This window comes from Triticum aestivum, chromosome 1B (genome assembly GCF_018294505.1).
Source record: "Triticum aestivum cultivar Chinese Spring chromosome 1B, IWGSC CS RefSeq v2.1, whole genome shotgun sequence".
NCBI classification, from domain to species: Eukaryota; Viridiplantae; Streptophyta; class Magnoliopsida; order Poales; family Poaceae; genus Triticum; species Triticum aestivum.
Genome location: NC_057795.1, coordinates 268,091,020 through 268,163,108, shown reverse-complemented (window position 1 = coordinate 268,163,108; position 72,089 = coordinate 268,091,020). Strand labels below are relative to the sequence as shown.

Here is a 72,089-nt window from a genome sequence, read left to right as displayed (position 1 = left end):
GCATTTCTCATATTATATGTGGATGACATACTTTTGATGGGAAATGATATAGAACTTTTGGACAGCATTAAGGCCTACTTGAATAAGTGTTTTTCAATGAAGGACCTTGGAGAAGCTGCTTACATATTAGGCATCAAAATCTATAGAGATAGATCAAGATGCCTCATAGGTCTTTCACAAAGCACATACCTTGATAAGATATTGAAGAAGTTCAATATGGATCAGTCCAAGAAGGGGTTCTTGCCTGTGTTGCAAGGTGTGAAATTGAGCTCGGCTCAATGCCCGACCACGGCAGAAGATAGAGAAAAGATGAGTGTCGTCCCCTATGCCTCAGCCATAGGGTCTATCATGTATTCCATGACCTGTACCAGACCTGATATAAACCTTCCCGTAAGTTTGGTAGGAAGGTACCAAAGTAATCCCGGCATGGAACACTAGACAGCGCTCAAGAACATCCTTAAGTACATTAAAAGGACTAAGGATATGTTTCTCGAATATGGAGGCGACGAAGAGCTCGTCGTAAAGGGTTACGTCGACGCTAGCTTCGACACAGATCTGGATGACTCTAAGTCACAAACCGGATACGTGTATATTTTGAATGGTGGGGCAGTAAGCTGGTGCAGTTGCAAGCAGAGCGTCGTGGCGGGATCTACATGTGAAGCGGAGTACATGGCAGCCTCGGAGGCAGTGCATGAAGCAATCTGGGTGAAGGAGTTCATCACCGACCTAGGAGTCATACCCAATGCGTCGGGGCCGATCACACTCTTCTGTGACAACACTGGAGCTATTGCACTTGCCAAGGAGCCCAGGTTTCACAAGAAGACCAGGCACATCAAGCGTCGCTTCAACTCCATTCGTGAAAATGATCAAGATGGAGACATAGATATTTGTAAAGTACATACGGACCTGAGTGTAGCAGATCCGTTGACTAAACCTCTCCCAAGAGCAAAACATGATCAACACCAGAACACAATGGGTGTTCGATACATCACAATGTAACTAGATTATTGACTCTAGTGCAAGTGGGAGACTGCTGGAAATATGCCCTAGAGGCAATAATAAAATGGTTATTATTATATTTCTTTGTTCATGCTAATTGTCTATTGTTCATGCTATAATTGTATTATCCAAAAATCGTAATACATGTGTGAATACATAGACCACAACAAGTACCTAGTGAGCCTCTAGTTGACTAGCTCGTTGATCAACAGATAGTCATGGTTTCCTGACTATGGACATTGGATGTCATTGATAACGGGATCACATCATTAGGAGAATGATGTGATGGACAAGACCCAATCCTAAGCATAGCACAAAGATCGTGTAGTTCGTTTCGCTAGAGCTTTTCCAAATGTCAAGTATCATTTCCTTAGACCATGAGATTGTGCAACTCCCGGATACCGTAGGAGTGCTTTGGGTGTGCCAAACGTCACAACGTAACTGGGTGACTATAAAGGTGCACTACGGGTATCTCCGAAAGTGTCTGTTGGGTTGGCACGAATCGAGACTGGGATTTGTCACTCCGTATGACGGAGAGGTATCTCTGGGCCCACTCGGTAATGCATCATCATAATGAGCTCAATGTGACCAAGTGTCTGGTCACGGGATCATGCATTACGGTACGAGTAAAGTGACTTGCCGGTAACGAGATTGAACGAGGTATTGGGATACCGACGATCGAGTCTCGGGCAAGTAACGTACCGATTGACAAAGGGAATTGTATACGGGATTGATTGAATCCTCGACATCGTGGTTCATCCGATGAGATCATCGAGGAGCATGTGGGAGCCAACATGGGTATCCAGATCCCGCTGTTGGTTATTGACCGGAGAGGCGTCTCGGTCATGTCTGCATGTCTCCCGAACCCGTAGGGTCTACACACTTAAGGTTCGGTGACGCTAGGGTTGTAGAGATATGAGTATGCAGTAACCTGAAAGTTGTTCGGAGTCCCGGATGAAATCCCGGACATCACGAGGAGTTCTGGAATGGTCCGGAGGTGAAGAATTATATATAGGAAGTGCAGTTTCGGCCATCGGGAAAGTTTCGGGGATCACCGGTATTGTACTGGGACCACCAAAAGGGTCCCGGGGGTCCACCGGGTGGGGCCACCTATCCCAGAGGGCCCCGTGGGCTGAAGAGGGGAGGGGAACCAGCCCCTGGTGGGCTAGTGCGCCCCCCCCCCCCCGTTGGGCCCCCCTGCGCCTAGGGTTGGAAACCCTAGGGTGGGGGGCGCCTCCACTTGCCTTGGGGGGCAAGCCTCCCCCTTGGCCGCCGCCCCCCCTTGGAGATCCCATCTCCTAGGGCCGGCACCCCCCCAGGGGGCCTATATAAAGGGGGAGGGAGGGCAGCCGCACCCATGCTCTTGGCGCCTCCCTCTCCCCTTGCTACACCTTTCCCTCTCGTAGAAGCTCGGCGAAGCTCTGCCGAGATCACTGCTGCATCCACCACCACGCCGTCGTGCTGCTGGATCTCCGTCAACCTCTCCTTCCCCCTTGCTGGATCAAGAAGGAGGAGACGTCTTCCTCAACCGTACGTGTGTTGAACGCGGAGGTGTTGTCCGTTCAGCACTAGGATCTCCGGTGATTTGGATCACGGCGAGTACGACTCCCTCAACCCCGTTCTCTTGAACGCTTCCGCACGCGATCTACAAGGGTATGTAGATGCACTCCCCTCTCTCGTTGCTAGATGACTCCATATATTGATCTTGGTGAACGTAGGAAATTTTTTATTTTATGCAACGTTCCCCAACAAACACCACTAGAGGCGAGACAACATACATCTCATCAAAATATCGAACGAATACCAAATTCACATGACTACTAATAGCAAGACTTCACCCATGTCCTCAAGAACAAACGTAACTACTCATAAAACATATTCATGTTCATGATCAGAGGAGTATTAATATGCATTAAGGATCTAAACATATGATCTTCCACCAAGTAAACCAGTTAGCATCAACTACAAGGAGTAATCAACACTACTAGCAACCCACAGGTACCAATTTGTGGTTTTGATACAAGATTGGATACAAGAGATGAACTAGGATTTTGAGAGGAGATGGTGCTGGTGAAGATGTTGATGGAGATTGACCCCCTCCCGATGAGAGGATCGTTGGTGATGATGATGGTGATGATTTCCCCCTCCCGGAGAGAAGTTTCCCCAGCAGAACAGCTCCGCCGGAGCCCTAGATTGGTTCCGCCAAGGTCCCGCCTCGTGGCGGCGGAGTTTCGTCCCGTGAGCTTGCTTATGATTTTTTCCAGGGTAAAATCCTTCATATAGCAGAAGATGGACACCGGAGGGCCACCAGGGGGCCCACGAGACAGGGGGGCGTGCCCAGTAGGGGGGGCGCCCCCCACCCTCGTGGCCAGGGTGTGGGCCCCCTCAGGTACTTTCTTTGCTCAATAATTCTTATTAATTCCAAAAATGACTTTCATGGAGTTTCAGGACTTTTGGAGCTCTGCAGAATAGGTTTCCATTATTTGCTCCTTTTCCAGCCCAGAATTCCAACTGTCGGCATTCTCCCTCTTCATGATAAACCTTGTAAAATAAGAGAGAATAGCCATAAGTATTGTGACATAACGTGTAATAACAGCCCATAATGCAATAAATATCGATATAAAAGCATGATGCAAAATGTACGTATCAAGACACTTGTGGGAGTAATTGTTATCAATTTTGTTGAGTTTTGTTCACTTTTATTTGGAGTCACTAAAAATTTCAGAATATTTTCAGAGAAAAGGAAAGAAATGATGTAGAGATGGTTAAGGGGTTCTTCAAGCCGGAATTCAAATGAAAATGAAAATGAGGAGAAGAAGAAGCCCAAGTACAACCTTCCGCGTACGGTGGAGGTTCGTCCATGTGAATGGCCAAGTGATGCATTCTTGAAGGCGGCTGGAATTTATGATGATTTCTATTATTTGGCAGAGAATGCGGGCATCACCGACTTCCTCCACGATAAGTGTGACAAATACCTCCTACTCACTAATACCTTCGTGCAAAATTTCACTTTCATGCCAGGAAAGATCCTTCCATGGTAGAATTTCACTTGTATGATGTGCCTAAACAAATGACACTTTATGATTTTTGCGATGTTTGCAAATTACATTATGAGGTCAGCGTCAGTGAACCACATCCTAGAGACGTGGAGGACTTTATTGCTGAAACTATTGTGGGGGAAGAGAGAGAGGGGTGTCGGAAGCGAGAGTGGCTAGCTTACATTTTCCTGTTTTACGCCATAAGAGATTTTTCTGGGAGATGTTTGATTGGTCGTGGGGAGAGCGGAGGCCTTAGTGCCCCGGACCTTGCTATTTTGCGCCATGCTTTATATTGTGATAGAACTTTTAGTTTGGGCGCTATTGTTGCTCGTTGGTTAAACACAAACCGCACTAAGGATCCCTTCTTTGGAGGTAGCTATGCCTCTCGCCTTGCTAAACATTTTGAGATACCCATTAGGCATGATGAGGAGAAGGAGCTGATGCTACCCACTAGATATTTGAACTATAATAGTATGGTAGCATACGATTTTATTAAGAAGGATAAGGACAAGAGACTCCTCTACAACTTAGTATTTAGTAAGGTACTTGTGAGACTATTGGTTTGCCTACTTCTTATTTGTTCGATATTCGTTCAGGCAGGTATACTATTATGCCCGAGGACATCTACAGATTTTGGGGTCTTGCACAAGCCCCAGCACCTAAGCCAGCACCAGTTCCTAATCCATATCAGGAGCCCATTTTTCAGTGGGAGCCAGTGGAACCCTCAGGACCCTTTGGAGTATCGAGGAGAGGGTTATTTCAAGTTGTGGCCCTAGACCGGCTTAGGCCAAAAGCCTAAGCTTGGGGGAGTACGTATTTCTCACTAACATTACATTCATGTTCACACACTTATTTCAGTTGTCAGTGTTCATCCTTTTTCATTGTATTATCCATGCTAGTTTATTTCTTTTTCTCGCTTTCTTCTTGTGTGTTTAAGAAAAACTTTGAGAAAATCTAAAACAAATAGTTCTCAATTATTTTTAGTTTTTCTTTCTAGTTTATTTAGTAGTAGTATTAAAAGAAACCTCAAAAATATTTCTCATTCTTCTTTTGCTTGTTGGGAGCTTTCCCGTCTAAATAGTTTTTCTCGTTCTTGTTTTACTTTCTCAGAAAAACAAAAGGTCCAAAAATATTTTAGTGTGTTTCTTTGAAATTCTTTTCCTTTTATTTGGGTCGAAAGGAGAAGACCACGATGAAAATGTTGAGTGCCTCTCATATGCATTATTGTTTATATAACAAAGAGCCCATATTACCTTGTCTTCTCCTTTAAATAAATGTTTGCAGATTCTAGCTTAGTCCAATGCATGTGCACTCTTATTATTATTCACACCGTTCTATCATGCAAGTGTAAGGCAATAATGACGATATATGATGGAATTATTGAGATGGAGAAAAGCTGGTACGAACTCGACCTATTTTGTTTTGCAAATATGATTAGCTCATCGTTTTTTATTTAGATCATTATGAATGAAACATGTTTGCAATGACAATTAGAGATTATGGTTACTCATGCCATGCTTAATTAGCTAGGAGTGTATAATGGTTTGTTTTGTGTGCCAACATGAGAATTAAAATGGTTATGATGTATTATGGTAGGATGGTATCCTCCTTTGAATGATTCAAGTGGCTTGACTTGGCACATGTTCACGCATGTAGTTGTAACAAAAACAACATCGCCTCCATGATATTTATGTTCATGGTGATTTATATCCTACTCATGCTTGCACTCAATGTTGGTTAATCTCAATGCATGTTTATGACCGTTGTTGCTCTCTAGTTGGTCACTCCTCAATCTTTTGCTAGCCTTCACTTGTACTAAGCGGGAATAGTGCTTGTGCATCCACTTACTTAAACCCAAAGTTGTCCTATATGAGTTCACCATACCTACCTATATGCGGTATCTACCTGCCGTTCCAAGTAAATTTGCATGTGCCAAACTCTAAACCTTCAAATAATAATCTATTTTGTATGCCCGAATTGCTCATGTAGTGAGTGGGGGATGTCAGTATCTTCCATGCTAGGTGGGCTATTCTCACGATGAGCGTTTATTCACTTGTCATTCATGAGAAAGTGACTGGTAATCGGGATGCCCAGTTCATGCTCGAAATCAAATCAAAATATAAATATCAAACAAAACTCCCCCAGGATTATTGTTGGTATGGACGGTACCCGAGGATTCGGCTAGCCGTGGAGTGTGATTATTGGTGGAGGGAGAGTAAAAACTTTACCATTCTGTTTGGGAACCGCCTATAATGTATCTAGCATGGAAGATAGTGAGATCTCTTGGTTGTTATGTTGACAATGAAAGCATGACGCTCAAAATTATATTAATCTCTGTTTTAAAAGCTTGAGCTCTGGCACCTCTGGAAATCCCTGCTTCCCTTTGTGAATGGCCTATCTATTTACTTTTATTGTTGAGCCATCATCCTCTTATAAAAAGCACCAGTTAGAGAGCACCACTATCATTTGTATGCTTTTTTACTAATTGATATTGAGTATGAGTATGACTGGATCTCTTTTGCCATGAATTATAATGTCTATTCAGTCCTTAATCTTCAGCGGTGCTCTGCAGTTATGTTTTGCGGTCTCAAAATGGGCTAGCGAGATACCATTTTGTCATATCATATCATGATTGTTTTGAAAAAGTGTTGTCATCCGAGATTTATTATTATTGCTCGCTAGTTGATTATGCCATTGACATGAGTGAATGTGAGACCGAAATGTTATTGTGAATATGGTTAGTTCATAATCTTTGCTGAAACCCTGAATGCTGGCTATACATATTTGCAACAACAAGATCAAACAGAGTTTGTAAAAGTTCTTTTTGTCACTTTCAGTTTGTCAACTGAATTGCTTGAGGACTAGAAATGGGTTAAGCTTGGGAGAGTTGATACGTCTCCATCGTATCTACTTTTCCAAACTCATTCGCCCTTGTTTTGTACTCTAACTTGCATGATTTGAATGGAACTTACCCGGACAGACGTTGTTTTTAGCAGAATTGCCATGGTGTTATTTTTGTGCAGAAATCAAAGTTCTCGAATTGACCTAAAAATTTACGATAAATGACTTGAGGCCATGAAATTTGAGATAGGATCCATGTATGAGAACAAAGTATGGACTTTGGTGCACTTGCCCGATGATCGGCAAGCCATTGAGAATAAATGGATCTTCAAGAAGAAGACCGACGCTGATGGCAATATCACTGTCTATAAAGCTTGACTTATCGTGAAAGGTTTTTGACAAGTTCAAGGGGTTGACTATGAAGAGACTTTCTCACACGTAGCGATGCTTAAGTCTATCCTAATCATGTTAGCAATTGCCGCATTTTATGATTATGAAATCTGGCAAATGGACGTCAAAATTGCATTCCTTAATGGATTTCTTAAAGAAGAGTTGTATATGATACAACCAGAAGGTTTTGTCAATCCTAAAGGTGTTGATAAAGTGTGCAAGCTCCAGTGATCCATCTATGGACTGGTGCAAGTATTTCAGAGTTGGAATATACGCTTTGATGAGGTGATCAAAGCATATGGTTTTATACAGACTTGTGGTGAAGCCTGTATTTACAAGAAAGTGAGTGGGAGCTCTGTAGCATTTCTAATATTATATGTGGATGACATATTGTTGATTGGAAATGATATATAATTTCTGGATAGCTTAAAAAGATACTTGAATAAGAATTTTTCAATGAAAAACCTTGGTGAAGCTACTACATATTGGGCGTCAAGATCTATAGGGATAGATCGAGACGCTTAATAGGACTTTCATAAAGCACACACCTTGCCAAAGTTCTGAAGACGTTCAAAATGGACCAGTCAAAGAAAGGGTTCTTGCCTGTGTTGCAAGGTGTGAAGTTGAGTAAGACTCAAAGCCCGACCACGACAGAAGATAGAGAGAGAATGAAAGTCATTCCTTATGCCTCAGCCATATAGGTTCTATATTATGTATTCCATGTTGTGTACCATAACTGATGTGTGCCTTGCCATGAGTTTGGTAAGGGGGTACAATAGTAATCTAGGAGTGGATCACTGGACAGTGGCCAAAATTATCCTTAGAGGACTAGGGAAATGTTTCTCGGTTATGGAGGTGATAAAGATTTTATCGTAAACGGTTACGTTGATGCAAGCTTTGACACCGATCTGGATGACTCTGAGTCTCAATCTGGATATGTATTGAACATGGGAGCAATTAGCTAGAGTAGCTCCATGCAGAGCATTGTAGACATAGAAATTTGCAAAATACACATGGATCTAAATGTGGCAGACCCGTTGACTAAACCTCTCTCTCAAGCAAAACATGATCATACCTTAGTACCCTTTGGGTGTTAATCACATGGTGATGTGAACTAGATTATTGACTCTAGTAAACTCTTTGGGTGTTAGTCACATTGCGATGTGAACTATGGGTGTTAATCACATGGTGATGTGAACTAGATTATTGACTCTAGTGCAAGTGGGAGACTGATGAAAATATGCCCTAGAGGCAATAATAAAATGGTTATTATTATATTTCCTAAATCATGATAAAGGTTTATTATTCATGCTAGAATTGTATTTACCGGAAACTTAAATACATGTGTGGATACATAAACAAATACCGTGTCCCTAGTGAGCCTCTACTAGACTAGCTCGTTGATCAAAGATGGTTAAGGTTTCCTAACCATAGACACGAGTTGTCATTTGATAATGAGATCACATCATTAGGAGAATGATGTGATGGAAAAGACCCAACCGTTAGCATAGTATATGATTGTTCAGTTTATTGCTACTGCTTTCTTAATGTCAAATACATGTTTCTTCAACCATGAGATCATGCAACTCCCAGATACCGTAGGTATACCTTGTGTGCTATCAAACATCACAACATAACTGGGTGATCATAAAGATGCTCTATAGGTATCTCTGAAGGTGTCTTTTGAGTTGGCGTGAATCGAGATTGGGATTTGTCACTCCGTGTAACAAAGAGGTATCTCTGGGCCCTCTCGGTTATACAGCATCACAAGAAGCTTGTAAGAAAAGTGACTAAGAGTAAAGAGACTTGCCAGTAACGAGATTGAACTAGGTATAGAGATACCAACGATCGAAACTCGGGCAAGTAACATACCGACAGACAAAGGGAATCATGTATGTTGTCATAAAGGTTCAACCGATAAAAGAACTTCGTGGAATATGTAGGAATCAATATGGGCATCCAGGTCCCGCTATTGGTTATTGACCGGAGAGGTGTCTCGGTCATGACTACATAATTCCTGAACCCGCGATGTCGCACGCTCGTTGACGCTAGGCTAGTACTGGGATATTTGATGAGTGGTAACCAAATGTTGTTCAGAGTCCCGGATGAGATCTCGTACATCACGAGGAGTCTCGGAATGGCTGAGAGGTAAAGATTTATATGTGGATGTCGTATTTTGGGTTTCGAAAAAAGGTGTAGTTTTTTCGTATTGTACCGGGAAGCTTCCACAAGGTTGCGGAGGATTCCCGAGGGTTTCAGAAGTCCACAAGTGGGTCCACCATGACTTAAGGGCTAGCATGGGCTATGGGGAGGCGCCCTGGTCTTATTGCTCTAGGCGCACCAAGTCCTCAAAATCCCATGTGGCTAGGGAAGGCAAAAAGGAAGGGAGTCCTAGTAGGAATAGGATTTGACTTGGAGTCCAAGTCCTCTCCCCATTAGTTGCGCCCTAGGGCTTAGAGGAGCTGTTTCTCATGCCCCTCCACATATATATAGAGGGGATGGGCACCCCAAGAGGAGAGACAAAGCCCTTGGCGCCCCTCTCTCTCCTGTTACTCCATAGTTCCACCGCCTCGTCTCGGCAACGCTTAGTAAAGCGTTGTCAGTGCTCCACCACCACCATCACCACCATGCCATCGTGTTGGTTGTGATCTCATCTACTTCTCTCCCGCTTGTTGGATCAAGAAGGAGGAGACATCATCGAGCTGCACGTGTGCTAAACTCGAAGGTGTCGTCCGTTCGGCACTAGATCGATTGGATCGTGATCGGAATGGAAAGAGTACGACTACATCAACCACGTGATAAACGCTTATGCTTAGCGATGTACAAGGGTATGTAGATGCTCTCCCCCTCTCTTAGCTATGAATCTCCATGGATAGATCTTGCGTGTGCATAGAATTTTTTTGTTTTCCATGCAAAGTTCCCCAACAACATACCCATTTTGATCAATTTTGTTTGAGATTTTGAGTTGTTGTTTTTTGTTTCCTAAGGTGTTTTGGCTACTTGGTAACGGCTTTGACATCGACATCACCGCCACTCATCATCGCCACAAACTTGTCATCGACAACGACCACTTCACCTTTTGACAGCACTACCATAAGAAAGGAGGTAATATCAACAACGTCATTTCACATTTCCTTGCCATTGCATGGTTTGCCCCAAGCCTTTTGCGTTACTTGCCAAGTGAAACTGGCCATTTGTGTATTGTCGGGCCACGCTACTTGTGTACCTTAGTGATACGTACTCCGCATAGCTTCAATTGTGTGTGCATATCTTGTTATCATCTCTTTTGTCATAAGTTACTCCCGTGCATATATCATTGCTATCTTGGATCGATCATCTCGCATAGTGGCAAAAGCATCATACACAAAAAATGAGAGAGAGAGAGAGAGAAAATATTTTAAGCAAAAGGAAAAGATAAATAAGAGCTTGTGAGCAATAGCAATAGCATCGACCACATTGCATCTCATCTTTATATCATAGATCATCTTGGATCACAGTTGTGTGAGCTTCATCTTGAACCACATATACATAGCATAATTGGGATAGAAGACGCCACTTTTTCTCTTATAGGTCAGTGCACAAGTACCTATCTTGCCCATTTGAGCAATCATGTGAACTTCTTTCTAGTATTCATGCAACACGAGCTTTTCCGTGGAATCACCTTTTGTGCTCAATCCTTGGTTACACGAATCCCACTTATCATTCGTGTGTATGTTGTTCCGTGTCATACCATAGCTATTGATCTACTTGATTTACTTGTAGTTGGTGAATCTTTTTCAACATTTTCAATATCTTGACTAACACTTTCTTGAATTTTGTTCCACTTATCCTAACCAAGCCCCTTGACAAGCTTTAATTTTGTAGGTGTGAGGAACAAGTCCGGTACCAAATCCACTATTGTAGCATTCACATTGAGTGATACTCGATACATCATAAACCTTGGGAAAGGTAAGTTTGGTATAGTTACCTCATTTCCTACTCACGTTGGCTCAAGTCTTGTGATGGATAGGCAAGGTACATCATCTCCGGTCTTTGACGACAAAGAAGACAAGAACAACTACGTCACCAAAACTCATCACTTTGGCCTCCAACGAGCATTGCATGATTCGATTGGTGTTGCCAATGACCACATTGATGGTCTCGTCAACGACAGTCGCCAATCGGAAGCTTGGACGAGGGAGTACATCAACAACAAGACAGGTACTCAAATGGATGAACTTCGAGCATTGATGGTCAACCGCCACTCTTCATCATCTTCATCATTATCATGGAGAAGACACTCAAGTCACCACTCTTCGGACACTAACTCCGACTCAACTCTACTCCGACCTCGTTCTCATCTTCGAAATGACCATCAAGACCACCATGCTCAACACAACCCATTCCATATCAATGGATTACAATACCACCTTCGTGAGCCTGAATGACATCATCGTGAATAACAAGATGCCCTTGAGCAACAAATTCCCAAGACCTTCAAGATCAAGCACTACAACGTCAATGCCAAGGAGAGCAAGAACGTCACTTTGAGAGCGCACAAGAAGCCAAAGGATCCCTTCGCCAAGCTCAAGAACACCTTGTCGCTAGAAATAGAAGGGCAATAGAAGAGCGCCAAGAATAGTATGCTCACAATGAGGAGCATAAAGAATTAAGGCAGCAGGCACGGATTCCTCGCCCTCGCCGACAAGCTCATCATCAGGATCAAGAAGACATTGATCCACCTCAAAGACATGAGCATTGTGAACCTCGCAACAACCACGATGAAGAGAAACATTATGGGAAGCTCAAGTTCACCATGCCAAAGTTCTACGACGAAAACCAATCCCAAAGACTTCTTATCATGGGCACTCAAGGTGGACAAGATCTTTCGACTTCACAACTATGAAGAATCAAAGAAGATCGTTGTAGCTTCTCTCAAGTTTGATGACTACGCCCTCATTTAGTGGGAGCAAGTCATCGAGCGGTGCCAACAACAAGGCCTACCACCTACCACTACTTGGAATGACATGAAGGAAGTCATGTGCGCACCCTTTGTGCCTATAAGGATCTCTTCAAGCGACTCCAAGTACTCATGCAAGGCACCAAATCGGTGGAAGAGTACTTCAATGAGATGGAGATTGCCATGATAAGGAGCAACATCAAGGAAGGCGGGGAGGAAACTATGTCACGATTCTTAAATGGCCTCAACCACCAATTAAAGAAAATTGCGGACTTCCAACCATACTCAAATCTACTCGAACTCGTACATCAAGCTACAATGGCGGAATGCCAAGTACATGATGACATCAAATATGCCACTTACTTCGCCTACCGTCGGGACCATTTGGGCCCAAAAATCATCAAGAGTCTCCAAGCGCGGCAACAACTACCCGAGCTACACCCACTAGTGGTGGTCCTTCAAGTTGCAAGCCGCAAATGACTTCTTCCAGTCGTCCTCCCACAACCAACTACAAGCCAATAGCTTCGACATCTAGCACCCCTCCAAAGGATGATACTGCCAAGACAAGTCAAATTCAATGCTTCAATTGCAAAGGGCGTGGCCACAAGACCTTTGAGTGTCCCACAAGATGGACCATGATCATCAACTAAATGGAGAGTATGATTCAATGAGTGATGAATAAATGGAAGCGCTAGAGCACGTGGTCATGCACCGTCAAGTTAATGAAGATGAAGATGCTCAAGTGTTTTGCGACAATGATTCGAGCCCCACTCTCGTTGTCTCCAAGATATTGAGAAGACGAAGATAAACGATACCACATCTTCCACACAAAGGCCTGCATCCAAGGCGAGGGGAGGGAGGGGAGAAGGGAGGTACCAGCGGCATGGATTTGGGGGAGCCTACCGGTCGCCTCAGGGGGGTGGGGGCTTTTTCTCATAAATGTCATTTTTTGGAAGTTGCGGCAAAGAAAACAATTGATGATTCAAAACTCCTATTTTCGAAAAAGATCGCTGCCGCGGGAGCTTCTTGAGACAAATGACTAATTTTTGCTAACGTGGCAGCGAAGATGCTGTCTCATTTTTACTATCATGGAAACATTTTTTTACTACTGCCTCAGTTGAATTTTATAAGACGTTTCATATCCTCTAGCGAGGATGCAACGGACTTACCGATCATATTTATACATGGCCCACATTTTCATTGATTTGCAGCTGATAAGTCTGATGCGATAGAGATTCCATGATTTCAATATTATCCAGCAAATTTGGAGCACGGAGATTTCACAATAATTTATTACTCCCTCCGTCCCATAATACTCCCTCCATCCGGAAATACTTGTCGGAGGAATGGATGTATCTAGACGTATTTTAATTTTAGATACATCCATTTTAATGCATTTCTCCGACAAGTATTTTTGGACGGAGGAAGTATATATTATAGGACCGAGGTAGTAGTTCGCAACAAAATCGACGCCTTCCCGCGGACGTTAGCGGAGAGGGGCAAGGCAAGAACAACACTTGATGAGCAATCTCCACCGGAGCTGAAAAATCACCTCACATCAGTCGCGACCCGACACAACAGAGGGTGGACCATTACTGGCCAGGCACGACACTAGTGACTTCACGTTTACGCATCACCGATCTGAGCTAAACTAAACTAAACACGGTGCGGAGTAGTGTAGGACGCATCCTTCCGGTCCTTTTCTTCCTCTTCCTGGAGAGACACTTGACCCATTCCGCCCCCGAGAGTCTGACGGTGGTGCGCCGTGCCCGCTTGGCCGCCGGCTCCAACTCCCTCCTCCCTTGCGTGCCCTCGGTCTCCCCTTCTGTTTCTGCTCGACGCAGCTCTGTGATCGGCGAGGTAGGCGCCTCGTCGTAGCTCACCGGGTCGCCCTTGACCTCGTCGTGCTGGTTGACCTCCGCTGCACAGAATCAGCACAAGGCCGAAAGAAATAAAAATCATCAAGCAATAAATATTTGTTGCCTATAGTATTTGTCCTGATAGCAAGAAAAAGTTGCAAGCTCTTCAATTATTATTTGGTTCAGTTTATTTCATCAGTCCACTCTGTAATGATGATAACTTGAGATCACTTCGTAAAAGGTCAAATAAACTGACACTGCGCTACGCCTAAATGTAAACTGCAGGGTTTCTAGAAGGCGACCACTTACAAGCAGATGACACTTCCGAGAGTTTAGCAAGTGCATCCAAAAGATGAATTTCTTGATCCTAGTTCAAGAAAAATATGAAATGTTAGCAATATGCAAGTGCATATGAATGCAACATACTGAGTTGTATACAAGTTCATGGGACCCTCACTTTGAGGATTAACCTCGCTGTCTGTAAACTAGCTGGATCTGGCTTCACTTTAAATAGTTCTTCAACCTGCAAATAAGAACACGTGAGGCTATAACTAATTTTACTACTTTTACACTAATGGCAGATAAAAAAATACATAAAAAATGCAATCACAAATGGTATACATAAAAGAGATGGATTGAAACATACTCCCTCCATCCCATAATATAAGAGCGTTTTTGACACTACACTAGTAGTCAGAAACGCTCTTATATTATGGGACAGAGGGAGTAGAATGCAAAAGCTGACACCCTAACTAAAGAATTTCATATAGCACAAAATAAACATAGAAATTTGTATAAGTTGGAAAAATACGAAATCTTTATCTTTGAAACATATTGGTATATCACTGGCAAGGGATGGAAGATTAGGAGGAATCAGGCCTCTCGGGGGGTTCACCTGCAGCCAAGTTTTTTGCGTCTGACCACAAGAGGGATACACGTACCTTGTTTACAAGACCACAAGTTAGGAGAATCTTAATTATATCAGAGTCATGATCTATATTTCCAGCGCTGTAAGTGATGACGCTCAGGCTCTTAGATCTGCTCACAGGTGACACTTCAGTTCCCCTTTTTCTTGGTACTTCCGTATCTTTGTGAAAGCACCAAGGAACATCACCAGCATTTGTTTGGTTGTGCTTTTCTTGAAACATGGGAGATACAGCGCATCCAGTTTTCATTGCACAGGGTGATTTCTTACTACTATCAAGCAGATCATGTTTGGGACTTCCCTGTAAACAGTTACAATCAGCATAAAGGTTCAGAATACTATAAGTGCACATTAAACAGCTTTATGCCCTTATCGTTTAAAAGCAGCTTTAACTTATTTGATTTTGATGGTAAAAACATGCATATGCCCTCTGGAAAAACACAGAGATTCAATAGAAGAACTGTCATTTATGCTCCACATAATAAATGTAGACGGGCATATTGTCGATAAACGCTGATAGTTTCCTACAGAATAATTTAGGTGTGATTTTCACGACCTTATAGTTAAAGAAAATTTATGGAGATTAGAATCGCCAGTAGAGGAACAAACATGCATAATTCATATTCCAAGCTGAGTGCAACTTTTACAAGAGAAGTAAAATTGCATACCGTCCGTACAGAAGAAACTGACTCGGGCAGCGGTTCAGCGCAGGGGGAGCATTTGAAGTATGCCAATGCACTCCCACTTCCAGATTTCAACTTCTTAGCTGGCACAGTGGCGTTGGGGTCAAAACAAGAACCTTTTGTGGTGCTATAAGAGATACCTAATATGCCAATGTCCCTGCACTGTAAATATTAGTCACTGGAACTGCAGAAAATCCAACATTACGTGATTTCAGAACATTATATCACCTTGCTGGTGACATCATGTGTGCTGGCGTTGGTGATTGTGGAACCAATGAGGTGAAGTACTGTCCAGTTTTGTCAATCTTATCAGCAACAACAGCATGTAGATCAAAAGCAGGAGTCTTCTTCATAAGACCAGAATAATTTACTAAACTAAATTTCCTGCACAGAGCAAAGAAAGATTATATATGTGAAACTGCAGTGCAGACAACTCCTTGAGTAAGCATCCGTGTTTGATTGCTAAGAAGTCTAGACATCCTCACCTCAAAGACTTGATATACTCATTTGAACTGACCCTTGCAATAACTTCTCGATGCTCCATGTATGATAATCTAAGTTCATTTCTTAGCTTAGTAAGAAGCCTGGCCTGTATATTTGTTTTAAGATCCAAAGGTAAAAGATCAGTGAAACAAATATATAGATCCACCCATACTAATTATGATATATGGAACAAATTCATCAGAACATAATGATGCAGAAATAACTAGAGCTGGTATGATAAGACACAGCAACAATAAAATAATGATAGCAGATTTACTTAAGTAGAAAATAAATAAAAATGTAAATTGAAGCTACGACGCCTTTCCCCAAAGTTTACATACAAATGCAAAAAAGAAAAACAATGCTCAGAATAAATCATTGAAGCCAGAGTTGGAAATTATATGATCAAAGAAGCAAAAGACAAGTTCTGTATAAGGTTTTTAACATATCCTTTTGCAACTTTATCTTTAATGCGTAGTAATTTATTCTATGCCTTTTATCTTGCAATTATGTGTTTGTACAACTCTAGTCTGGCAGTGCTCCTGCTGTTTCCCAGAAAGAAAAAGTCCTGTGTAACAAATCTGAAAAATATGATCCAGCAATTCCTATTGTTTGTAATTTGCTTAGTGATATTTCACAACTATCTTGTAGGTACAAGAACTATGGCTGAAAGATATACCCATAAGAGGAGGTCTGACTGAGCATAGAAAGCTCTTAACACAGAAGCGTATGCTGATCGCTCCAAGCAGTGTGTCTGAAATGAAGCATCTCCAGCATCTGGTATCACACATTTGAGATCTAGAGATTCCTTTGCAACTTCAGCATTACCAATGTTTCCCTTGGACCAAGCACTACAACAAGGCATGCAACGCCATATCATCAATTTGTTATGTAATCATTGTGAAGATTTGGGCAGATAATTACATCAGTAAGGAGGCAGGAACAGGAACTTTGACAAGACCCACTATAGAAACATGAGACTGGTACTAGGTATTAACTAGAGTACCAAATATAGGGAAATGTTAGATTTGAAAATATAGAATAGAAAGAATCTTAAGTCTTTCTGCTGGCATACATTTTTTATTCTGCAAAAGTGAGAAGCAACGCATGCATGGTTTTTTAGGTAAACCGTACAACATGTACTCACCTCAAAGACTTGATGTGCTTATTTGTACTGGCCTTTACAACATACTCTCTGTGCTCAGTGTCCGATATTTTAAGTTCATTTCTCAGTCTAGCAAGACATTCTTGCTTGGCCTGTAATAAGCCAAAAATAACGATAACAGAAAACATAGATATATAGTTAAAGCTGTGCTAAATGCTGATTATGCTAAGTACAATATATTGATGCCGATTTCGGTCAAAAATTAACTGATGGAGGGTAAAATCATGTCGAATGAAATAAGGCTGAAAAGTATAGCTGCATGAATAACAAAATTAAGAGCCTTCATAGTGAGGCATAAATCACCTTTCCCCAGAATTTACATGCAAAACCAACATATACCATGTCTTTGGTGAAAACTCAACATGCAGTAAAAAGTTGCAAATGAACTGATAACCCTATTATGTATGATTTGTCCATCAATTATTTTCATTTGAACTTGTAGGAATAAGAAGGAAGGTCCACGAAACATACCCGTGAGAGAAGGTCTGATTGAGCATAGAACGCTCTTAACACAGCTGCATATGCCGATCGCCTCAAGCAGTGAATCTGAAATGCAGTATCTCCAGCATCTGGTACTACACATGCAGTTACTACAGAATCCTCCCTCACTCCAGTATTCTGAATGCTTCCTTTGTTCAAACTAGCACTGTCATGCGGTGTGCCAACGCCCCCTCCTAAGTCGTGCGTGCTCTCCTGGCCTGCCTGCTTGCGGCGACTGTAAACCAGGCTGTTCAACCTAGCACTGCCATGTGATGTGCTAACGCTGTGCGTGCTCTCCTGGCCTGCCCGCTTGTTGTGGCTGTAAACCTGGCCCCTAACTTCAGTATTCCGAATGTTAGCTTTGTTCAAACTAGCACGGTCATCCGGGGGGCCAACAATGTGTGTGCTCTCCTGGACTGCCTGCTTGCGGCGGCTGTAAACCAGGCCCCACATACTAAGCACTGCAACAAAATGTGCACATTCCATCAATTGAATTATACAATACTGTATGCTGAATATCAGGACTCGGAAATTAATCATGTTCCAAAAAATAAAGTTGGCACCAGCCTTCAAAGCTCCAAAGATACCAGACTCGGGATGAAGTACGCAAACTCGGCAAATTTTATTGGTTTCGTTAGTATTTCAAACTGCAATTTCCACAATTTCAAACTACAGTTCGGCCTTCTCCACTGTTCCATGTTCCAACAAAATTCAAGTTAGTGTCAGAGCTAACGCCACCACCCAGTGTTATTAAAGCAACATGTGTATACATAAGGAGCCATCGCATCGGCCTTCCAGGATTTTTCGAACCAAATCGTTTTTTAGTATCATCCTCACCAAACATACGTACGATCACACTGCATACATACGAGCATTCTAAAGCCTGATCAAGGTATCAAACCCGTAGAAAAACAGCTTGGAACCCTAACGGAAAAAAATTCAGCGGCGCCGGTATCCAGTTCGACCGATGGAGCAGCGGCAGACGTAGAGCGGCCCCCGCCCAGTGTATCACAGCAAACACGGACCATACACTGCTCTCGATCGTCTCGTATCGACGATCCTGCGGAAGGGGAGGCGGGGAGAAGGGAGGGGAGGGGTACCCGTACCTGCGGAGGGAGCGGCGGCGACTGAGACGGGACGGGTTTGGGCGGGAGGAGAGGCACTCCGGCGCGGCGCGGCGACGCGAACTTGGACGGAGAGGAGGAGAATGGAAAGGAGAAAGCTGCAGCTGCTGCAAAGGTTCCCGAGTAGAGATTTCAAAATTACAAAATGGAGGCATCCGGAAAATACTTATACCTTTTTCTTTCTTTTTGCAAACTTAGCCCTCAGGAGGGCTCCCCTGCGTTATATTCCAAAAAATAGTGGGAGAAAACCCCACCAAACAGTAAGAAGCATTACAACACAAAGATAAAATTACAGCAGTGCCATATAAGCTAAAGGGCACACGGATTAGATACATGAAACCCGTTGGATAATGAGCAACTAGTATTTCCTGGGGCCAAAGGCCATTACATATACATGTGTGTCAAAGTGCAAAAAAAACCTTATACAATGGGGATATACCGAAAAGGGGACTATACACATCTACCCCCCCCCCCCCCAAAAAAAAAACTCATGGTGGATCAACAACACTGAGTTTGGAGAGGAAAAAGCCGTGCTGCGCTCGAGTCTGTGCCTTGGTGAAGAAGTCCGCCAACTGTAACTCAGAGGGCACATAGTAAAGAGCGAGAGTCTGATCCTGCACAGCAGCACGCACAAAGTGGGCATCCACACCGATGTGCTTGGTGAGCTCATGCTTCACCGGGTCACGCGCAATACTGATAGCGCCAGTACTGTCTGACAGCAAGGAAGTCGAGGTAGTAGCAGATACACCAAAATCCTCAAGTAACCACCGTAACCAGATCACCTCAGCTGTCAACATAGCCATGGCTCGTAACTCAGCCTCTGTGCTCGAGCGAGAAACTGCAATTTGTTTCTTTGTCTTCCAGGCAATAAGAGAGCCACCAAAAAAGACACAATAAGCAGACAGCGAGCGTCGATCAGAGGGGTCACTAGCCCAGGTACCATCAGAATAGGCCTGGAGCTCAAGAGAGCTGGAGTGGGGAAAGAAAAGGCGCTGAGAGATCGTGCCACGAAGATATCGTAGAACACGGAGTAGATGACTATAGTGGACAGATGTGGGGGCTGAAACAAACTGACTCGGGATGTGGACAGGATAGGAGATGTCAGGACGCGTAACAGCAAGATAGACAAGATTGCCAACAAGATGACGATAGCGAGTGGGATTAGGAAGAGGGTCACCATTGGTGGCACGAAGCTGAACGTTGAGCTCCATAGGAGTCACAACCGTGCGCTCATCACCGAGAGCAGCGCGAGCAAGAAGATCCTGAATATATTTTTCTTGGGAGATGTAGAAGCCATCAGAGGTCGAGGAGATCTCAATCCCAAGAAAGTAGCGAAGTGGACCAAGATCAGTCATGAGGAATTGATCGCGAAGGCGAGCCTTAACAAAGGCAATATAGTCAAGGTCGTCACCAGTGATGATCATGTCATCAACATAGAGGAGGAGAAGAGTCCGACCACGAGGAGACGTGTGAACAAACAACGCGCGATCATGATCACTGGGCAAGAAGCCAGCTACAGTCACCACAGAGGCGAAGCGCTCAAACCAGGCGCGAGGGGCCTGTTTAAGACCATAGAGGGAGCGGCGAAGTCGACAGACCATACCATCAGGAGCGTAGTACCCCGGTGGTGGCTGCATATAAACCACCTCACGTAACTCGCCATTGATAAAGGCGTTCTGAACATCAAGTTGAGAGATAGACCACTGGCGAACAGAAGCCACAACAAGAAGAGTGCGAACAGTGGTCATGTGGGCCACAGGAGCGAATGTCTCATCATAATCACGCCCCTGCTCCTGCTGAAAACCACGAGCCACAAGACGAGCTTTGTAGCGCTCAAGAGAACCATCGGAGCGAGTCTTAACTTTGTAGACCCACTTGCAGGTGATGGGACGGACACCGGAAGGAAGGGGAACCAGATCCCATGTGCCCGAGCACTCAAGAGCAGCAAGCTCTTCGGCCATCGCAAGTTGCCATTCAGGCTGAGTCATGGCAGTTCGGTAGGAAGTGGGCTCAGCAATAGCAGAGAGATCATACCAATCAGGGGAGTAGCGATCAGGCGGGGGGCGAGGTCGAGCATGAAGGTTGTGAACCGGGGGAGGCGGGGGAGGAGGTGCACCAGAGGTGGAAGGCTCGTCAGAGGAGACATCCTCAGTACGAAATCGGCGAGTATAGTGGAGAGGAAACGGTGAGAGAGAGCGACGGACTGGAGATGATGGTGGAGAGGTGGAGGAGGAGGATGGAGAAGACGGTGTCGGTGGGGAATGAGAAGGAATGAGAGGTGCCGGAGGAAGAGGTGACACATGAGGCACATAGCCGGGTGTGTCAGGAAGAAGCAGGAAAGAAATGTCATCCACAGAGAAACTCGAAGAAGAAGAACGTGGGTAGTAAGAACGAGACTCATCAAAAGTCACATCACGCGAGATGCGCAAGCGACGACCCATAGGATCCCAACATCGATAGCCCTTCTGCTCATCACTGTAGCCAAGAAAGACACACTCAACTGACTGAGTAGTCAGTTTGGTGCGTTCTCGTGGAGCAAGAAGGACATAACACACACATCCAAACATCCGAAGAGCGGAGTAGTCAGGGGAACGTCCAGTGAGACACTCCATAGGAATACCACCCTGCAAAGCAGTCGATGGCTGAATGATGATGAGATAACTGGATGTAGAGACAGCCTCAGCCCAAAAGTGAGGCGGAAGGGAAGCGGAAATCATCAGCGCATGAGCCGTTTCAAGTAGATGACGATGCTTACGTTCGGCAACGCCGTTCTAAGCATGAGCACCAGGACATGAGAACTGGGCAAGAGTACCCTGTTCCGCAAGAAAACCACGCAACAGCTGAGAGATAAACTCACCAGCGGAGTCAGCACGAAAAGTACGAATGGGCGTGGAAAATAGGTTGTGAACCATGGCAGCAAAACGTTTGTATATAGAGAGAACCTCGCTACGAGATTTCATGAAGTAGAGCCAGGTGTAGCGAGAGAAATCATCAATAAACAGGATATAATAGCGTTGATCACCTTTCGAATCAAAGGGGGCAGGACCCCAAACATCAGAATGAACTAAGTCAAAAGGACGTTGAGAGACCGACTCACTGGTAGGATAAGGCAACTGAGTCTGTTTGCCAAGTCTGCAACCATTACAATGTAAAGAAACATCTCCAGATACAGACCCCAAGAGGCCCTGACGAACTAAGGAAGACAAGCGAGAGCCACAGATGTGACCAAGGCGATGATGCCACTGCTGGAAGGACGCAGACGAAGAGGCAGCAAGAGCATGGGAGCTGGCAAGAGTGGTGGCAGCGGAAGGAACACGAAGCCAGTCAACCTCCCAAAGGCCCTCTGACTCATGGCACCGGGGGCCAGCACCAACCAAAGCCTTGGTGCGTTGATCCTGAATGAAGCAAGAGTCGGTATCAAGGATGACACGACAACCAGAATCAGTAAGTTGAGCAGCGGAAAACAGATTCATGGTAAGACAAGGAACATGCGAGACACTAGGAACAGAAAAGGAGGGAGTGGAAAGAATGCCACGACTAGCAACAGGAAGAGGTGTGCCATCGGCGGTAAGAACATTAACAGGCGAATCAAGAGGTCTGAGAGAAGACAACACAGAAGAATCAGAAGACATGTGGAAGGAGGCTCCAGAATCCAAAACCCATAAAGATGTACCTGACTGTGTAGATGCCTGCGGTGGTGGAGAAGTGGCTGCATGCGCAGCAGCAACTGAACCAGTCGACGAAGAGCCAGAGGAAGCCAGGACGCGTTTGAGCCTCACAATGTCCTGGTCAGTGAGTGACGGAGTCGAGGAAGATCCAGGAGTCCCACTGGAAGAGGAGCGTCGCTGGTCTTACTTCTTCTCACGGCAATCAGACTCTGGGTGACCGGGCCGAGAGCAGTAGCCACAGAAGGTGTCACGGCGGCGCGATCGGCCCCTCTCAGTATAAGCAGGGCGACTCACCCCCATGAAGGTGTGGGGAGGAGCGGTGGAGCGGTGAGCCAAGCAGACAACACAGGAGCCCGAGCAGCCAACACAGAAGGGACCACCAGCAAACCAGCAGAGCGAAGGCGGGTCTCCTCAGCACGAAGCTCAGCAAGCACTTCCGAGATTGGAACACGACCACGAGCAAGCAAGTGAGCACGTCTGGGCTCAAACTCAGAGCGGAGACGAGATAAGAACTCATGAACCCGCTGAAACTCCAGATCAGACCGAGTAGTCTGACAGCAACGACAGGTGCCACAAACAACTGTCCGAAGAGAGTCAAGCTGACGCCAGATGGCAGAGCACTATGAATAGAACTCATCCACAGAGGAATCACCTTGCTGGAGGGCGTGCTCCTGACGTACCACAGAGAGATAGAGAGCATCACCAGAGGGCTGATAGCGCTGACAAAGATAAGACCACATCGCTGCAACTGTGCCAAGTCCCATGAACTCCGAAGCAAACTGAGGGAGGACACTGATAGTAAGAACAACAGCAGCACGAGCATCGTCATTGCACCACTGAGTGTAAGCAGATAGATCATCCCGGTACACTGAAAGAGCATCGGAGTAAGCAGATACCTGCTGATCATAGGCATCAACTACAGCATCATCAAGGGTCTTGGCGGCATCCCGATCAGCCTGGGAAGCCTCAGGAGCAAGTACCGGCGGCACCGGTGGGATTGGGGCCACAGGCGCAACAGGGCATGGCGGGCAGGGAACCTCGCAAGAAAGAACACCCCGGAGAAGAAGACCACGCATATGGATGCGCATGAATCCCACAAACTCAGCATAGTTGGTGCCATCAAAGATCACTGAGCACCGAGGAACAGCAACATAGCCCGAAGAAGACATGAGGGAACTTTGTTTTCTCCTCTGGTTTTTTTGAACTTAGGAGGCCCGAACGGAATCTGGACTGGGGAGGCCCGAACCGCTCACGAGAGGGAAGTCAACGAGCGGCGGGTCGGGAGCGACGCAAACCTCGCGAGGCAGAGTATAGCGGGTCCGAGATGCGTGGCCCGTCCGCGGGCAGGCGAGGGAAGACGGACCAACAACTCGAATCAGCCAGCAGCCGCTCGCGCTCTGCGCGTAGGGAAGCAGCTGCTTCCGTAGCGGGAGCAGCAACAGGCGCCCCGGGCGAAGCCGCCAAGCGGAGCAGAGAAGAGGCAAGGGGCGGGGCAACGGAGCCAGCGAGGAGGACCGGGGCGCCCGGATCCGCGGCGAGGAGAGCTGGGACGGACGGATCCGCGGTGAGGAGAGCCGAATCTGGCAGTGGATGGAGCGGGAGAAGAGCTAGCACGGAGTTGCAGCCTGTGGGAGTGAGGGGAACCTAACATCTGATTGTTGGGTTTCGTAGTAATTTCAAAAATTTTCCTACGCGCACACAGGATCATGTGATGCATAGCAACGAGAGGAGAGTGTTGTCTACGTACCCAACGCAGACCGACTGCGGAAGCGATGACACGACGTAGAGGAGGTAGTCGTACGTCTTCACGATCCAACCGATCAAGCACCGAAACTACGGCACCTCCGAGTTCGAGCACACGTTCAGCTCGATGACGATCCCCGGACTCCGATCCAGCAAAGTGTCGGGGAAGAGTTTCGTCAGCACGACGGCGTGGTGACGATCTTGATGAACTACAGCAGCAGGGCTTCGCCTAAACTCCGCTACAGTATTATCGAGGAATATGGTGGCAGGGGGCACCGCACACGGCTAAGGAATTGATCACGTGGATCAACTTGTGTCAACTTGTGTGTCTAGGGTGCCCCCCTGCCCCCGTATATAAAGGAGGGAGGGAGGAGGAGGCCGGCCTAGGGAGGAGGCGCGCCATAGGGGAGTCCTACTCCCACTGGGAGTAGGATTCCCCCTTTCCTAGTCCAACTAGGAATCCTTCCATGTAGTAGGAGTAGGAGACTAGGAAGGGAAAGAGAGAAGGGAAGGAAGGAGGGGGTGCGGCCCCTCCCCCTAGTCCAATTCGGACTAGGCCTTGGGGGGGCGCACGGCCTGCTCTAGGCAGCCCCTCTCTCTTTCCCGCAGGGCCCAATAAGGCCCAATACTTCTCCCCGGCGAATTCCCGTAACTCTCCGGTACTCCGATAAATACCCGAATGACTCGGAACCTTTCCGAACTCCGAATATAGTCGTCCAATATATCGATCTTTACGTCTCGACCATTTCGAGACTCCTCGTCATGTCCCCGATCTCATCCGGGACTCCGAACTCCTTCGGTACATCAAAACTCATAAACTCATAATATAACTGTCATCGAAACCTTAAGCGTGCGGACCCTACGGGTTCGAGAACAATGTAGACATGACCAAGACATGTTTCCGGTCAATAACCAATAGCGGGACCTGGATGCCCATATTGGCTCCTACATATTCTACGAAGATCTTTATCGGTCAGACCGCATAACGACATACGTTGTTCCCTTTGTCATCGGTATGTTACTTGCCCGAGATTCGATCGTCGGTATCCAATACCTAGTTCAATCTCGTTACCGGCAAGTCTCTTTACTCGTTCCGTAATACATCATCTCACAACTAACATATTAGTTGTAATGCTTGCAAGGCTTATGTGATGTGTATTACCGAGAGGGCCCAGAGATACCTCTCCGACAATCGGAGTGACAAATCCTAATCTCGAAATACGCCAACCCAACATCGACCATTGGAGACACCTGTAGTACTCCTTTATAATCACCCAGTTACGTTGTGACGTTTGGTAGTACCCAAAGTGTTCCTCCGGTAAACGGGAGTTGCATAATCTCATAGTCATAGGAACATGTATAAGTCATGAAGAAAGCAATAGCAACATACTAAACGATCGGGTGCTAAGCTAATGGAATGGGTCATGTCAATCAGATCATTCTACTAATGATGTGACCTCGTTAATCAAATAACAACTCTTTGTTCATGGTTAGGAAACATAACCATCTTTGATTAACGAGCTAGTCAAGTAGAGGCATACTAGTGACACTATGTTTGTCTATGTATTCACACATGTATTATGTTTCCGGTTAATACAATTCTAGCATGAATAATAAACATTTATCATGATATAAGGAAATAAATAATAACTTTATTATTGCCTCTAGGGCATATTTCCTTCACTGATACCATGTTGGATAATGAGCAACTAGTATTTCCTAGGGGCCAAAGGCCATTACATATACATGTGTGTCAAAGTGCAGAAAACCCCTTATACAATGGGAATATACCGAAAAGGGGACTATACACATCTAACAAAACCAAATACTCCTTTCATTCCATAATGTAGTGTGCCCACGTTTTTCAAGATTTAACTTTGACCATAAATTTAGCCAACATGGCTGTCTGCGGCAGGAGCATGACAAATATCTTTGAATTCGTATTCAAAAGAAGTTTTCAAAGGTATAATTTTTCAGTAAAATGATTTATGTATTATTTATTTAATTTATGGTCAAAGTTTAATCTCAAAAAGTGTCGGTGCACTATATTGTGAAATGGAAGGAGTATGTAATAAGCAACTCCAGAATACACCATGTGGCCGCCAAATAGGGAGATATGTCCGGTCTTAAACCGCTGCTGGCCAGGGTCGAATGGACCCGCCGTCCTAGCTGCCACCAGAGCGGTGGCGCGAACACTGCCCTGAGAACCTCTGAGTGAACAAAGGAGGAAGCACACACCGACGCCACATGAGAAGTCGAAGCACATACGCCGCCGACAAATAAAGACCACTTGAACGGTATATGACCTCCAAATGGAAAACCAAGTAGCATCGACAAGCCTACATCAAAGTTGTCTCGCCTGAGAACCGCAAGGCGGGGCTCTGGAAACAGAGGTTGGCCGGGATAACCACGACTTGAGTACAAGGCCGACAATGCAGACTAGCCTCCTACCAGTGTAAAAGATGAACTTAAAAGCATCACTAGTAAGAGACGGATCCAGTACCAAGAATCGACCGATGAAGTCATGCACCAATTCCAAAACCCCACTTGAGTCTCTCATAGGCCAAGAGGAAAGGAGTATGAGCAAAAGATTCTCGTAGAGGAAAATGTGGGATAAGCCAGATCCGACAACCAAATATCAGAATAAAAGCAAGGAGATTTATCGGAGACTAAAGAAGAAAAAGAGAAAGAACCCCATCTAGACTTTAAACCTGCAGAGGAGTAGCCGGTTCTAGCCAAAACAAAACCAAGGAGGGGAAATCAGGAGCAGTACAACTCTAGATTCAACAACCAAAAGACGCCTCCTCCGCGAGTTCCCCAACAACAACCATTAAGGACACATATATGCCAGGCTCCTGATGTAGAACTATTCCATGTCTAGCATTTTCAACCAAACCTGGAATAGATGCACATCCACGAGCTACCCTCGATATGTGCTTCCATATCATACACGCAGTAACACATATCTTGGGTACTACTCCTGATATAAGATATCATTGCGGGACTCAAACGGTAGAATATAAGATAAACGGGCTCACGTGAACATAAGTCTAATTATTACATCCAGAGACCGATACGGTCCAACATTACATCATCCATGATAAAGACTATGAATAGTATGTCTAAAGACATGAATCAAATTAGCTTAAGAGGCGTGACATCCCGTCTTAATAGGAATAATAGACTACTCATATCAATAAGATGCACTTTCTTTTCCGGGAGCCCATCTGGAAGGAACCTCAAAGATAAGTGTGCTTGGCCTGGAGACATTTGAGGATGAGTGACCGACCAGTAAGTTGATCCCTGGTGCACATAATTGAGGACAAAGTGCGTATAAAACACCAGTGCTGGTCTATGGGGCCAGTCTAGATCCCAGACGCAACTACCAGGAACCAATGGGTGAACCGATGGGTTTGGTCGGAGTGTTACAGTTGGTATCAGAGTCGACCCTCGTGCTTAGACAGACTTGTGTAGGTGAGTGATGCATAGATTGATGGAACCTAATACGGCAGATCTCGAGGTAGGGGATCCTAAGCTAGGCGTCTAGGAGCGATGATACCAAAGACACTGGATTTTACCCAGGTTCAGGCTCTCTGAGGTGATAATACCCTGCGTCATGGGAAGCTGGTGAGATTACAGGAAGACATCTGATTGGTAATTCTCCTCTTGCAACCCAATTTTAGGATTTGTATTTCCTAGTTAATGGGTAGGGTAAGGTAGTAGCTGATGTTTGGGATGGTAGTTAGATTAAATGACTTTTAGGAGGACCTTTACTGATGAATTGATGGAGCAACGGTTTGAGTTAGAAGCCATAGTGCAATCTGTGGTGCTGGATGAGGAGGAAGATGCTCTTATTTGGCAATATGAACCCAATGGCATCTACTCATCCAACTCTCTATATGCTATAATTAATTTTAGAGGCATTAAACCTATTTTCCTACCTGTTGTGTGGTCTTTGAAAATTCCACCTTGGGTGCAATTTTTCTTGTGGCTGTTGTGACAGAACAAGGTCATGAGTAGGGATAACTTAGAAAAGGGGAATGCCCAAACCACTAGAATCTAAACACTGCAAAGAAATTGAATCAATATTTTATTTGATTTTTGAATGTATACTAGCTCATCAACTATGGGGTGAGGTTCAATAAAATTTTGGGGTTGATATTGTTGGGGAACGTTGCAGAAAACAAAAATTTTCCTACTCGTTTCACCAAGATCATCTAGGAGTTCATCTAGCAACGAGTGATTAGATGCATCTACATACCTTTGTAGATCGCGCACGGAAGCGTTCAAAAGAACGGTGATGATATAGTCGTACTCGACGTGATCCAAATCACCGATGACCAGCGCCGAACGGACGGCACCTCCGCGTTCAACACACGTACGGGACGGGAGACGTCTCCTCCTTCTTGATCCAGCAAGGGGGAAGGAGAGGTTGATGAAGATCCAGCAGCACGACGGCGTGGTGGTGGATGCAGGGCGTCACAGCAGCAGGGCTTCGCCGAGACTACGAGGGAGAGACGTAACGGGGGGAGATGGAGGCGCCAGGGGCTGGTGTGAAATCCCTCCTCTCCCCCCCACTATATATAGGGGTGCCAGGGGGGCGCCGGCCCTAGTAGATGAGATCTACTAGGGGGGCGGCGGCCAAGGGGAGGTTTCCCTCCCCCCCAAGGCACCTAGGGGTGCCTTCCACCACATGGACTCTTCCATGGTGGAAACCCTAGGCGCATGGGCCTATAGGGGCTGGTGCCCTTGGCCCATCTAGGCCAAGGCGCACCCCCTACAGCCCATGTGGCCCCCCGGGACAGGTGGCCCCACCCGGTGGACCCCCGGGACCCTTCCGGTGGTCCCGGTACAATACCGATAACCCCGAAACTTGTCCCGATGCCCGAAATAGCACTTCCTATATATAATTCTTTACCTCCGGACCATTCCGGAACTCCTCGTGACGTCCGGGATCTCATCCGGGACTCCGAACAACATTCGGGTTTCTGCATATACATATCTTCATAACCCTAGCGTCACCGAACCTTAAGTGTGTAGACCCTACGGGTTCGGGAGACAAGCAGACATGACCGAGACGACTCTCCGGTCAATAACCAACAGCGGGATCTGGATACCCATGTTGGCTCCCACATGCTCCACGATGATCTCATCGGATGAACCACGATGTCGAGGATTCAATCAATCCCGTACGCTATTCCCTTTGTCTATCGATATGTTACTTGCCCGAGATTCGATCGTCGGTATCCCAATACCTCGTTCAATCTCGTTACCGGCAAGTCACTTTACTCGTACCGTAATGCATGATCCCGTGACCAGACACTTGGTCACTCTGAGCTCATTATGATGATGCATTACCGAGTGGGCCCAGTGATACCTCTCCGTCATACGGAGTGACAAATCCCAGTCTTGATCCATGTCACCCAACAGACACTTTCGGAGATACCCGTAGTCTACCTTTATAGTCACCCAGTTACGTTGTGACGTTTGGCATACCCAAAGCACTCCTACGGTATCCGGGAGTTACACGATCTCATGGTCTAAGGAAAAGATACTTTGACATTGGAAAACTCTAGCAAACGAACTATACGATCTTGTGCTATGTTTAGGATTGGGTCTTGTCCATCACATCATTCTCCCAATGATGTGATCTCGTTATCAATGACATCCAGTGTCCATAGTCAGGAAACCATGACTATCTGTTGATCAACGAGCTAGTCAACTAGAGGCTCACTAGGGACATGTTGGTGTCTGTTATTCACACATGTATTACGATTTCCGGATAACACAATTATAGCATGAATAAAGACAATTATCATGAACAAGGAAATATAATAATAATGCTTTTATTATTGCCTCTAGGGCATATTTCCAACAGTCTCCCACTTGCACTAGAGTCAATAATCTAGTTACATTGTGATGAATCGAACACCCATGGAATTCTGGTGTTGATCATGTTTTGCTCTAGGGAGAGGTTTAGTCAACGGATCTGCTATATTCAGGTCCGTATGTACTTTACAAATCTCTATGTCTCCATCTTGAACATTTTCACGAATGGAGTTGAAGCGACGCTTGATGTGCCTTGTCTTCTTGTGAAACCTGGGCTCCTTGGCAAGTGCAATAGCTCCAGTGTTGTCACAGAAGAGCTTGATCGGCCCCGACGCATTGGGTATGACTCCTAGGTCGGTGATGAACTCCTTCACCCATATTGCTTCATGTGCTGCCTCCGAGGCTGCCATGTACTCCGCTTCACATGTAGATCCCGCCACGACGCTTTGCTTGCAACTGCACCAGCTTACTGCCCCACCATTCAAAATATACACGTATCCGGTTTGTGACTTAGAGTCATCCAGATCTGTGTCGAAGCTAGCGTCGACGTAACCCTTTACGACGAGCTCTTCGTCACCTCCATAAACGAGAAACATTTCCTTAGTCCTTTTCAGGTACTTCAGGATATTCTTGACCGCTGTCCAGTGTTCCTTGCCGGGATTACTTTGGTACCTTCCTACCAAACTGACGGCAAGGTTAACATCAGGTCTGGTACACAGCATGGCATACATAATAGAACCTATGGCTGAGGCATAGGGGATGACGCTCATCTCTTCTATATCTTCTGCCGTGGTCGGACATTGAGCTGAGCTCAATTTCATACCTTGTAACACAGGCAAGAACCCCTTCTTGGATTGATCCATATTGAACTTCTTCAATATCTTATCAAGGTATGTGCTTTGTGAAAGACCTATGAGGCGTCTCGATCTATCTCTATAGATTTTGATGCCTAATATATAAGCAGCTTCTCCAAGGTCCTTCATTGAAAAACTTTTATTCAAGTAGGCCTTGATGCTGTCCAAGAGTTCTATATCATTTCCCATCAAAAGTATGTCATCTACATATAATATGAGAAATGCTACAGAGCTCCCACTCACTTTCTTGTAAACGCAGGCTTCTCCATAAGTCTGTGTAAACCCAAACGCTTTGATCATCTCATCAAAGCGAATGTTCCAACTCCGAGATGCTTGCACCAGCCCATAAATCGAGCGTTGGAGCTTGCACACTTTGTCAGCATTCTTAGGATCGACAAAACCTTCCGGCTGCATCATATACAATTCTTCCTTAAGGAAACCATTAAGGAATGCCGTTTTGACGTCCATTTGCCATATTTCGTAATCATAGAATGCGGCAATTGCTAACATGATTCGGACGGACTTCAGCTTCGCTACCGGTGAGAAAGTCTCATCGTAGTCAACCCCTTGAACTTGTCGATAACCCTTAGCGACAAGCCGAGCTTTATAGATGGTCACATTACCATCCGCGTCTGTCTTCCTCTTAAAGATCCATTTATTTTCTATGGCTCGCCGCTCAACGGGCAAGTCAGTCAAAGTCCATACTTTGTTTTCATACATGGATCCTATCTCGGATTTCATGGCTTCTAGCCATTTGTCGGAATCCGGGCCCGCCATCGCTTCTTCATAGTTCGAAGGTTCACCGTTGTCTAACAGCATGATTTCCAAGACAGGGTTGCCGTACCACTCTGGTGCGGAACGTGTCCTTGTGGACCTTCGAATTTCAGTAGGGGCTTGATCAGAAGTATCTTGATCATTGTCATTAACTTCCTCTCTAGTCGGTGCAGGCACCTCAGGAACATTTTCTTGAGTTGCGCCATTTTCCGGTTCAAGAGGTAATACTTCATCAAGCTCTACTTTCCTCCCACTTACTTCTTTCGAGAGAAACTCTTTCTCCAGAAAGGACCCATTCTTGGCAACAAAGATCTTGCCTTCGGATCTGAGGTAGAAGGTGTACCCAATAGTTTCTTTTGGGTATCCTATGAAGACGCATTTTTCCGACTTGGGTTCGAGCTTTTCAGGTTGAAGTTTCTTGACATAAGCATCGCATCCCCAAACTTTTAGAAACGACAGCTTAGGTTTCTTCCCAAACCATAATTCATACGGTGTCGTCTCAACGGATTTCGACGGAGCCCTATTTAAAGTGAATGCGGCAGTCTCTAAAGCATAGCCCCAAAAGGATAGCGGTAAATCGGTAAGAGACATCATAGATCGCACCATATCTAATAGAGTGCGATTACGACGTTCGGACACACCATTACGCTGAGGTGTTCCAGGCGGCGTGAGTTGTGAAACTATTCCACATTTTCTTAAGTGTGTGCCAAACTCGTGACTCAAGTATTCTCCTCCACGATCTGATCGTAGAAACTTGATTTTCCTGTCACGTTGATTTTCAACCTCACTCTGAAATTCCTTGAACTTTTCAAAGGTTTCAGACTTGTGTTTCATTAAGTAGATATACCCATACCTACTTAAATCATCAGTGAGGGTGAGAACATAACGATAGCCACCGCGAGCCTCAACACTCATTGGACCGCACACATCAGTATGTATGATTTCCAATAAGTCGGTTGCTCGCTCCATTGTTCCTGAGAACGGAGTCTTGGTCATTTTACCCATAAGGCATGGTTCGCATGTGTCAAATGATTCATAATCAAGAGACTCTAAAAGTCCATCAGCATGGAGCTTCTTCATGCGTTTGACACCTATGTGACCAAGGCGGCAGTGCCACAGGTATGTGGGACTATCATTATCAACCTTACTTCTTTTGGTACTCACATTATGAACATGTGTAGCATCACGTTCGAGATTCATAAAGAATAAACCATTCACCATAGGAGCATGACCATAAAACATATCTCTCATAAAAATGGAACAACCATTATTCTCAGATTTAAAAGAGTAGCCATCTCGAATTAAACGAGATCCCGATACAATGTTCATGCTCAAAGCTGGCACTAAATAACAATTATTAAGGTTTAAAACTAATCCCGAAGGGAGATGCAGAGGTAGCGTGCCGACGGCGATCACATTGACCTTGGAACCATTCCCGACGCGCATCGTCACCTCGTCCTTTGCCAGTTTCCGCTTATTCCGCAGCCCCTGCTTTGAGTTACAAATGTGAGCAACTGCACCGGTATCAAATACCCAGGAGCTACTACGGGCACTAGTAAGGTACACATCAATTACATGTATATCACATATACCTTTTGTTTTGCCGGCCTTCTTATCCGCTAAGTACTTAGGGCAGTTCCGCTTCCAGTGACCGCTTCCCTTGCAATAAAAGCACTCAGTCTCGGGCTTGGGTCCATTCTTTGGCTTCTTCCCGGCAGCTTGCTTGCCGGGCGCGGCAACCTCCTTGCCGTCCTTCTTGAAGTTCTTTTTACCCTTGCCTTTCTTGAACTTAGTGGTTTTATTGACCATCAACACTTGATGTTCCTTCCTGACTTCTACCTCTGCTGATTTCAGCATAGCAAATACTTCAGGAATGGTCTTTTCCATCCCCTGCATATTGAAGTTCATCACAAAGCTCTTGTAGCTTGGTGGAAGCGACTGGAGGATTCTGTCAATGACCGCATCATCCGGGAGATTAACTCCCAGCTGAGTCAAGCGGTTATGCAACCCAGACATAGTGAGTATGTGCTCACTGACAGAACTGTTTTCCTCCATCTTACAGCTGAAGAATTTGTCGGAGACTTCATATCTCTCGACCCGGGCATGAGCTTGGAAAACCATTTTCAGCTCTTCGAACATCTCATATGCTCCATGTCTCTCAAAACGCTTTTGGAGCCCCGGCTCTAGGCTGTAAAGCATGCCGCACTGAACGAGGGAGTAGTCATCGGAACGTGCCTGCCAAGCGTTCATAACATCTTGTTCTGCAGGGAGAACGGGTGCGTCACCAAGCGGTGCTTGTAGGACATAATCTTTCTTGGCAGCTATGAGGATGATCCTCAGGTTCCGGACCCAGTCCGTATAGTTGCTGCCATCGTCTTTCAGCTTGGTTTTCTCTAGGAACGCGTTGAAGTTGAGGACTACGTTGGCCATTTAATCTACAAGACATATTGTAAAATATTTAGACTAAGTTCATGATAATTAAGTTCAACTAATCAAATTATTAATGAACTCCCACTTAGATTAGACATCCCTCCAGTCATCTAAGTATTACATGATCCGAGTTTAACTAGACCGTGTCCGATCATCACGTGAGACGGACTAGTCAACGTCGGTGAACATCTTCATGTTGATCGTATCTTCTATACGACTCATGCTCGACCTTTCGGTCTTCTGTGTTCCGAGGCCATGTCTGTACATGCTAGGCTCGTCAAGTTAACCTAAGTGTTTGCATGTGTAAATCTGTCTTACACCCGTTGTATGTGAACGTCTGAATAAAACACCCGATCATCACGTGGTGTTTTGAAACAGCGAACTGTCGCAACGGTGCACAGTTAGGGGGAACACTTCTTGAATTTATTGTGAGGGATCATCTTATTTACTACCGTCGTTCTAAGTAAACAAGATGCAAAACATGATAAACATCACATGCAATCAAATAATAAACGTGACATGATATGGCCAATATCACATAGCTCCTTTGATCTCCATCTTGGGGCTCCATGATCATCTTGTCACCGGCTTGACACCATGATCTCCATCATCATGATCTCCATCATCGTGTCTCCATGAAGTTGCTCGCCAACTATTACTTCTACTACTATGGCTAACGCGTTTAGCAATAAAGTAAAGTAATTTACATGGCGTTTCTCGATGACACGCAGGTCATAAAAAGAATAAAGACAACTCCTATGGCTCCTGCCGGTTGTCATACTCATCGACATGCAAGTCGTGAATCCTATTACAATAGCATGAACATCTCATACATCACATATAGATCATTCATCATTCATCACAACTTTGGCCATATCATATCACAAACCACTTGCTGCAAAAACAAGTTAGACGTCCTCTAATTGTTGTTGCAAGTTTTACGTGGCTGAATTAGGGTTCTAGCAAGAACGTTTTCTTACCTACGTTAAAGCCACAACGTGATTTGTCAACTTCTATTTACCCTTCATAAGGACCCTGTTCATCGATTCCGCTCCAACTAAAGTAGGAGAGACAGACACCCGCCAGCCACCTTATGCAACTAGTGCATGTTAGTCGGTGGAACCGGTCTCACGTAAGCGTACGTGTAAGGTTGGTCCGGGCCGCTTCATCCCACAATACCGCTGAAGCAAGAAAGGACTAGTAACGGCAAGAAAGTTGACAAATCTACGCCCACAACAAATTGTGTTCTACTCGCGCAAGAAGAACTACGCATAGACCTAGCTCATGATGCCACTGTTGGGGAACGTTGCAGAAAACAAAAAATTTCCTACTCGTTTCACCAAGATCATCTAGGAGTTCATCTAGCAACGAGTGATTAGATGCATCTACATACCTTTGTAGATCGCGCACGGAAGCGTTCAAAAGAACGGTGATGATGTAGTCGTACTCGACGTGATCCAAATCACCGATGACCAGCGTCGAACGGACGGCACCTCCGCGTTCAACACACGTACGGGACGGGAGACGTCTCCTCCTTCTTGATCCAGCAAGGGGGAAGGAGAGGTTGATGAAGATCCAGCAGCACGACGGCGTGGTGGTGGATGCAGGGCGTCACAGCAGCAGGGCTTCGCCGAGACTACGAGGGAGAGACGTAACGGGGGGAGATGGAGGCGCCAGGGGCTGGTGTGAAATCCCTCCTCTCCCCCCCACTATATATAGGGGTGCCAGGGGGGGCGCCGGCCCTAGTAGATGAGATCTACTAGGGGGGCGGCGGCCAAGGGGAGGTTTCCCTCCCCCCCAAGGCACCTAGGGGTGCCTTCCACCACATGGACTCTTCCATGGTGGAAACCCTAGGCGCATGGGCCTATAGGGGCTGGTGCCCTTGGCCCATCTAGGCCAAGGCGCACCCCCTACAGCCCATGTGGCCCCCCGGGACAGGTGGCCCCACCCGGTGGACCCCCGGGACCCTTCCGGTGGTCCCGGTACAATACCGATAACCCCGAAACTTGTCCCGATGCCCGAAATAGCACTTCCTATATATAATTCTTTACCTCCGGACCATTCCGGAACTCCTCGTGACGTCCGGGATCTCATCCGGGACTCCGAACAACATTCGGGTTTCTGCATATACATATCTTCATAACCCTAGCGTCACCGAACCTTAAGTGTGTAGACCCTACGGGTTCGGGAGACAAGCAGACATGACCGAGACGACTCTCCGGTCAATAACCAACAGCGGGATCTGGATACCCATGTTGGCTCCCACATGCTCCACGATGATCTCATCGGATGAACCACGATGTCGAGGATTTAATCAATCCCGTACGCTATTCCCTTTGTCTATCGATATGTTACTTGCCCGAGATTCGATCGTCGGTATCCCAATACCTCGTTCAATCTCGTTACCGGCAAGTCACTTTACTCGTACCGTAATGCATGATCCCGTGACCAGACACTTGGTCACTCTGAGCTCATTATGATGATGCATTACCGAGTGGGCCCAGTGATACCTCTCCGTCATACGGAGTGACAAATCCCAGTCTTGATCCATGTCACCCAACAGACACTTTCGGAGATACCCGTAGTCTACCTTTATAGTCACCCAGTTACGTTGTGACGTTTGGCATACCCAAAGCACTCCTACGGTATCCGGGAGTTACACGATCTCATGGTCTAAGGAAAAGATACTTTGACATTGGAAAACTCTAGCAAACGAACTATACGATCTTGTGCTATGTTTAGGATTGGGTCTTGTCCATCACATCATTCTCCTAATGATGTGATCTCGTTATCAATGACATCCAGTGTCCATAGTCAGGAAATCATGACTATCTATTGATCAACGAGCTAGTCAACTAGAGGCTCACTAGGGACATGTTGGTGTCTGTTATTCACACATGTATTACGATTTCCGGATAACACAATTATAGCATGAATAAAGACAATTATCATGAACAAGGAAATATAATAATAATGCTTTTATTATTGCCTCTAGGGCATATTTCCAACAGATATTCGTGATTTTATGTCTCCGGCTTCGAAACGGTTGAGTAACAAAAGGTTTGAACTACTGAATGTTGTGTCTTTGCAATCGTGTGATGTTTGTGGTTATTTAGGAATGATCTGGTGTTTTATCGAGTGGCTTGGTTAAACATGTCTAGCGCCTGGTGGTGAGAAATATAAATGCTTGGGAGGTGATTTCAAAGGGCAGGAATGTGTGATGGTGGATAGATTTGTACAACATTTGGTGGGCAAGCTCAGGGCACCCTTGGCTCTGGATACAGGATGAGGTATGCAAGAAGATGCTGAAGGTACCTACATGATTTGCCACAGCTGAAAATTGAGGGCATGGTGGCTATGCTTCCCTAGAGTATCTACGTAAAAAAACGACATGTGCTGAGAGGCTAACAACCTCCTCCTCCCCCTCTGTAATCAATTTCATTTTTCCGTGAATACGCAAAGGTTGTGATGCAGAGCATATCACCATGTCAAGAGCTCCATTTCCAAGAGTCAGGTGCAACATCTACTTCAAACATATAAAGGTGAATCTCCTCCTTACACATGTCTTCTTGTCCCCTTTGAGGATGGTATACTACTTGACCCTCCATCGTGCATATATAGGTTTGAGTGGAGCTTCACGGACGGCGAGGGGGAGTGCAAGCACAAGAGTACACATACACCATCCGCGAGGAATGCGTGGAAGCAGAGACGGAAGAAGGAGAAGACGGAGTAGCTGCTGGCCTGAAACCGAACGTCCAGGCACCAAGCCGGATCATCCGGGCAATGGCCGGACAATCCGGGCAGCTAGCCGGACGTCCGGATACACCAACAGAAGGTTTCGCCCGTAGCCGAACCGTCCAGGTTGCAACCCGGATCATCCGGCTAATGCTCGGACCGTCCGGAATGCCTGCACGTGGATTGGCTTTTGGGCCTTGTATCCCCTCCTCACTTACCCCTTCGTGCCTCGAACTATATATAGCCCCCCCTCCTTATTACTAGGGTTAGCCAATAGAAACCAAATAGAGCTTAGCTCATGTATCACTCCTTGTGGGATTCCTCCTACGAGAAGAACCGTCTATGTTTGTTGACAAGGCCTCTTAGGAGAAGAAACAATCATGGTTGCCAAGACCCCTTAGGGGGAGATTCCTCCATGGAATTCATGACCCATCTCTCCTAGAGATTTGACTGAACTACCCTTGTGTCTTTATTTCCCTTGTTGTTACTTGATCTTGATGCATCCCATGTATTGCTATGAGTACTTGGTGTGGATATTGTCCAATATCGTTTCCCTTATGATTTCCCACATTTGTCCCTCGTGTTCCTTCTCAAATCCACCTCTAGTTCGTGAAGATTGGGCCACATAGGGTCTCTATCCTACATGAGGTTGTGTATCTTTTCATTGATAGAAGGGGAGTGACGACACGAGATTACATCAGCTCACTTAGCCATGTGCACATATATAGCATGGTAGCGAGTGGACGAGCAAACAAATAGGGGGTTGCTCAAACCCTACTATAACACAAGCTAACTCTCGGAGATGATGTTCCCGGTGGCTCCAGCATTAGCCCATAGGGGCGCCTCATCTTTGATGGTAGCGGAGATATGAGAGACCGATGGTTGATCCTTGTCGAAGATGCAGCCGTTGCGGTGTTTTCATAGCCATCATGCGGTAAGGATGATGAGGGGGGTCAATCCCTTGCGAGTAGACGTACGTGTGTGATCGGAGGATGCACCCACCAAGACTGGAAGGCCGTGCCGCCATACGGTAAGTCAGTCGTTGACCCCGTCCATCCTAGAATCTCGTGCCAAATTTCTAGAGAAAGAGCAGCCCGCTAGCAGGTGTTGCACGGTCTCGGGTTCTTGATAACATATGGCGCAGGTAGTCTCGTGAGGGAGGCCGTGGCGAGCAAGGCAGTCTACCGACCAACAACGGTCCTGCATAGCCAGGTAGAGAAAGAATGCGCAGCGGTGCCCATAGCTTCCAGGTCAACTTCCGGTGTGGGTCTTCGCAAGCGCCAAAGAAGAGCGCCTAATAGCATGAACTAGATGAGTATGTGATCGAACTGGTCCAACGCCAACATAAGGTATCGGGCGCATCCAGAGGCTGATGTGGCGCAGACGCCGCCAGAGGTCAATGCATTGAACCATGTAGGGATGCAAGGCGGCGCCCGATCCGCCCCGCTTGGTAGTCAAAGTAAATCAACTTAGTTATAATCTTTCCGGTTCAGCTTTAGTTCATTTTGAACTAAATTCCAGTTTTGGCGGGCTTATGCGGGATGCCGCTTGCATCCCTAGAACCATGGCAGCGGGACCTAACGCTCCCTGGATATCCTGGCCTGGACCCAGGAACCCAGGTGGAGGCCCTCCTGGACGGTACTGGACGTGCGGCGACACCCAGGGACAAGCACAAAGATGAGCGGGGCGATCTCAGCCATGGATCTTCCCTCCATCCAGTGGTCGGGCCAAAACTTGCAAACGCTGTAATCATTTTAGCTTGCCTGCGTGCGAGCAATGTAGTGAGGCTCTTGCGCCTGAGTTAAAACTGAACTTCCCTGGAGTTGGGGTCATTCTGACCTTGTAAGAATTTGGAGGAGCGGTGTGGTCTGCGTTGTCTGAGACCTATTGCGTTTAATGGAACAGGGGATGGCGATCCCAGATGATCTAAAACTTGTACTCGCTCCGTCCCAAAATAAGTGTCTCAACTTACTAGCTCTAGTATGAATTTGTACTAAGCTCAAGACACTTATTTTGGGACGGAGGGGTATAAAATATCCCCTCTATAACAGTAAAAAAAAATGAGTAATGCTATTTCATAAAGAAGGTTCTATTTCTGCATGAATTTGGGATTCTTTCACCTTTCAGGGATGTAAGTATTCAATGGAAAAAGTGACCAAGCAAAATAAATAAATAAAACGCTCTTCATACAAAAAACAAAGCAACACGGAAACTTAAGTTCAGAAAACAAAGTATCATGACGCTTTGCACAGCAAATCTTTTGGCAGATGATGTTATTCGATGTAGCATCTGATTGAAATGCATGAATCTATACATCAAACAGTTCATTGCTCACAGCAATCCAGAAAAACTCCTTATTTTACAAATGGACAACACACATCATTTATGTCAACAAATGTACAAAGAAACCTCGGCGTAATTATATGACTATTCCAACAATCAATCTAAGAGCAAAAGCTGTGCACATGTAGGGACAATAGGAACAGGCGATGCTGAAGAGGAAACAATGGCTGATCAACAGTATAATGGATGGTCGCTGACTGGCTGCTTACGGGTTGAATCAGGCCTGGCCGAGCTTCTTGACGAAGGCGGCCATGTACTTGCCCTGGTGCTCGGCGAGGGCAAGTTCCGCCTCGCTGGGCTGCCTGCTACCGTCACCAGCAAAAACTCCAGCTCCATAGGGGCTGCCCCCTCTGATGTCGTCCATGTTAAACATGCCCGAGCCAAAGGTGTAGCCGATGGGAACAAACAGCATCCCGTGGTGCACCAGCTGGGTGATTGCCGTCCAACTGCAGTGAACAACCAGATCATATATGGCCGGTCAGTGACAGGCCAGCAAAGCAAAGGCACAGACTGAAAATCAACATAATCAGAAAGCATGAGAAGAGTACAGAAGCAATTCATAGCGAGTAACTAGCTGTTATAAAAATCTATTGGCAAGTATGGGCATAATTGACACATTGAACTTTTGCCTATCGTGAGAGCAAAAACATACCAAAATGATATGATAAGGCAATGTTTATTTTGGAATCAAGAAAGATAAAACCAATGTATTCTTTATTTGCAAAAGACAAAAGAAAAGAGTGAATGCTATTTGATTGTTGCCATCACCTCTCATGCTAGACACGCATTGGTCAGAAATAGTGCAGTCAGTTTGAACTTTTAAGTGAAAAGGGAAGACAGTAAATGCTATTTGATTTTTGCTGTAGCATGTCACACTCAAGACAGATTGGGTAGAGGAGCAGTGCAGCTAAATTAGTGAGTTGAAATTTGAATTCCAAACGTCCGCAATTATCGCAGGAGTTTATGAATACTATATACTCCCTCCGTCCCAAAATAAGTGTCTTGTTGAGACACTCATTTTGGGACGGAGGGAGTATAATCCATGCTCCTCACAGCCAGCCGATTGCAGATTTGACAGCTCGTGCTGAGGACTGAACCATACAAGCCAGGTTGAGCGGTGGTACAACAGATTCTCTGATCCGGTACAAGCCTAGAAGTAATGATCCACGGTCATGCTATCTCTGTTATTAATAGTCACACGGTACAGAGCCATGATCATTAGTAATGAAGAAAATAGTGCATGAGCAACTTGAATAGCTCTCAGTAAAGCATCTCATTTCCATATATTGTAGCTACCGAACGATCTTTAACATCACCATCATATGCATTATGTCGGTTTGTGAAATTAACTTGCTTGTGATACCCTTAAGGGCGATTTACGTGAAATTTCTCAACGCGTCATGGTTCATTTGAAACACCCCTACTACGACCACCCCATTCAGTCTGATTCCTTGCCTAGTTAGTGTTGAACATGAGTGCAAAGGCAAATTATATACTGGGTGCATCATGCTGAAAATTCAGGCACTGGAATGATTTAAAGTAGATACAATATTAAACCGACACACACACATAAAAAACATCCATGCCCGCCTTATTCATGACCTGCCTGACTTATTGCGGAGACAGCGCATGCTAATGTCTCCGGATTCGCAACCAATGAAGTCGTGAAAACACCAGAAAAATAAAAAGTTGCTCACAAGGCACTGATCCTAAAGAATATGTTTATCCATCCTCAAGGTTCAGTGCAACACCTAGAAGGCTAGAAATATACATGTGACATTTCTCTTGTCCGCTATATAATTCAAATAGACAGGGGTCCGGGAGAGGGAACTGTTCCGATATTGTCCACTTCAAAGAATCATATCAATACCATTTTTCAGTGCATAATAACGAGCACCACCATAAATATGAAATAATTGACAGATTAATTCATCCCTGTAGAAGAGGTGGTAAGATGCTTACGCAGTGGTCTCCTGGCCGCCGCCCTGGGTGCCGGTGCTGACGAAGAATCCGGCGGGCTTCCCTGCGAGCCTCTGCTTCTCCCAGAGGGAGCCTGTGGAGTCAAAGAATGCCTTCATCTGCGCGGCCATGGCGCCGTACCTGGTCGGGAACCCGAACAGCACCCCGTCGGCTTCCTCCAGGTCGGCCGGCGCTGAGATGACCGGGACGGCGGGGTCCTTGGATGGCGCCTGCATCTTCTCCAGCACCTCCGGCGAGAGAGTCTCCGGCACCCGCCGCAGGACGACCTCCACCCCCTCCACCGCACCCGCTCCCGCTGCCGCGTGACGCGCCAGCTCCTCCACGTGCCCGTACATCGAGTAGAACACGATGTACAGCCGCAGCGTCTGCCTCGACTCCCCGGTGGGTGCGCCCAGGGCCTCCTCGGGCGCGTCCCGCGGGACCGCGGTGGCTGACGACGACGAGGGCGCGGCGGCGACGGTGGTGGCCGGCGGCTGGCGCTTCTTGCTGGGGACGCAGCCGCCGCCCTTGCCCATCTCCGGCGCCGGGTATACCACCAGTCAAGTCAACCCTCGATGCAAATTCAACTCCAACTAGGACCAACAAACCTGCATCAAATCAAAGAAGCGGCAATTCAGCAACACCTCCCGCAAATAATGGTTCCAACGAGTGAATAGCGGATCTGGACGAAGAACATGCACGCGATTGCAAAATCAGGAATGCGATCTTGGGAACCGCGGAGACGAGACCTTGGAATTCTCCTAGGGAGGTGGTCAGGTGGAGTGTGACAGGGAGAAGAAGACTGGGAGTACTGTGCGAGTGCGGATGCCAAATGCCAGCTCAGGAAGCGACAAAGAAGAGGAAGCGGGGCGTTGGGGAAAAAGATACTACTAACACTGGAAGGTTCACCACTGGTTGTATGGCACAGGATCACGAATCGCATGTACTCCCTTCGTTTTTATTTACTCTTCATATTAGAGTTGACTGAAGTTAAACTTCGTAAAGTACATTCAATAATAAATCTAATGTTGTTGATTTGTTATTGTATATCTTAATATTTTTGTTTATAAACTTGGTCAAAGTTTGTAAAACTTGACTTTGACCAAAGCTAATATGCGAACTAAATAAAAATGAAGGGAGTACTAGTACATCTAAACGCTTTTTTTAGACTACCCACAGTGAAAGTAACATAAATAGTAACATGACATATATCTAAATAAAATAAATGATGTGGCAAGTAATAAATGAAGAAAGAGAGGCATGTGATAACATAACTAGTTACTACTAGTATGAGTAACATCACACATATCAAGGCAAGATGAGTCTATAGCCTAATAAATGAAGTGTTGCATGTTACCACACATATATTACTCCATTGTAGAGGTAGTAACATAGAGTAGTAACATGTTACTAATTGTGGCTAGTCTTATACTACTCCCTCCGTTCCAAAATATAAGAACGTTTTTAACACTATGTTTTTAACACTAGCATAGTGTCAAAAACGTTCTTATATTCTCTGACAGAGGGAGTATTAGTTTACATCTAAACGCTCTTATATTACTGTGGTGGTTGATAAGGTAGACCATATCATATAATCTGAAAAAGACGATAAAATATGTAATGAATTATTTTTAAATTTTACTAACTAAATATGGATACACAAATAAAATCATCCTCTCTTTTTTAAACCACCCCCTCACTAGTGATTTGTATCTCCTTAACCACCATCCTTAAAATCTTCTAAATCACTAAACTTCCTAGGCTAAAACTCCTGGGAAGCGACTGAAGCTGTAGATTTGTTCTCTCATGCCAATTTTGACCTGGTCGTCCCAACCTCATCTGGATTGCGTGAGTTGGCTTGTTCCATGAGCTCGTTTTGACACTGATGTGGAGGCATAGGCTTGACATGTCAGTAACTGGTGGTCAAGTCAAAGACGGCATGGTAGCTGGAAGAGGCAACCGAGTTGCCCATGATTCCCACATGGGTCATCCCAAAGCTTCATGATGCGAAGCATCCTACAAATATCATCATGTCAAGAGTCCCTTTGCCAAGTGATACGTGCGACATCTAATTCATACATATGAATGTGAATCTTCTCGTTTACACGTGTCTACTTGTGCCCTTCGAGGATGATATACTACTTGAGCCCTCTCTTGTGTGCATGCATAGCTGTGATCAGAGCTACAAATTCATCGAGGAGTCCAAGCTCAAGAGTAAGCCTACACCATCTGCAATGGAAGCTTGGAAGAGAAGGAAGGAGAAGCAAGGACCATCAGCGCAGAACTTCTGGCCACACCCAAAATTTTCAACCACATCTGTTCGCCCTCGTGTGTTGAGTGCAAACTCTTTGAAAAGCCCGTACCTTGCCCAGAATGTCCGACCCCCAGAACTTCCGGCTGTCCCCAGAACTTTCGGCCTGGCTGCGAGCAGTGAGTTGGACCGCGTCCCATGTACCCATTTCGCCCTCACTTACCCCTTCGTGGCTAGCACTATATATACTCCACCCCCTCCTCCAATCTAGGGATAGCTAAGAATAGATCTCATTGTTGGAATATGCCCTAGAGGCAATAATAAATTGGTTGTTATCATGTTTCCTTGTTCATGATAAATGTTTTATTATCCATGCTAAAATTGTGTTGACCGGAAACTTAAATACATGTGTGAATACATAGACAAACAATGTCCCCAGTGAGCCTCTACTAGACTAGCTCGTTGATCAAAGATGGTTAAGGTTTCCTAACCATAGACATGAGTTGTCATTTGATAACGACATCACATCATTAGGAGAATGATGTGATGGACAAGACCCAACCGTAAGCTTAGCATCAGATCGTTTAGTTTGTTTGCTATAGCTTTCTTCATGTTAAGTATCTGTCCCTTAGACCATGAGATCGTGCAACTCCCTGACACCATAGGAATACTTAGTGTGGATCCAATCGTCACTTCATAACTGGGTGATAATAAAGGTGCTCTACAGGTACCTCCGAAGGTGTTTGTTGGTTGGCATGGATCAAGACTGGGATTTGTCACTCCGTATGACGGAGAGATATCTCTGGGCCCTCTCGGTAATACAACATCTTAAAGAGCTTGCAAGCAATGTGACTAATGAGTTAGTCACGGGATCTTGTATTACAGAATGAGTAAAGTGACTTGCCGACACAGCATTGAACTAGGTATGGAGATACCGACGATCGAATTCGCGCAAGTAACATATTCGCTGGACAAACTGAATTGCATACGGGATTAACCAAATCCTTGACATCGTGGTTCAACCGATAAAAGATCTTCGTGGAATATGTAGGAATCAATATGGGCATCCAGGTCCCCCTATTGGTTATTGACAGGAGAGGTGTCTCGGTCGTGACTACATGATTCACGAACCCGCAGGGTCACACGCTTAACGTTCTTTAACACTAGAGTAGTATTGGGATATTTGATGATTGGTAACTGAATGTTGTCTCCCGGATGGGATCCTGGACATCACAAGGAGTCTTGGAATGGTCAGGAGGTAACGATTTATATATGGGATGTCATATTTTGGGTTTCGGAAAAAGGTGCAGCTTTTTTGGTATTGTACTGTGAAGCTTCTAGAAGGTTCCCGAGGGGTTCGGAAGGCCACAAGTGGGTCCACCACGACCCAAGGGTTGTCATGGGCTGAGGGAAGGTACACTGACCTTATTGGGCTAGGCGCACCAAGTCCTCAAAAGCCCATGTGGCTAGGGAAGGGAAAAAGGGAGTCATGGTAGGAATAGGATTGGACTTGGAGTCCAAGTCCTCTCCCCCTTGGTTGCGCCCTAAGGCTTGGAGGGGCTGTTCCCCACGGCCCTCCACCTATATATAGAGGGGAGGGGGTGCCCCAAGAGGACACACTGAGCCCTTGGCACCCCTCTCTCTCTCATTACTCCATAGTTCCTCCGTCCTCGTTCTTGTTGCGCTTGGCGAAGCCCTGCTGAACTAGCTCCACCACCATCATCATCACCACGCAGTCGTGTTGGTTGTGATCCCATCTAGTTCTTCACCTTCTCTTGCTGGATCAAGGAGGAGGCGACGTCATCGAGCCGCACGTGTGCTAAACTCGGAGGTGTCATCCGTTTGGCACCAGATCGGTTGGATCGTGATCGGATCACAAAGAGTACAACCACATCAACTGCGTTATATACGCTTCCGCTTTCACTCTACGGGGTACGTAGATACTCTCCCCTATTGTTGCTATACTTCTCCTAGATAGATCTTGGGTGTTTGTAGGATTTTTTTTATTTTCATGCTTCGTTCCCCATTAGTGGTATCAGAGCTAGGCCTATGCGTAGATGTACATGCACGAGTAGAACACAAAGAGTTGTGGACGTTGATGCTCAAATTGCTTACCTCTCTTGACTTATTTGGATCCGGCAGTATTGTGGGATGAAGCGGCACGTACCAACCATACTTGTCCACGCACAAGAGACCGGTTCCACCGACAGGCATGCAACTTGTTTTGCATAAGGTGGCTAGCGGGTGTCTGTCACTCCTACTTTAGTCAAATCTAATCTGACGAAGGCGGTCCTTATAGAAGGTTAAAAGGAAAATTGATTATCACTGATACGTCTCCAACGTATCTATAATTTATGAAGCATTCATGCTATTTTATTATCTGTTTTGAATGTTTATGGGCTTTATTATACACTTTTATATTATTTCTGGGACTAACCTACTAACCGGAGGTCCAACCCATATTGTTGTTTTCATGCCTATTTCAGTGTTTCGAAGAAAAGGGAATATCAAACAGAGTCCAAACGGAATGAAACCTTCGGAAAAGTTATTTTTGGAACAGAAGCAATCCCGGGAACTTGGAGTGCAAGCCAGTGAAGCGTCGAGGAAGCCACGAGATAGGGGGGCGCGCCCTCCACCCTCGTGGGCCCCTCGAGGCTCCCCAGACCGACTTCTTTCGCCTATATATTTCCATATACCCTAAAAACATCGAAGGACACAATAGATTGGGAGTTCCGCCGCCGCAAGCCTCTGTAGCCACCAAAAACCTCTCGGGAGCCCGTTCCGACACCCTACCGGAGGGGGAATCCCTCACCGGTGGCCATCTTCATCATCCCGGTGCTCTCCATGACAAGGAGGGAGTAGTTCACCCTCGGGGCTGAGGGTATGTACAAGTAGCTATGTGTTTGATCTCTCTCTCTCTCTCTCTCTCTCTCTCGTGTTATCTCTATGGCACGATTTTGATGTATCGCGAGCTTTGCTATTATAGTTGGATCTTATGATGTTTCTCCCCCTCTACTCTCTTGTGATGAATTGAGTTTTCCCTTTGAAGTTATCTTGTCGGATTGAGTCTTTAAGAATTTGAGAACACTTGTTGTATGTCTTGCCGTGCTTATCTGTGGTGACAATGGGATATCACATGATCCACTTGACGTATGTTTTGGTGATAACTTGCGGATTCCGCCCATGAACCTATGCATAGGGGTTGGCACACGTTTTCGTCTTGACTCTCCGGTAGAAACTTTGGGGCACTCTTTGAAGTACTTTGTGTTGGTTGAATAGATGAATCTGAGATTGTGTGATGCATATCGTATAATCATGCCCACGGATACTTGAGGTGATAATGGAGTATCTAGGTGACATTAGGGTTTTGGTTGATTTGTGTCTTAAGGTGTTATTCTAGTATGAACTCTATCATAGATTGAACGGAAAGAATAGCTTCATGTTATTTTACTACGGACTCTTGAATAGATAGAACAGAAAGGATAACTTTGAGGTGGTTTCGTACCCTACCATAATCTCTTTGTTTGTTCTCCGCTATTAGTGGCTTTGGAGTGACTCTTTGTTGCATGTTGAGGGATAGTTATATGATCCAATTATGTTATTATTGTTGAGAGAACTTGCACTAGTGAAAGTATGAACCCTATACCTTGTTTCCTACCATTGCAATATCGTTTGTGCTCACTTTTATCATTAGTTACCTTGCTGTTTTTATATTTTCAGATTACACAAACCTATATCTATCATCCATATTGCACTTGTATCACCATCTCTTCGCCGAACTAGTGCACATATACAATTTACCATTGTATTGGGTGTGTTGGGGACACAAGAGACTCTTTGTTATTTGGTTGCAGGGTTGTTTGAGAGAGACCATCTTCGTCCTACGCCTCCCACGGATTGATAAACCTTAGGTCATCCACTTGAGGGAAATTTGCTACTGTCCTACAAACCTGTGCACTTGCAGGCCCAACAACGTCTACAGGAAGAAGGTTGTGTAGTAGACATCAAGCTCTTTTCTAGCGCCGTTGCCGGGGAGGTGAGTGCTCGAAGGTATATCTTTAGATCTTGCAATCGAATCTTTTTGTTTCTTGTTTTATCACTAGTTTAGTTTATAAAAGAAAACTACAAAAAAATGGAATTGAGTTTGCCTCATATGCTTCATCTTTTTAATATCTTTCGTGAGAATGATGGAAAGGAAAATTGTGCTCAATTGCTAGAAGAAGAATGCATTGAAATGTTTGGTACTAGATCTTTGTGTGATGAGCATGATTGCAATGTTGTTAGTACGAATTCCTTGAATATCCATGATGCTAATGATATGCAAAGCCACAAGCTTGGGGAAGCTATGTTTGATGAATATGATATGTTTAGTGCCCCAAGTTTTGATGAGAATATTTATTATAATGAAAGCATGACTCCTATTTATGATGATTATATTTATGAAAGTGGATTTGGAGAGGTCATGACTTTATTTAGTGATGAATCCACTATTTCGAAAGAGGTTCCAATTGATTATGAGAACAAAGTTGCTATCTATGATGATTATTGTGATGACTTGTATGATATTAAGAATAATGATAACCATGAAACTTGTCATCATGATTTTAGTTTTCAATTGGATTATGCCTCACATGATAATTATTTTGTTGAGTTTGCTCCCACTATTATTCATGAGAAGAAATTTGCTTATGTGGAGAGTAGTAAATTTTCTATGCTTGTAGATAATGAAAAGAATGCTTTATGTGCTGGTTATATTGTTGAATTCATTCATGATGCTACTGAAAATTATTATGAGGGAGGAACATATGCTTGTAGGAATTGCAATAATGTCAAGTTTCCTCTCTATGTGCTTCAAGTTTTGAACTTATGCTTGTTTTGCCTTCCTATGCTAGATGATTATTGTTCCCATAAGTTGTTTGCTCACAAAATCCCTATGCATAGGAAGAGGGTTAGACTTAAATGTGCTAGTCATATGCTTCATGATGCTCCCGTTATGTTTCAATTCTTATCTTTTGTGTGAGCATCATTGCCATCATCATGCCTAGCTAAAAAGGCATTAAAGAAAAGCGCTTATTGGGAGACAACCCAATATTTACCCTTACTGTTTTTGTGTGTTCACATGATTATGCTACTGTAGTAATCATGTTTTATAGCTTTTGTTTCAATAAAGTGCCAAGTAAGACCTTTAGGATAGCTTACGGTGATAGTTGTGTTGATCCTACTGAAATTCAGAAACTTTTACACCCAATAACTTAGTTTCGATAATTCACAGAAACGTACTTTTGATCTGATTCTTTTTTATCTTGATTGGTACACAAATTTCTTAGGACATCCTAATTTGGTAGGATTTTTGGAGTTCCATAAGTATTCGTTTGATACAGATTACTACAGACTGTTCTGTTTTTGACAGATTCTGTTTTCTATGTGTTGTTTGCTTATTTTGATCAATCTATGAGTAGTATCGGAGGGTATGAACCATAGATAAGTTGGAATACAGTATATATTACACCAATATGAATTTAGAATGAGTTAATTACAGTACCTAACTGGTGGTTTTATTTTCTTATACTAACGGAGCTTACGAGTTTTCTATTGAGTTTTGTGTTGTGAAGTTTTCAAGTTTCGGGTAAAGATTCGATGGACTATGGAATAAGGAGTGGCAAGAGCCTAAGATTGGGGATTCCCAAGGCACCCCAAGGTAATATTCAAGGACGACCAAGAGCCTAAGCTTGGGGATGCCCCGAAAGGCATCCCCTCTTTTGTCTTCGTCCATCGGTAACTTTACTTGAAGCTATATTTTTATTCACCACATGATATGTGTTTTGCTTGGAGCGTCATTTTATTTTGTTAATATTTGCTTGATGTTATTTATATTAATGTTTTGCATCTTTATTTTCAATAAAAATGTCAAGGATAGCCTTTACCATGCTTATTTTGCTAGTATGCATGTTGCTGTTTGAAAATAGAAAGTTTACCGCTGTTGAAAAAATTCCCTAGAAAAGTCAGAGCATGATATAATGTTGAAACTTTTTGCATAATGAGCTCTGGTAAATATTATACAGCGTAGTATTTTTCTCATAATTTTTGGAGTTAGGGAAGTGTGATGAATCTTGCATTCTTTACAGACTATACTGTTTTGGCAGATTGCTGTTATGGTTGCATTGTTTGCATATGTTTGCTTGTTTAATGATTCTATTTGAGGATAGGAGTATTAAATATGCAGAGGAATTTAGTATGCAATGTTGAATAATAATTTTAGTGATTTGTTACAGTAGAAAATGATAAGGTTTTTGCATTGATTTATACTAACTTATCTCACGAGTTCTTGTTGAGTTTGGTGTGGATGAAGCTTTTGATAAAAAGAGAAACCATGTGTCAGGACCCCGACTCGATGTCACATCGATCTAGCCGGTAACACTTCATATCACTTTGCGGCCTCACGCACGGTATTCCCACGGGTGTCGCCTTACCTTTGCCCGGGACCGTTTGCGCCTTTTGGCTCACGTATATGATAGTGTCGCTAGCATCCGTATGATAAAGAGCCCGGGCTGACATGACTAGTCGTAAACCCAAAGTGGCACAGACTTACAGGGACAGGCATCCATGACCCAGCTTCGAACGTGTCGGTCATCAGCAAGTGGGTCCGGGCTGTAGCACTGGGCTAGCAGGACTCCGGTAAACCGGGCTGTAGCGGGCTAACAGGACTCCGGTACTCAAAGCGTGACATTTCCCCGAAGGGACAGACACAGGAACGAAGAAGGACACATGCCGGCCAGCCTAAGTGTTCCAGAGCAGTAGCAAGCTACCATGGCTCAGCGGTAACACTAGGAGACATTTCCCGGTAAGAGAGGCTACTAAAGATAAACAACTAGATAGTCAGAACCCACACATACCAAGCATTTCAATCATACACACAATATGCTCGATATGTGCAAATACAACGAAGCATCACAACATGAATCTATGACACAAGTACTTTATTTAAGGCTCAGGGAGCCATACATATCATACACACAGGTACGGGTCTCACGACCCAACATACAAGTCATACAGTCATACAAGCCAACAGCGGAAGTACTTTGTCTGGGTACAGACAACTAGTAAAATAAAAGAGGCTTGGAAGCCTAACTATACTACGTGGTCCATCACAAGCTCAGGGTCACCACCTGGGTCTTTAGCCTACTCGTTGATGTCAACGTCTACATAGAACCCATCGGAAGGGGTTGCAGCGTCTTCTGTAAAAATGTAGATTATAGCAACATGAGTACAAAGGTACTCAGCAAGACTTACATCAGATCCTACATACATGCATAGTATCAAGAAGGGTTGGTGGAGTTATTGCAGCAAGCCAGCTTTGACTCTTGGCTAAGCTATCCTACGATACTCCAACTGAAATTGTTTTGCGCACACGAGTCCACTACTCACCACTTCAATACACTACCGAGGATCCACCTCCGTCTTCCTACGGAATAGCCATCCTCGGCACTCACACTTATCTTGAGGCTTTTAGTAGTATCCATTTACTTGTCTATGAACTGTATAGGCAACCAAGTAGTCCTTTACCGCGGACGCGGCTATTCGAATAGATTATGATAACCCTGCAGGGGTGTACTTCTTCATACATGTTTCCACCACTTAGCGTCTGCACACGACATGTGCTCGGCAGACTTCAAGCGAAAGCCGACGTGGGTGTAGACCACGACCTACCTAAACACTTAAGCCTCTAGTCCAGGTTTATCGCCTATTCAGGTTCCATCCGCAGGGAGTCCGGCCGAGGTTTCCCATACGGCCCCGAACGATGTGAACAGGGTTCCCGAGATACCTAACGGGTATTCGGTACACCCGGCCACGTACCTACCGCATCACAGCCCACCCCTACGGTCAGCGCTGTCCACGGCCTCCAGTAGGCTATAAACACCAGAAACTACTTGCAACTCCTGGACAGAGTGCTAGGGTGAATAAGAAGTCGAGCGGGGTCATATTTCAGGGCCCAATGTATGGTAGTAGCTGATTCTTAAATCACACATACAGATCTCAGTGCTTAAGGTCGGCTTCAATGAAACAACCCACCATGTACTCCTACATGGCCTCTCATCGATACCTTTACCAAATCGTGTTCACCACACCACTCTCATTACCGACATAATCATTTCACTCTAGCCCATCACCCAGATGAACCAGACCTGACACGACTCTAAGCATAGCAGGCATAGCAAGGTAGGAACAACACATACATATGGCTCAATCAACTCCTACACATGCTAGTGGGTTTCATCTAGTTACTGTGGCAATGACAGGTCATGCAGAGGAAATGGGTTCAACTACCGTAGCACACAGCAGTTTGAATCGCGTTGTTTTAATGCAGTAAAAGAGAGCAGGAGCGAGAACATGGGATTGTATCGATATGATCAAATGGTTGGTTGCTTGCCTGATGGTTCGTTGCACGGATACGGTTCTTCGTTAGGGTAATCACGGTACTCCTCGGGAACAGATCCTGTCGCAAAGGACACCGATACACAAACATCACCAAACAATATGCAACAATATGATGCATGCATGGAACATGGCAATATGAGTGTGTTGGGCTAATGCAACTAAAACCAGATGGGTTTGAACAAATTTGAACCAAAGATTCAAATTCCAAATTCAAATATGGCCTTTTAAAGTGCTTTTCCTTGTTCTGATTAAAACATCAATTTAACTTGTTTGATCATGCATGAAAATAGTACAGATGGATAGATTGGATTTTTCTGATCATTTTTCATATATAATTTGTCCAATTTGGAGTTACAGAATAAAAGTTATGAATTTTTGAAGTTTAAATAATATTCTGGAATTTCCTGATTTAATTTAAATCCAGAAATTCAATTACTGCGTCAGCCTGACGTCAGTGTGACGTCAGTGGTCAACTGTGGCTGGTTGAAGTCAAACCTGACGTGTGGGGGCCACACGTCAGTGACAGGGGGGGTTAAACAGATTTAAATTAATCCTAATTACTAATTAGTGGCGCTGGGGCCCACTGTCAGTGTCAGGGCCCACCTGGCCGACAGTAGTTAGCGCTAACCTAACCACCTGGCCGACAGGGCCCACGCGTCAGTGACCCTGGGGGGTCAAACCCCAGGTCGGTCAAGTCAAACCCCACCGGCGACATGACGCCGGCGAGATCCGAGACGGCGGCGAGAGTGCTTTTTGCCATTCCGGCGACCAAATGGACGGCGGAAGGCATCTACGTGTTGCTGAGGCTGAGCCGCGTCTATTGGTGGTGGTGGTTGGGCTCGGGGTGGCCGGAGTTGACGGCGGCGAGCTCGGCTGCGGTGGCCGGAGTTCGGGTGCGGTCGGGATCAGTGTTGCAGGGGGTTTGGGGAGGCGTTGGTGCGTTCTACGTGCTCCTGGTGATGTGTGGAGCACGATGGCGAGCTCGGTTGGGCGCTACGGCGACCGTGGCCACGACGGCGACATCGCCGGCGGCGTGGAGCTCTCGGTCGAGGTGGAGCTAGGGCCTAGAGGTCGGGAGAGACCAGGGAAGAAGGGGGAAACGCTCCGGGGGCTCACCGCGGTTGCAGTGGGCGTCGAAGCGGGCTCGGGGACGCGCCGGAGACGACGAATTTGACGGCGACGGTGGTCGGAGTCCGAAGAGGGGAACGGCGACGTGGCGGCGATGCAGGGCTTCCGGGGACCCGTGGAGCGGTGGGGAGGAAGAGGGAGTTGTGGCGGAGCTTCTGAGCTAATCGGGGGAGCGAGGGGTGGTCGGAGGCAGTGGCTATGGCGAACGGCGGCGACGGTCGTGTTCGGCCGAGCGAGAGAGAGAGAGCGAGAGAGAGGAAGGAGAGAGCCAGGGAGAGTGAGAGAGAGCAGGGGGGATCGGGACGGGCTGCGGGCGTCGTCCACGCGGCCAGGAGGGCGTCGGCAAGCAGGAGGTGGCCGCGCGGCCGCGCGCGCGAGCACGCAGCAGCTTCGGGGCGTGGGGAGGAAGACGACGGGGAGCTACAGTGCTGGGCTGGGTCGGTTGCTGGCTGGGCCGGCCGGCTGGCTGGGCCGCACAGGTAAGTCTTCCCCTTTCTTTTCTGTTTTCTGTTTTTATTTAATATATCTGCAACTTTGTTGAATTAAATAAAATACCTAGGCAATTCCAAAAATCACCAAACTACTCCTGGCTCATAGTTGGATTATTTCCAACATGAAACATTTTAGTTTGGAGATATTTGAGCATTTAAATATTTTATATTATTTTAAATGCCCAAATTCAAATAGTTATGATTTAATTCAAAAACCCTAGGATGGCCTAGGAAAATGTGCACCACTTTTGCAGAGGTTCTGAACCAAGACAAAAATGATGGGCATTTTAGAAGGGCATTTCAGGTTCATTGAAAATTATTTTAGTAAACCCTAGTTGGTTTCAGAGGGGGCTGGGGGTTCTGTCATCCCCATTTCAAGTTTCTGCTGAAAGAGTAAACATGATGCAACACTCTAATGCATGACTAGCTAGGGTGTGACAACTCACCCCCACTCAAAAGAATCTCGTCCCGAGATTTGGGTTCCTCCGGGAAGAAGGCGGGATACTCGAGTCGAAGACGATCCTCCCTTTCCCAAGTTGCTTCATCTTCAGAATGGTGCGACCATTGAACTTTGAGGAACTTGATGTTATGACGTCGGGTGGTACGCTCGGCCTGATCGAGGATACGAATGGGGTACTCTCGATATGTAAGATCATCTTGGAGATCAAGCGTTTCGTGGTCCACTTCACGGATAGGATCCGAGAAGCAACGCCTGAGTTGAGAAACGTGGAAGACATCGTGAACTCTGGAGAGGTGCGGAGGTAGTTCCAACTGGTAGGCAACTTCCCCTCGTTTGGCAAGAATGCGAAAAGGTCCAATGTAACGAGGAGCCAATTTGCCTTTGATACCGAAACGATGGGTTCCCTTCAGAGGGGTGACCCGAAGGTAAGCCTTCTCGTCAACCTCAAAAGTCATAGCCTTATGTTTTCGGTCATATTGACTCTTTTGACGGGATTGGGCTGTTTTCAACTTTTCACGAACGATACGAACTTGTTCTTCTGCTTCCTGAATCATATCCGGGCCAAAGAATTGTCTTTCCCCGGTCTCTGACCAGTTAAGGGGTGTTCGACATCGTCGTCCATAGAGAACTTCAAAAGGGGCCTTACCCAAGCTAGATTGATAGCCGTTGTTGTAAGCGAATTCGGCAAATGGAAGGCACTTCTCCCAGTCCATTCCGAACGAGATAACAGAGGCTCGAAGCATGTCTTCTAGAATTTGGTTGACGCGTTCCACTTGACCACTCGACTGAGGGTGGAAAGCGGTGCTAAAGGAGAGACGGGTTCCCATAGCATTTTGGAAGCTTTCCCAAAATCGAGAGGTGAAAAGACTTCCTCGATCCGAATTGATTTCCAAAGGAACACCATGGAGGGACACTATTCGGGAGATGTACAAATCTGCCAGCTGGCTAGCGGTTATGCTCTCACGAACAGGTAAGAAATGAGCTACTTTGGAAAGACGATCGACCACGACGAAAATAGCATTATTCCCCCTTTTTGTCCTGGGAAAACCGGTAATGAAATCCATACCAATTTTATCCCATTTCCATTCAGGAATAGCTAAGGGTTGAAGGGTGCCAGCAGGCCGTTCATGCTCTGCTTTTACACGACGACAGACGTCGCAATTAGCAATATACTGAGCGATTTCTCTCTTCATCCTAGTCCACCAGAACCTCTGGCGTAGGTCCTGATACATCTTAGTACTACCGGGATGAATGGTGAGAGGAGATTCATGAGCCTCCTTAAGGATCAACTGCCGTAGATGCTGGTTCTTGGGAACCACTAGACGGTTCTCAAAGTACACAACACCATGATCATTTGTGGAGAAACAACTAGCACCTCCGCTAGCAATGTTCTCTTTGATTTTAGATATTCCCTTATCTCGCTTTTGGGCAGCGATGATCTGATCCGTAAGAGTAGGTTTTGCTACCAAGGTGGAAAGAAAACCTTGAGGTACAATGTGAAGGTTAAGCTTCCGAAATTCCTCATGGAGAAGCGGTTAACTTTGTTGTAACATCAGATTGTTACAATAAGATTTACGACTTAACGCATCAGCCATGACGTTGGCTTTCCCTGGGGTGTAGGTTATTCCTAAGTCGAAGTCAGTGATCAATTCAACCCAACGTCTTTGCCTGAGATTCAGATCCGGTTGGGTGAAGATGTACTTCAGACTTTGGTGATCAGTGAATATCTCGCAATGATTACCGAGGAGGTAATGTCGCCAGGTCTTAAGTGCATAGACTACGGCTGCAAGCTCTAGATCATGAGTAGGATAATTCTCCTCATGTGGGTGCAATTGCCGTGAGGCATAGGCAATTACGTGTCGATCTTGCATGAGAATGCAACCTAGTCCTTGTCGCGAGGCGTCGCAGTAGATAACAAAGTCCTTGGAGAAGTCTGGCGGTACCAGCACAGGAGCAGAGGTCAGGCGTCTTTTCAGTTCCTGAAAGCTATGCTCACATTGTGGAGTCCATTCGAACTTCTTATCTTTCTTGAGGAGTTCGGTTAGAGGTTTAGCAACTTTGGAGAAGTTCTCGACAAAGCGACGGCAATAGCTCGCTAAGCCTAGAAAACTCCGAACTTGCTTGACCGATTCGGGTGGAGTCCAATCAAGGACGGCTTGAACTCGCTCAGGGTTAACCGCAATACCTTTACCAGATATTACATGACCCAGATTGGTCACTTCTGACAACCAGAATTCACATTTAGAGAATTTGGCATAAAGGCGATGCTCTCGAAGTTTCTTCAACACTAGCCTTAGATGTTCGGCATGTTCTTCCTCGTTCTTAGAGTAGATGAGTATATCATCGAGATAAACTACGACGAATTTATCCAAATACTCCATGAAGATTGAGTTCATTAACCGAGAAAAGGTGGCTGGAGCGTTGGTTAAACCGAAGGACATGACGGTGTACTCGTATTGGCCATAACGAGTAACAAAGGCCATTTTAGGAATGTCCCCGTTTCTGATTTTGATTTGATGGTAGCCCAACCTCAAATCCATCTTGGAGAAGACTGAGGATCCAGCGAGCTGATCATACAGGTCGTTGATCCTGGGAAGCGGGTATTTGTTCTTGATTGTGACCAAATTGACAGGTCGGTAATCTACAACCATTCTGTCCGTACCATCCTTTTTCTTAACGAATAGGACGGGGCAAGCCCACGGAGATGAACTAGGGCGGATGAAGCCCTTTTTCAAGGATTCATCGAGTTGTTTCTTAAGCTCGGCTAGTTCTAGGGGTGCCATCTTATAAGGTCTTCTAGCAATCGGAACGGTTCCGGGGATGAGGTCTATTATGAATTCAACATCCCTGTCAGGTGGAACACCTGGCAATTCCTCTGGAAAGACATCCGGGAAGTCACGGACTACCGGAACGTCCTCAAGGTCTGGCAAAGGGCTAGCGTTAAGAGAATATAATTGTCGCTTGGCTATTCGGGTCAAGACATTAACTATCTTCCCCGAAGGATGGGTGAGTTGAACAGTCCTAGAGAAGCAATCAATTTTGGCTTGATGAGCTGACATCCAGTCCATACCCAAAATGATATTAATATCTGAAGATTTAAGGGCTATCAAGGATGCAAGGAAAACAAGTCTGTCGACTTGGATTTCATTTCCATAACTTACCCTAGAGGTCTGCCATCTAGACCCAGGGGTAGAGATTTCCATAGTGGATGGCAAGTCACAGAATGCAACGTTATGCAAACGAGCATAATTTTCAGATATAAAAGAATGAGAGGCTCCTGTATCGAAAAGAACAGATGCCGGGTGGCAATTAACAAGAAGCGTACCGAGAACGACGTTGGGATCTTCTTGAGCTTCTTCGGCAGTGATACAGTTGACATGGCCACGGGAAGCGGTGACCGGTTTAGCGTGGAATACTTTCCCTGTCGGCTTGCCACGGCCAACAGCTTTAGCAGATTGATTGGGGTTGGTCTGGGGACACTCACGCATATAGTGACCAGATTCCCCACACTTGAAACAAGTCACGGAACTGGTACGTGGAGGAGCATTATTGGTTGGACCCCCATAGGGCTTGGTTGGAGCAGACTGTTGAGCGGGGCGAGGCGCCTGGAAGGATGGCCTCGGTGTGAACCTGGGTGGCAGGGCGGTGTTGGGTACCCACACGTGGCGCTTCTGAGGACCAGCACCGGATGAGGAACCCGTGTCACGTCCATGCTTGCGTGTTGCGTCATAATCAGTCTGACCAGTTTCAGCACTGATGGCTTTGTTGACAAGTTTCGAAAAAGATGTGCACTCATGCAGACGGAGGTCGCGGCGAAGCTCAAGACTAAGGCCCTTACGGAACCTTGCTTGCTTCTTGGCGTCAGTAGACACTTCCTCAGTTGCATATCGGGCGAGCTTACCAAACTCCCTGCTATAGACATCCACAGAAAGTCGGCCTTGGGTGAAATTGCAAAATTCTTCATGTTTACGGTCCATGAGACCCTCCGGAATGTGATGTTCACGGAAAGCCTCGCTGAATTCAGCCCAAGTTGTGACATGGCCCGCTGGGCGCATAGCTCCATAATTCTCCCACCATAGACTGGCGGGGCCTTCAAGATGATATGCAGCAAAGGTGACCTTGTCAGCCTCCGCTACCAGCGCGGAACGCAGTTTATGAGAGATACTGCGAAGCCAGTCATCAGCGTCGAGAGGCTCGACGGAGTGGTGGAACGTGGGTGGATGCAATTTGATAAAATCGCTGAGTGACACCACGTTAGCCCTCTGATGGTGTGCTGTATTCTGTTCAATACGCTCCAACAAACGGTTTGTCTCCCGCTTGTTTCTCTCAGCTTCCATCATCACCTCGGCTAGTGAAGGAGGATGAGGCAGATTTTCATTCCTGGCTTCACTGCCTTCGGCCTGCTCTTGAGAAGCAGGGTTGGCGCGCGTGTTGACCATCCTAGGTAAACAAGACAATGATTTAGTCAGAACGATAAAATTCCGACATAGGATACATAATGTAAGGAATAACTCGGAATGCAAGATGATCATCCATATGACATGGTAGATACAGAAACTGCTTCTTTATTCCATCATCATACACACCATACAAGGTTTAGTACAAGACCAAGCAAAGTACTAATACGGTGAAAGGAGGATTACATCTCATCGGAGGCATTCCAAGCTCCTATACATTATTTTTCTACAACTCCGGAAAGAGTACAAACTAGGACATATCCCACGAGTCACGCGGGACGATAGACGGCACAGCTAGTGCGAACTAGTGGTACTACCACTAACTCAGACCGATCCGTAGTAGTCCTCGTAGAAGTCACCTCCATAGCCTGGAAGCTCAACATGTTCATCCGGAAACAGACGATCTCGCGGAGCTTGTGGACCATAGGGGCTAGGATGAGGCCTTGGACCAACAAACGGTGGCCTGCGGGGACCGCGAAGTGGGGTGATGCCTCCTACATCACGCCAAACCATCACGTCTGGCAAAGCAGATCTCACAGGATAGAGATCGCGCATATCTGAATATCCAGCTTGCACCGCCGGTGCGAACCGAGTCAAAGTGGCCCAGTGGTCAGCACGGGTATTGAAGAGCTCTAACCTTAAGGCCCGATTTTCACGGTCCTTATCCTCGAGCATCTCAGCAGTGGTGCGAGTCCGTGAATCCTCCTGAGTGGAGTCAGCATAGATAGCCTGGAGATACCCTTGTGCTCCCGGAAGTGATCCTGGCATATACCGGAAATCAGAGTCCCGAAATAACCCAGATCTGACTCGCATAATGGTCATCATGGAGTAGGCGGCATCCTGCACAGCCATCTCAATAGTAACGCCGAGTCCATAGGAGCAGTGAAGAGGCTCAGTGGATCCAGGATAAGATGGAAATATCCTGACAGTGCAGAGATACTGGCTTTGGTTGAAGTCCCGGAATTGCTCTTCGACCGTGTACTCGGGATACCAGCGATATCCAGCCTCAGTCATTACCCTGACCAACTTAGCAGTATGGCCGGGTACATCTAGGCATCGAGTCAGGCGAACCACTTGATTGAGGTCGCGAGTGGCCATCTGAAAGCACAATTATAATGCAAAGGCATTAGAATTTCTAGCAAAATTTCGGCAGCATAACAGCTGTAAATGCTCAAAAAGGATTTTGAGACATTTGACAAAGGATTTCGTACACACTCAACATCATCATATCAAGGTTCTGAAACCATGTTGGCAACATAATGTGGTAGTAGAACTGAACTAGTCTTGTATCCATCAAACTTATAAGGTACTACTGATTAGTAACTCGTGATCCTGATAGAGAGAGTAGATCCTAATTCCTTAACCCCCGGTGGAAGAATGGACTGACTCAGATCAGAATGTCATAAGATATAAGAAGTAAAAAGAGCCTTACGTTCCAACCCACAAACAATTCCCCTACATATAACTAAAGAATTTCTAGACTCAACATCGACCAGTTTGGCTTGGAGAACCTACAGGCAGTCCGGCTCTGATGCCAACGCTGTCAGGACCCCGACTCGATGTCACATCGATCTAGCCGGTAACACTTCATATCACTTTGCGGCCTCACGCACGGTATTCCCACGGGTGTCACCTTACCTTTGCCCGGGACCGTTTGCGCCTTTTGGCTCACGTATATGATAGTGTCGCTAGCATCCATATGATAAAGAGCCCGGGCTGACATGACTAGTCGTAAACCCAAAGTGGCACAGACTTACAGGGACAGGCATCCATGACCCAGCTTCGAACGTGTCGGTCATCAGCAAGTGGGTCCGGGCTGTAGCACTGGGCTAGCAGGACTCCGGTAAACCGGGCTGTAGCGGGCTAACAGGACTCCGGTACTCAAAGCGTGACATTTCCCCGAAGGGACAGACACAGGAACGAAGAAGGACACATGCCGGCCAGCCTAAGTGTTCCAGAGCAGTAGCAAGCTACCATGGCTCAGCGGTAACACTAGGAGACATTTCCCGGTAAGAGAGGCTACTAAAGATAAACAACTAGATAGTCAGATCCCACACATACCAAGCATTTCAATCATACACACAATATGCCCGATATGTGCGAATACAACGAAGCATCACAACATGACTCTACGACACAAGTACTTTATTTAAGGCTCAGCGAGCCATACATAACATACACAAAGATACGGGTCTCACGACCCCACATACAAGTCATACAGTCATACAAACCAGCAGCGGAAGTAACTTGTCCGAGTACAGACAACTAGTAAAATAAAAGAGGCTTGGAGAGCCTAGCTATACTACGTGGTCCTTCACAAGCTCAGGGTCACCACCTGGGTCTTTAGCCTACTCGTTGATGTCAACGTCTACATAGAACCCATCAGAAGGGGTTGCAGCGTCTTCTGTAAAAATGTAGATTATAGCAACATGAGTACAAAGGTACTCAGCAAGACTTACATCAGATCCTACATACATGCATAGTATCAAGAAGGGTTGGTGGAGTTATTGCAGCAAGCCAGCTTCGACTCTTGGCTAGGCTATCCTACGATACTCCAAGTTGAAATTGTTTTGCGCACACGAGTCCACTACTCACCACTTCAATACACTACCGAGGATCCACCTCCGTCTTCCTACGGAAGAGCCATCCTCGGCACTCACACTTATCTTGAGGCTTTTAATAGTATCCATTTACTTGTCTATGAACTGTATAGGCAACCAAGTAGTCCTTTACCGCGGACGCGGCTATTCGAATAGATCATGTTAACCCTGCAGGGGTGTACTTCTTCATACATGTTTCCACCACTTAGCGTCTGCACACGACATGTGCTCGGCAGACTTCAAGCGAAAGCCGACGTGGGTGTAGACCACGACCTACCTAAACACTTAAGCCTCTAGTCCAGGTTTATCGCCTATTCAGGTTCCATCCGCAGGGAGTCCGGCCGAGGTTTCCCATACGGCCCCGAACGATGTGAACAGGGTTCCCGAGATACCTAACGGGTATTCGGTACACCGTGTCACGTACCTACCGCATCACAGCCCACCCCTACGGTCAGCGCTGTCCACGGCCTCCAGTAGGCTACAAACACCAGAAACTACTTGCAACTCCTGGACAGAGAGCTAGGGTGAATAAGAAGTCGAGCGGGGTCATGTTTCAGGGCCCAATGTATGGTAGTAGCTGATTCTTAAATCACACATACAGATCTCAGTGCTTAAGGTCGGCTTCAATGAAACAACCCACCATGTACTCCTACATGGCCTCTCATCGATACCTTTACCAAATCGTGTTCACCACACCACTCTCATTACCGACGTAATCATTTCACTCTAGCCCATCACCCAGATGAACCAGACCTGACACGACTCTAAGCATAGCAGGCATAGCAAGGTAGGAACAACACATACATATGGCTCAATCAACTCCTACACATGCTAGTGGGTTTCATCTAGTTACTGTGGCAATGACAGGTCATGCAGAGGAAATGGGTTCAACTACCGTAGCACACAGCAGTTTGAATCGTGTTGTCTTAATGCAGTAAAAGAGAGCAGGAGCGAGAACATGGGATTGTATCGATATGATCAAATGGTTGGTTGCTTGCCTGATGGTTCGTTGCACGGATACGGTTCTTCGTTAGGGTAATCACGGTACTCCTCGGGGACAGATCCTGTCGCAAAGGACATCGATACACAAACATCACCAAACAATATGCAACAATATGATGCATGCATGAAACATGGCAATATGAGTGTGTTGGGCTAATGCAACTAAAACCAGAAGGGTTTGAACAAATTTGAATCAAAGATTCAAATTCCAAATTCAAATATGGCCTTTTAAAGTGCTTTTCCTTGTTCTGATTAAAACATCAATTTAACTTGTTTGATCATGCATGAAAATAGTACAGATGGATAGATTGGATTTTTCTGATCATTTTTCATATATAATTTGTCCAATTTGGAGTTACAGAATAAAAGTTATGAATTTTTGAAGTTTAAATAATATTCTGGAATTTCCTGATTTAATTTAAATCCAGAAATTCAATTACTGCGTCAGCCTGACGTCAGTGGTCAACTGTGGCTGGTTGAAGTCAAACCTGACGTGTGGGGGCCACACGTCAGTGACAGGGGGGGGGTTAAACAGATTTAAATTAATCCTAATTACTAATTAGTGGCGCTGGGGCCCACTGTCAGTGTCAGGGGGGTTGACTAACAGTAGTTAGCGCTAACCTAACCATCTGGCCGACAGGGCCCACGCGTCAGTGACCCTGGGGGTCAAACCCCAGGTCGGTCAAGTCAAACCCCACCGGCGACATGACGCCGGCGAGATCCGAGACGGCGGCGAGAGTGCTTTTTGCCATTCCGGCGACCAAATGGACGGCGGAAGGCATCTACGTGTTGCTGAGGCTGAGCCGCGTCTATTGGTGGTGGTGGTTGGGCTCGGGGTGGCCGGAGTTGACGGCGGCGAGCTCGGCTGCGGCGGCCGGAGTTCGGGTGCGGTCGGGATCAGTGTTGCAGGGGGTTTGGGGAGGCGTTGGTGCGTTCTACGTGCTCCTGGTGATGTGTGGAGCACGATGGTGTGCTCGGTTGGGCGCTACGGCGACCATGGCCACGACGGCGACATCGCCGGCGGCGTGGAGCTCTCGGTCGAGGTGGAGCTAGGGCCTAGAGGTCGGGAGAGACCAGGGAAGAAGGGGGAAACGCTCCGGGGGCTCACCGCGGTTGCAGTGGGCGTCGAAGCGGGCTCGGGGACGCGCCGGAGACGACGAATTTGACGGCGACGGTGGTCGGAGTCCGAAGAGGGGAACGGCGACGTGGCGGCGATGCAGGGCTTCCGGGGACCCGTGGAGCGGTGGGGAGGAAGAGGGAGTTGTGGCGGAGCTTCTGAGCTAATCGGGGGAGCGAGGGGTGGTCGGAGGCGGTGGCTATGGCGAACGGCGGCGACGGTCGTGTTCGGCCGAGCGAGAGAGAGAGCGAGAGAGAGGAAGGAGAGAGCCAGGGAGAGTGAGAGAGAGCAGGGGGGATCGGGACGGGCGGCGGGCGTCGTCCACGCGGCCAGGAGGGCGTCGGCAAGCAGGAGGTGGCCGCGCGGCCGCGCGCGCGCGAGCACGCAGCAGCTTCGGGGCGTGGGGAGGAAGACGACGGGGAGCTACAGTGCTGGGCTGGGTCGGTTGCTGGCTGGGCCGGCCGGCTGGCTGGGCCGCACAGGTAAGTCTTCCCCTTTCTTTTCTGTTTTCTGTTTTTATTTAATATATCTGCAACTTTGTTGAATTAAATAAAATACCTAGGCAATTCCAAAAATCACCAAACTACTCCTGGCTCATAGTTGGATTATTTCCAACATGAAACATTTTAGTTTGGAGATATTTGAGCATTTAAATATTTTATATTATTTTAAATGCCCAGATTCAAATAGTTATGATTTAATTCAAAAACCCTAGGATGGCCTAGGAAAATGTGCACCACTTTTGCAGAGGTTCTGAACCAAGACAAAAATGATGGGCATTTTAGAAGGGCATTTCAGGTTCATTGAAAATTATTTTAGTAAACCCTAGTTGGTTTCAGAGGGGGCTGGGGGTTCTGTCATCCCCATTTCAAGTTTCTGCTGAAAGAGTAAACATGATGCAACACTCTAATGCATGACTAGCTAGGGTGTGACACCATGATATGAGAGGAATTAAGGACACACAAAAGTTCAAGCTTGGGGATGCCCAAGGCACCCCAAGATAATATTTCAAGAAGTCTCAAGCATCTAAGCTTGGGGATGCCCCGTTAGGCATCCCACCTTTCTTCTTCAACAACTATCGGTTAGTATCAGTTGAACCTAAGTTTTTGCTTCTTCACTTGAGTTGTGCTATCCTTGCAATGTCATTTTATCTTGCTTTGCTTGCTGCTTGAATAAAGTACTTAAGATATGAAATTCTTAAATAATAGAGAGTCTTCATATAGCTACATAATTATTTAGCTACTCATTGATCTTCACTTATATCTTTTTGGAGTAGTTTGTCATTTACTCTTGTGCTTCACTTATATCCTATGAGTAAATGGTTGAATGAGTTGAATGTCATAAATGTGAAATTACATATGTCTCATTTGCTTATCCCATGGGGAGTAATGACTTCACATCTAAGAAGTAGAGGTTGTAAATTTGTTGAAGGTTAGCAAGCATTGTATTGGTCATTTGAACAATTCATGAAAGAATATTGAAGGAAGAGAGATTCCACATATAAATATACTATCTTAGACATCTTCTATGATTGTGAGCACTCATTAAGTATGACATGCTAAAGAGTTGATGTTGTACAAGGAAGACAACGTAATGGGTTATGTTTTCTCACATCTCAGTTAAAGTATATTGTCATGGATCATTCAAACATGTTGAGCTTGCCTTTCCCCCTCATGCTAGCCAAAATTCCTTGCACCAAGTAGAGATACTACTTGTGCTTCCAAATATCCTTAAACCCAGTTTTGCCATGAGAGTCCACCATACCTACCTATTGATTGAGTAAGATGCTTCAAGTAAGTTGTCATCGGTGCAAAGCAATAAAAATTATCTCTAAATATGCATGATCTATTAGTGTGAAGAAATAAGCTTTATACGATCTTGTTATGGAAGCAATAAAAGCGACGGACTGCATAATAAAGGTCCATATACAAGTGGCAATATAAAGTGACGTTCTTTTGCATTAAGATTTTGTGCATCCAACCATAAAAGTGCATGACAACCTCTGCTTCCCTCTACGAAGGGCCTATCTTTTACTTTATGTCTTTTACTTTATGTAAGAGTCAAGGTGATCTTCACCTTTCCCTTTTTCATTTTATCCTTTGGCAAGCACCTCGTGTTGGAAAGATCCTGATATATATATCCAATTGGATGTAAGTTAGCATGACCTATTATTGTTGACATCACCCGAAGGTGAATATGTTGGGAGGCAACACTATAAGCCCCTATCTTTCTCAGTGTCCGATTAAAACTCCATAACCATAAGTATTGCGTGAGTGTTAGCAATTGTAGAAGACTATATGATAGTTGAGTATGTGGAGTTTACTAAATCAAAGCTTTGACATAGAACCTTTCTGAAAATAAGATGAATTGTAATTGTTTGATGACTGAGAATGAAGTTTGCTAGTTTTCAAGAAAGTTTATAGTCTATGCTTTAACATGTGAATTGCTTGCTACTTGTTCATGAGAAGTTTTATGAGATAAACTACTGTTATGACATATAATCATGCTAGAAAAGGTGATTGAAATTATCATTGATCAAACTTGTGCACCTGCTAGCATTCACACTTCATAAATTCTTTCTTTTATCATTTACCTACTCGGGGACGAGCAGGAATTAAGCTTGGGGATGCTGATACGTCTCCAACGTATCTATAATTTATGAAGCATTCATGCTATTTTATTATCTGTTTTGAATGTTTATGGGCTTTATTATACACTTTTATATTACTTTGGGACTAACCTACTAATCGGAGGCCCAGCCCATATTGTTGTTTTCTTGCCTATTTCAGTGTTTCGAAGAAAAGGAATATCAAACGGAGTCGAAACGGAATGAAACATCCAGAAAAGTTATTTTTGGAACAGAAGCAATCCCGGGAACTTGGAGTGCAAGCCACTGAAGCGTCGAGGAAGCCACGAGATAGGGGGCGCGCCCACCCCCCTGGGCGTGCCATCCACCCTCGTGGGCCCCTCGAGGCTCCCCCGACCGACCTCTTTCGCCTATATATTCCCATATACCCTAAAAACATCGAAGGACACAATAGATCGGGAGTTCCGCCGCCGCAAGCCTCTGTAGCCACCAAAAACCTCTCGGGAGCCCATTCCGGCACCCTGCCGGAGGGGGAATTCCTCACCGGTGGCGATCTTCATCATCCCGGCGCTCTCCATGACGAGGAGGGAGTAGTTCACCCTCGGGGCTGAGGGTATGTACCAGTAGCTATGTTTTTGATCTCTCTCTCTCTCTCTCTCGTGTTATCTCTATGGCACGATCTTGATGTATCGCGAGCTTTGCTATTATAGTTGGATCTTATGATGTTTCTCCCCCACTACTCTCTTGTGATGAATTGAGTTTTCCCTTTGAAGTTATCTTGTCGGATTGAGTCTTTAAGGATTTGAGAACACTTGATGTATGTCTTGCCGTGCTTATCTGTGGTGAAAATGTGATATCACGTGATCCACTTGATGTATGTTTTGGTGATCAACTTACGGGTTCCGCCCATGAACCTATGCATAGGGGTTGGCACACGTTTTCGTCTTGACTCTCCGGTAGAAACTTTGGGGCACTCTTTGAAGTACTTTGTGTTGGTTGAATAGATGAATCTGAGATTGTGTGATGCATATCGTATAATCATGCCCACGGATACTTGAGGTGACAATGGAGTATCTAGGTGACATTAGGGTTTTGGTTGATTTGTGTCTTAAGGTGTTATTCTAGTATGAACTCTATGATAGATTGAACGGAAAGAATAGCTTCATGTTATTTTACTACGGACTCTTGAATAGATATAACAGAAAGGATAACTTTGAGGTGGTTTCGTACCCTACCATAATCTCTTCGTTTGTTCTCCGCTATTAGTGGCTTTGGAGTGACTCTTTGTTGCATGTTGAGGGATAGTTATATGATCCAATTATGTTATTATTGTTGAGAGAACTTGCACTAGTGAAAGTATGAACCCTATGCCTTGTTTCCTACCATTGCAATACCGTTTGTGCTCACTTTTATCATTAGTTACCTTCCTTTTTTTATTTTTTCAGATTACAAAAACCTATATCTATCATCCATATTGCACTTGTATCACCATCTCTTTGCCGAACTAGTGCACCTACACAATTTACCATTGTATTGGGTGTGTTGGGGACACAAGAGACTCTTTGTTATTTGGTTGCAGGGTTGTTTGAGATAGACCATCTTCATCATACGCCTCCCACGGATTGATACCTTAGGTCATCCACTTGAGGGAAATTTGCTACTGTCCTACAAACCTGTGCACTTGCAGGCCCAACAACGTCTACAAGAAGAAGGTTGTGTAGTAGACATCAATCACCATTGTGGCTTTGCGTAGGTAAGAACGGTTCTTGCTAGTTGCCCATACCAGCTAGGTAAAATTTGCAACAACAAAGTAGAGGACGTCTAACTTGTTTTTGCAGGGCATGCTGTGATGTGGTGTGGCCAAAACATGATGTGATATATGTTGATGTATGATATGATCATGTTTTGTAGTAGGTTCATGACTTGCATGTCGATGAGTACGACAACCAGCAGGAGGAGCCATAGGGTTGTCTTTAATTTATTATCGCCATGTAATTGCTTTACTTTATCACTATGCATTAGCAATAGTTGTAGAAGCAATAGTTGGCGGAGACGACCACGTGAAGAAATGATGATGGAGATCATGATGTAATGCCGGTGATGATGGAGATCATGTCGGTGCTTTGGAGATGGAGATCAAAGGCACGAGATGATAATGGCCATATCATGTCACATATTGATTGCATATGATGTTTATCCTTTTTATGCATCTTATTTTTCTTAGAACGATGGTAGCATTATAAGATGATCCCTTCACTTAATTTCAGGAATTGTGTTCTCCCTGAGTATGCACTGTTGCAAAAGTTCGTCATTTCGAAGCACCTCATGTACAGACATGGCCTCGGAACACAGGAGACCGAAAGGTCGAACATGAGTCATATAGTAGATATGATCAACATGAATATGTTCACCATTGATGACTACCCCATCTCACGTGATGATCGGACATGGGTTAGTTTATTTGGATCATGTGTCACTTAGACAACTTGATGGATGTTGATTTAAGTGGGAGTTCATTAATAATTTGATTAAATGAACTAAATTATCATGACTTAGTCTTAATTGTCTTTGCAAAATTTGTGTTGTAGATCAATGGCCCGCGCTGTAGTTCCCCTGAATTTTAATGGTCCCCTGAATTTTAATGCATTCCTAGAGAAAGCTAAGTTGAAAGATGATGGAAGCAACTATGCGGACTGGGTCCATAACTTGAGGATTATCCTCATTGCTTCACAGAAGGCTTATGTCCTTGATGCACCGCTAGGTGACGCAGCCCCTTGATATGTCTCCATCGTATCTACTTTTCCTAACGCTTTTAATCTTGTTTTGGACTCTAATTTGCATGATTTGAATGAAACTAACCTAGACTGACGCTGTTTTCAGCAGAACTACCATGGTGTTGTTTTTGTGCAGAAATAAAAGTTCTCGAAATGGAACAAAACTTTTTGGAGAATTTTATGCAATAAAAGAAAAATACTAGAGCCAAGAACCACCGAGGAGGGGGGGTCCCTATGGGAGCACAACCCACCAGGGCGCGCCCCCTCCTGGCGCGCCCATGTGGGTTGTGCCCACGTGGTGGCCCCGCTGGCCCTATCTCTGACGCTATAAAATCCTATTTTCTGAGAAAAAATCAAGGAAAAAGAATTATCGCGTTTCACGAGACGGAGCCGCCGCGACCTCCTGTTCTTCATCGAGAGGCCAGATCTGGAGTCCATTTGGGGCTCCGGAGAGGGGGATCTTCGATCTTTGTCATCACCAACCTTTCTCCATCGCCAATTCCATGATGCTTCCCACCGGGAGTGAGTAATTCCTTCGTAGGCTCGCTGGTCGGTGAGGAATTGGATGATATTCATCATGTAATCGAGTTAGTTTTGTTAGGGCTTGATCCCTAGTATCCATTATGTTATGAGATTGATGTTGCTATGACTTTGCCATGCTTAATGCTTGTCACTTTGGGCCCGGGTGCCATGATTTCAGATCTGAACCGTTTATGATATCACCATTATATTTATGTTCTAGATCCGATCTTGCAAGTTATAGTCACCTATTGCGTGTTATGATCCGTAAACCCCAGAGTGACAATAGTCGGGATACTTTCCGGTGATGACTGTAATTTGAGGAGTTCATGTATTCACTATGTGCTAATGCTTTGTTCCGGCTCTCTATTAAAAGGAGGCCTTAATATCCCTTAGTTTGATTATGGACCCCACTGCCACGGGAGGGTAGGACAAAAGATGGCATGCAAGTTCTTTCCATAAGCACGTATGACTATTTACGGAATACATGCCTACATTATATTTATGAACTGGAGCTAGTTTTGTATCGTCCTAGGTTATGACTGGTATATGATGAATATCATCCAAGAAATTCACCGATCCAATGCCTACGAGTTTTCCAACATATTGCTTTTGCTAAGTTACTATTGCTATTGCTACTGTTACACTTGCTACAAAATCATTGCTATCATTGTTACCGTTACCGCTACTATTACCACTACTGTCAAAACTATCATATTACTTTGCTACTAATCATATTGATGCAGATAATTAATCTCCAGGTGTGGTTGAAAACAACTCAACTGCTAATACTTGCAAATACTGTTTGGCTCCCCTTGTGTCGAATCTATAAATTTGGGTTGAATACTCTACCCTTGAAAATTGTTGTGATCCCCTATACTTGTGGGTTCGCAAGACCTTTTTCTAGCGCCCTTGCCGGGGAGCATAGATATATTTGGTGAGTCACTTGGGATTATTATCTATTTATCACTATCAAGAATATGAAGGCTACAAAGACCAAGATCGTTCCCTCTAGGACGAGGGGAGGTAAGGAACTGCCATCACACTCTGCACTTGATTCACCTTCTATTTTGAGTAGACTTGCAACACCACCACATGCTATTAATCATGATATGTCGCAAGTTATTGATGATGCTACTTCTATGAATGCTTCTCATGATGATGCTAGTACCTTGCTTTATGATGGTGTGCCACTAGGTGATTTTCTTGATGAACAAATTGCTAGAGCTAAAGAGAATGAAATTACTGAAATTGATGAGATCATTGAAACTAATGAAATACTTGAAACTGAAAGTCTTGAAACACCTATTAGACCTAGCTCTCCTAGATATGAATTGCCTAAGATACCTGAAGGTTATGTTATGGATGAGGAGACAACTAGAGATTTTCTTGCTTGTAATGATAGAGATGATCTTAAGAGATTATTATGCCAACTAAAGGAAAATTCTTTGAATGCTACAATGAAATGTGATCCTAAGTTTGCTACTTCACCTATCCTTGTTGATGATAAGGATTATGAATTCTTTGTCGACCCAGAGTTAATTACTTTGGTTGAATTTAATCCTTTCCATGGTTATGAAACTGAAACTGTTGTGGCACACCTTACTAAATTAAATGATATAGCCACCCTATTTGCTCACAATGAGAAGATTTACTACTACTATATTCTCAAATTATTTCCTCTCATTGAAGGGTGATGCTAAGATATGGGACAATACTCTTGCTCCTGGTTGTGTACGTTGTCTCCAAGATATGACTTATTACTTCTCTGGAAAAAAAATCCTGCTCATAAGAAACAAGCTGCCTTACAAGAAATAGTTAACTTTGTGCAAATTGAAGAAGAGAGTCTCCCACAAGCTTGCGGGAGGATTCTTAAATTGCTTAATGCTTTGCCTGATCATCCTCTTAAGAAAGTGAAATACTTGATATGTTCTATAATGGACTAACCGATGCTTCCAGGGACTTCCTAGATAGTTGTGCTGGTTGTGTTTTCAGGGAACGAACTG

General features: G+C 45.4%; 2 protein-coding genes across 3 annotated transcripts; both read right to left on the bottom strand.

Moving 5' to 3' along the window:
• Window positions 1-13,714: 13,714 nt before the first annotated feature.
• LOC123090031 (uncharacterized) lies at window positions 13,715-19,080 on the bottom strand. The gene is made up of 11 exons (XM_044511523.1): window positions 18,909-19,080; window positions 17,794-18,263; window positions 17,305-17,414; window positions 16,837-17,008; window positions 16,160-16,263; window positions 15,903-16,058; window positions 15,660-15,831; window positions 15,008-15,292; window positions 14,524-14,589; window positions 14,376-14,433; window positions 13,715-14,128 (listed from the first exon to the last, which is right to left on the bottom strand). The coding sequence occupies exons 2-11, from the start codon at window positions 18,253-18,255 to the stop codon at window positions 13,854-13,856; spliced, it is 1,860 nt and encodes a 619-aa protein (XP_044367458.1). The 5' UTR covers window positions 18,256-18,263; window positions 18,909-19,080; the 3' UTR covers window positions 13,715-13,853.
• Window positions 19,081-40,177: 21,097 nt separating this feature from the next.
• On the bottom strand, window positions 40,178-43,182 carry LOC123119003 (probable NAD(P)H dehydrogenase (quinone) FQR1-like 1). Of its 2 annotated transcripts, none has more exons than XM_044538645.1 (3): window positions 43,011-43,182; window positions 42,265-42,869; window positions 40,178-40,748 (listed from the first exon to the last, which is right to left on the bottom strand). In XM_044538645.1, exons 2-3 carry the CDS (start codon window positions 42,795-42,797, stop codon window positions 40,520-40,522), a joined length of 762 nt encoding a protein of 253 aa, XP_044394580.1. In that variant the 5' UTR covers window positions 42,798-42,869; window positions 43,011-43,182; the 3' UTR covers window positions 40,178-40,519. The 2 variants fall into 2 exon arrangements, with proteins under 2 accessions (XP_044394580.1, XP_044394573.1); XM_044538638.1 differs by having other exon boundaries at window positions 42,961-43,095.
• Between the last annotated feature and the right edge of the window lie 28,907 nt (window positions 43,183-72,089).

What these genes read in the sequence shown, in the direction of transcription:
- LOC123090031 (XM_044511523.1), bottom strand. Translation starts at nt 18,255, where the DNA reads ATGTGGGGCCTGGTTTACAGCCGCCGCAAGCAGGCAGTCCAGGAGAGC. An exon ending in AATCAGACCTTCTCTCACGG is followed by an intron (nt 17,415 to 17,793) that starts GTATGTTTCGTG and finishes GGCTTATTACAG; the next exon opens with GCCAAGCAAGAATGTCTTGC. An exon ending in CTTGTGGTCTTGTAAACAAG is followed by an intron (nt 14,590 to 15,007) that starts GTACGTGTATCC and finishes TCTTATTTGCAG; the next exon opens with GTTGAAGAACTATTTAAAGT.
- LOC123119003 (XM_044538645.1), bottom strand. Translation starts at nt 42,797, where the DNA reads ATGGGCAAGGGCGGCGGCTGCGTCCCCAGCAAGAAGCGCCAGCCGCCG. An exon ending in GGCGGCCAGGAGACCACTGC is followed by an intron (nt 40,749 to 42,264) that starts GTAAGCATCTTA and finishes TGTTCACTGCAG; the next exon opens with TTGGACGGCAATCACCCAGC.